Here is a 63,796-nt window from a genome sequence, read left to right as displayed (position 1 = left end):
TGAACTCTCCGGAGAACCTAGCCCTCTTATCCTGCTGCATCTGCTCCCTACCCCTCTGACGGTAACCCTCAATCGTCCGAGCAATCTCCACTACTAACTGGTAAGGAGTCCCCATCTCTACCTCTCGGGCCATGTTGGCCCGGATGCCAGAATGCAACCCTGCAACAAACCTCCGCACCCTCTCTGCGTCAGTAGGAAGTATCATCAATGCATGGCGGGATAGCTCAGAAAACCTCGCCTCATAATCGGTCACGGACATCCGGCCCTGCTCTAGCTGCTCAAACTGATACTGTAGCTCTTCTCTCTCAGAGGATTACTTATCCAGAAACAACTGCGTGAACTCACTCCAAGTGATAGGAGGAGAACCTGCTGGTCTGCCCGGAACATAAGACTGCCACTATCTACGGGCCCTGCCCTCAAGCTGAAAAGTAGTAAAGTCAACTCCATGCGACTCCAATATCCTCATGTTGTGCAGTCTGTCTACACCTGTCAATGAAGTCCTGGGCATCCTCATGACGCTCGCGCCCGAAGACCGGAGGGTGAAGCCTAGTCCATCTATCCAATAACTTCTATGGATCGCCATCCGCAGCTGGCCTGGGCTGAGGCGCCACTACAGCAACTGGCTGAACCCCATCCGCGGGTAGTGCACCCGGAGTCTGATACACTGTAGCTGCATGTCCAGGAGCCTGAGCAGTAGGGGTCTGTGCTCCCCCTCCTGCCTGTGAGGTAGCTGAATCTGCCAAAAATAAACCAGCCTGAGTCATAGAATCCATGAACCGAAGCATACGGCCCATAATCTCCTGAAATCCCGATGCTGTCATAAAGTCTACCAGGGTGGGCTCAGCTACGGGCACCTCGCCCTGCTCCTCAATAATAGGATCTCCCGTAGGATCTGCTGGTGATGCTACTGGGACAGCTCTGGGATGCCCTCGTACCCTACCTCGGGCCGGTGCCCTCCCGCGGCCTCTGCCTCGGCCTCTAATAGCGGGGGGAGAAGCCCCTCCCAAGTCCAGAACATCGGCCGTGCGTGTCCTCACCATCTGTGAGAGAGTAGTGAAGGAAACTTAGTATACTCACCACTGCACGAGATGAAATGAATAAAGAGTAGTTTTCCTAAAACCCTATAGCCTCTCAAAGATAAATACAGACGTCTCCGTACCGATCCGTAAGACTCTATTAGGTTTGCCCATGACTTGTGAGACCTATGTGAGCCTAGTGCTCTGATACCATGTTGTCACGATCCATTTCTGAGAATAGGTCGTAATGGCGCCCAACACCATTTGTCGGGCAAGCCCACGCGGAAAAATACTAAATAAACTTTCTTTTACCTTTACCCCGAAATAGTTGGAGTAACTCTTTAAGTTGAAATAAAATCAGAAATGGTTAATAAAGTCATAATAATCATACAACCCCAAAATGATACCATCTACTAATGTGTGTGTCAAGACCTGGTGTCACAAGTTGTGGCAACTAGTAGAATATACAAAAGAATCACACTATCCTACTGTCCGAAACAGGATAGACAGCAAAATACACAAGAAAGACTTCTTCAGGCTGCTGAACGGCATGGAAGGGAAGCATCTCACCGTAGAAGTCTCGAGTCCGCTCAGGAATGCGCACCAGACTGATAGCCAGATACACCTGCCTCAGATCCTGTACAATTAAGTACAGAAGTGTAGTATGAGTACATAAATAGTATATACCCAGTAAGTATCCCGTCTAATCTCGAAGAAGTAGAGACGAGAGGTCGACTTGATACTTACTAGGGTCAATTAATATAATAAGATATTTCTGATAAGCACGGAAGTCACAATTAATCAACAGTTTGTAGCAATAGGTAATAAATCATGTTCTGAACAATTTAGCAGTTATCCAGTTACATTTCAAGTAATGAACAGGATAAATCGCGAATAAAACTCCACATAGATATCATGTGCACATTATGCCGAGGTCGACGGCCCGATCCAACAGAAAAATAAACTGTGCACTGCCAGAGGATTGAATGGCGCGAACCATAGATGCATCTATTCATACCGAGGCGATTGGCCCGATCCACAAATATCATATAATATCAAGATCACACATGAAGGCGCATTTATATTCAAACGAATTCATACAAGTCTGAAATCACGAGACGGACCTACTCGAACCATCGGAACACCTGAAACAACGCTAAATCTAGGAATCACCCCCTAAAACCAAATGAATCAAACTTATGAACTTCAAGTTCTTAATTTTCCCTCCAACTGGCCAAAACGCCCTTAAACTACTCGGATTGACGCCAAATTTTGCGGGTAGGTCTTAAATGATATTTCGGACTTGTACAGGGCTTCGGAACCAACATACAAACCCGATACCCATGAAATCAATGATTAGTTAGTTTCTTTAAATTCTTAATATTTCAGATTAATAATTTCTAATAAAAATTCATTACTCGGGCTAGAGATCTCGGAATTCGATTCCGGGCATACGCCCAGGTCCCATATGTTCCCGCGGACCCTCCGAAACCGTCAAAACACGAATCCGGGACCGTTTGCCCAAAATATTGACCAAAGTCAAACTTAGCTCTTTAAGGAAATCCTAAAGAGTTAATTGTGCATATTTCAATCCAAACTCTTCTAAATCCCGAACCAACTATCCCCGCAGGTCGTAAATTAGTTAAAGCGAGCACGGAGAGTTTTATTTGGGGGAACGGGGTTCTAAAAAGGCAAACGACCGGTCGGATCGTTACAAAATATACCCCGCACATCAATAATAATAAGATGGAATTATTTGGTTTCTGACCCTGAACGACTTGTGAGGAGAAAAAATATTATACTTTGGTATATAACGTATATCAAATTGATATATATAACTTTGTTCTCATAAGCAATTGTTTAGCTATTAAGTGGATACACTCAATATATCATTTTGTTAAACCAACTGTGATGTATCCAACTATCAAGATGAACTATCTTGAATAAAAAATCTGGAAATTATGCTCTAAATCAAATTATTGAGCAAGTTACCTCGCAAACACCATGTTACGAGTTAATAATAATCGCACATGTAACATCTCAAAGATGCATCTTATGTGGTATACATGGCAGGTGAATGAGCACATATTCACCTTTGATATTTTCAGCATTCATGGGATTGAATCCCAATTTTAATTGGTCTATTAATTAATGAGAACAAACAACATAAGAGAATTCGTAAAGAACTTTCTAGTTCTTTAATATTTACCCATATGAATTCTCTTTTATTTTTGCACATCATGCTCAAATTAACATGGCTAAATCAATTATGCCAACTGGATAAATTATCAATATCGATAAACTTCAAGTTTACACCATGACGTGTGCAATTATCAATAAACTTCAAGTTTATTATGATATGAGTTTTTATATCAATAAACTTCTACTTTATTGTGGCATTCTTTTATTTATGTAGTACAAACTGGAGAATAAAGCGGGTAGCTTTTCACATACATATTTTCCCGCTATAAGTTGTAGTAATAGAAGATATTAAATCTTTCCTTTATTTATAGTCTCAATAAAATCAACCGCTTTCGCGTATACTTTGGAAACTGAATAAGTTTCTTTGAGACTTACTACAACACAATACCTTATTGGTAATCAATTGTGTTTCTCCAAAATAGTATAATTGGCTCTTGCAGAGTTCTCAATTAATTTTGTAATACCACATGATATTCATCAACATCCATATGGTCATATATCTCTTTCAAGGAGATAGTTATACCATCATGGTCATGGTCAAAATTATATACAAAATCTATTTCTTACATCACTGTTGTCCTTTAATAATCACATTGCCAAAATATTTTGGCGTACAATAGGTACGTGAACAGTGATCATTCATGCCATAATAATGATACTATTTTCTTATTTCATCTCAAACCTCTCTGGAGGTGAGTGTGGTATATTCACTACCACTAGCACGTTCATATTCTTCCAAGAATGAATATATATTCATAAATCAGATGTTATCACATTCACATCATGAATGGGCCATAATCATCTATATGTGCTTTACAAAATCTCATGTCAAATCGATGACAAATATTACTTTCACAGAGTGAAGGATTATTTTGAGAATCCTTATTATTCTCATTACCACAATGAGATGATTATAATTTCGTCTATTGTTACGTCCACAGTCATTGATACCTTCATGGTAATAATTTTTTCTTCTTTCAGACGTATCATATATTGCTATCACATTCTCTTAAGGGAATGAGAATGAAACAAATTCAATTGGACGAGTTTCCACTTCTTTGCCCACAATCATACATGAATTTGATCATGGTAAGACAGAGAAATTTTACCACTTCGAGTGGTTATAATTTCTTACAAACTCCTAGAGTTATAATCAAACTTTATTGTCTTTGCTTATATATAAAATCAAATTATAGAATTTCAAGAATTTAAAAGAGAAAAATAAAGTAAAATACCTACCTTAAATCTAAAATTTAATCATGAAGGAATTTTATGGAACAATTGACAATCATTATGCTCAATCAGAAAGCTTCTACTCAATTGGTTAGAGTCGCGTGCTGATAACGTGTTATGAAACAATAAAAGAAGAAAAAGAGTACTTCAGAGAAAAGTAGGGAGATAGAATTCTTATTGATTTTGGGATCAATTACAATGGAATAGAACCCCTCTATTTATAGGGAAAGAGTGACTTAGTCACTAAGTAAAATCCCTAAAATCTCTCTAAAATATAGACATTCACCTTAAATAGAATTATATTTATAACAAACATGGTATTGTTTCAGGTTGGTACTTTTAATTTTTATTTTCATCCTTTAAATTATCATCCTTTAGTAATTGGAGGTCATTTTGTATCTTTTGAAAAATACAATTTATGACTATTAGGATTTTATCCTAGTTTTCTTTTCATATTTGGATTTATCTTTTCTTGAAGGAAGGAAAGTTATTTACAATAATTGATTGTACTTTTCCTAAAAAAAATATATACTCACCCCGTTCACTTTTACTTGTCCACTATCGATTTTGCACACCCCTTAAAAAATAATAAATAAATTGCATGATTTACCATGATAACCATAATAATTGGTGTATAGTCTTAATGGATTTGAAAAATAATTTAGAATGAGTAATTAATGCTAAGGGCAAAATAGGAAAGATAAATTATTTTTCTCTTGATATGCGAAAGTAGACAAGTAAAAGTGAAAATCTATTTTTAGAATAGTGGACAAGTAAAAGTGAACGGAGAGAGTATATCTCTTCCATATTTGACAGATCCCTTTCTTGTAGAAAATTATTATTGACCTATATAAATTGAGGATCCCTCCTTCATACTGATATGCACAACACAACAACATCCGCAATGTAGTCATTAAGAGAGTCTTGTTAGGGGAAAAACCATTCTCTCATAAGTTTTTCTCCTTCTATATTTAGTAGATTAATGTAGGTCAACTGATCAAACCATATTGTCACGATCCAATTTCCTCTCCGTTGGGTTTTGTGACGGCACCTAGTCTTAAGGACTAGGTAAGCCTAATATTTACAGAAGAACAACAATAATAAATAACATTTTAAAGTTTTTCTGGAATGAATCCTTTATACAATGAGCATATTCCCAAAACCCGGTAATGCAAGTCATAAGCTCTACAGAGTTAGCTACCACTTCTATATAAACTGTTTGGAAAGGAGTGAAAACAGTTGAATACAAGTAAGAAGGTGACTCCGAAGCCTGCGAACGCAGCAACATGTTTACCTTGAGTCTCCTCAGCAATGGTCCACACAGCTACTAACGATCGATACCTGGATCTGCACAACAAAAATATGCATAAGAGTAACATGAGCACACCACAGCGGTGCCCAGTAAGTATCAAGACTAACCTCGGTGGAGTAGTGACGAGGAACAGTCAAGACACCTACCGGTCTAATAAACTGTACAAATATAAGCATAGGAACAACGGAACATGATGTATACATGTAAAGACTACACACTATGGCTAACAATACAACAATCACAGTAAGGGAAGAAAAACAGCAAGTAATAGCGGAAATACCATAATAATGACATAGAAGAGCGAGCGAAATCACAAACCCAAAACCTAAATCACAAATACAGTAAAGGTAAGCAATAACTCAGAACCGACAGTGTTCACATCAAGTCTTAGCCAACAAACTCCACAAAATATCAAACCTCAGACAACTTACAGCTCACGGGTCCCAATACCTGAACCCTAAGACTTGGCATCATGTGCCCCCATCACAACTCACGCTGATAACTCACTTACTAACTAGAGCTACTCTCACATATATGACAAGTAGACGAGGGTGTACATCTATACTCAGCAATATTAGGAGAACTTCATATCCAATGGGAGTGTTCAACTACGCGTATGCTTGTGCAAGTTCTTTAACATAGTTCCTACCAACTAATAAGCATAAGGAAAATAATGGACGGCACGTAAGATGTTTTCTCACAAATTTCACGAAATAAAACTCACACAGGTAAACATACCACAACACAATACAAACAACAAGAATGCCCCCGGGCCATCACAAATCACCACAATCAATCCCTGACATAGCCCACCTTGTCTCAGAACGTGTGCAAATAATAACATAATAAGTCCCCGCCTTGTTTTGCCACACGTGCATCATAATGTTCCCACCTTGACTCGCCACATGCGCAACCCACATATAAGCATATATATATACATATCCCGCCTTGTCACGCCGTATGTGCAATATGTCAATAGTAGCAACAGCACGGCAAAAACCTCGTGCAACCCTACAACAATAACCGCACAGCAGATACTTCGTGCATCATAATATCAACAACCGCACGACAGAAACCTCGTGTGCCACCACAACAAGTACCACAGCAACAATGACAATATATACAAGAACACGACAAGTAAATCAACTCGAGAACTTTCGATCACAAGGAGACGGTAAAACTAACTCACAAGGAATAACCACAATAGAGAATACTAAGCGTAATAAGAACAACTCAACAAGGGAGAAAATAATGTGAAGCAACGATCCCACAATATGTAGTTCAACAACAAGGAAGCTAACACGAATCAAATAATTCCAAATAAGGAAATGTCAACTAAATATAGGATACTAAACTTTTTTTAAGGCTGGGCAAATTACGAAGAATATACAACAATTTCAATTAAGGATGAGCAGCGAGAAGACAATCATAACCTCAATTAAGACTAAACAATTACAAGAGAGATAATAATGGTTTCCAATAAAGACAAGCAGTTATGAAAGATAGCATGACAATAGAAGAGGTAAAAATCTTCAATTAAGCAAAATAAGAGTCAAATAGGCAATAAGAATGAATCATAAAGCAATTAATTACAATTAAAGCATGTAGAGGTGAAACTAGTAAATGGAAGCTCAATCATATCAAGAACAACTACATACTCAGTGAATACATGGACCTAAGAACTCTAAAAGGCCAAATTTTCACAAATAAGTACGAACACGCACTCGTCACCTCGCGTACACGGACTACAATCAACATAGAAGACTCAATTCCCAAGGGGAAGTCTCCCACACGAGGTTAGGCAAGATACCTACCTCAATCCGACCAATTCAATATTCAATTTAGCTTTCCTTTACCAATTCATCAACGCTCGACTCATTCTAGCCAAAAATGACTTGAATACATCAAATAATGCAAGAGAAAACAATTTCAATTAACAAAACTATGATTCTTATATAACTTGCAAAAAGTCAACAAAAGTCAACTCCCCGAGCCCGCACCTCGGAACCCGACAAATTTACAAAAACTGAATACCCATTCCGATTGAGTTCACCCATACGAAAATTATCTAATTCCGACACCATTTGGTCCCTCAAATCATCATTTTACATTTTTGAAAGACTTCACAATTTTTTCCCCAAATTTTCCTTTAGATTCTCATGAATTTGATGTTAAATCTAAGATATAATCACAATATATAGTTGGAAATTGATTAGAGACACTTACCCAATGATTTGGTATGAAAATATTCTCTCAAAATCGCCCACTCTCGGAGTTAGAGTTCAAAGAATATGAAAAATATGCAAAAAACCCGAGTTACACAGCTGAAAACAAGGTGCAGATCTCGCATTTGCGATCCAGGGTTCGCAATTGCGAACCCTCGCAAAAGCGAAGAAAGCCTTCACAATTGCGAACAAGGAAGGGCTGGAAAAGGTCGCATTTGCGACAAAAAGTTCGCAATTGCGAACTGGGCATCACAATTGCGATGGATATGTTCGCAATTGCGATCATACCAGAAGCAGCAGTTTTTCCCGATACAAAAATGAGCATAACTTCCTCATACGATGTCCAAATTCGATGATTCTTTTTGATATGGCACTGTAATTACGATACGGATCTAATGATTCAACAAAAATTGAATTTGGAGCTCATTTGCTTAATGTGATACCCATTATTCCCAAAGAAACGACGTTGAAACATCAAATAAGAGCGCAATACAACCCGAAACACACACGAGGCCCCCGGGACCTCAACCAAAAGTACGGACAAGTCATATACCACTATCCAAACCTATAACAATCTTCAAAACACCTAAAACAACGTCAAATAACAAAATAACATCGGATTCAAGCCTAAGATTTTTCAAAAACTTTTGAATTCCGCTTTTGATCAAAAAGTCTATCAAACGTCGTCCGAATGACCAGAAATTTTGCACACACATCACATATGACACAACGGACCTACTGCAACTTTCGGAATTCCATTCTGACCCCGATAGCAAAATTTTCACTATCGACCGGAAAACGCCAAAATTCCAATTTCGCTAATTCAAGCCTAAATCTACCACGGACCTCCAAATCACATTTCGATCGCGCTCCCAAGTCCCAAATAACCTCACAAAGCTATAGGAATCATAAAAACCAAATTCCGAGATCGTTTACCCACAAGTCAACTTCCGGTTGACTTTTCCAACTACAAGGCCAACTTAAGAGACTAAGTGTCTCAAAACCTTTCCAAAATCATTCCGAATTCGAACCGGGCAACCCGATACCATATAACACAGATGAACAAAGCATAAAAAAGCAGAAAAGGAGAAAACGGAGCGGTAATTCATGAAACGACAGGCTGAGTCGTTACACATATTAAAATATTAAGTATGTCTCTTTTAATATACTTTTTCGTGTCGTTTGATTTATCCTCGCCAACGTTTACTATGTTTGCTTCCGCATGACACCTTGTTATTTTCGATCCCAACAATGACTAGTCGTATGACCCATTTATTTTTTATCTATTTTAAATGTTAAACTCAACATATCAGTAAAAAAACTCAGAATATCCACCTTTGTAAGCATTGATCACAATAATTTAGTAAAGTTATTTTCGTGTAACCTATAGGTCACGTGTTTAAGCTGTGGAAGTAGCCACTAATGTTTGTTTAATCAAAAAATAGAAATTTCGATCAAAGCCTATTTTTTGAAGTACTAGGGCTACTGATAATCAAGAAAATCAATATTTGCATAATAAGAAAGGAAATTAGAATATGAAATAGCAAAGTAATCAATAGAAAGCAAAAGAAAGTAACTATATTCCAATAATAATCAGAACGTGTCCATACAAATGACATTTCTTTCCCTTATATAGTGATCTCCAAGTACAACGTCTTTTCCCTTTTATGGCCGAGTCATTATGAGCATTAATGACATTAATGAAACGTTATAATTGGTAATCGTAACTGTTTCGTGAAGATTTTGTAACGTTTGTAATCATCCATGCTCATTAATTGAAGACCAATGAATCTGCCCTTTTTACTGTCTTGGTTCATACCACCAGTGCCTCTTCAAATCGCTAAAGAGACTCAAGCAACCGTTTCTTCTCATCTCGTGGGTGTTTTGCTCGTATATATTAAGACTCACGTCTTTTTTAATGATCTTCTCCAGCTATCGCTTTTCTAGTGATTCACGTGTCTTGCCATGTCAGCCGCATAATTAATTCCACGTGTAATATTCATTTTCTCCAATACAATGTTTGCATTAGAATAAGCTATCTACGTCACATCCCTTGGGTGCCGTCCTTCAACAGACCTTGCTTGAACATGGAATGATTTGTGCGTCGGACTGTTTTTCTTTTTTTATTACTAAAAGAATAGTCTAGATGAAGAAATTCACACAAAAAATAGTAGTAGAAAATATCTCAGTTTAATTAAGCAAAAATCAAATACAAATCAGACCAATTAAAAATTTGAAATCAATGTCAAACTAAAGGGAGAAATTTAAAAATAGCCAGATTTACAACTGGTCGTTCAAAAATAGCCCAGTTTCAAAAGTAATCGAAATTTAGCCACTTTTCATGTAAAGATAAATCTGAGCAAAAACACTGTTCAAAACCCGGAAAATACGCCAGTATATTATGTTGTAGTTCCAGCATAAGTATACTTGAACTCCAGCATATTATACTGGAGTTCCAGGATAAGTATGCTGGAACTCCAGCATAATATGATGGAGTTCCAGCATAAGTACACTAGAACTCCAGCATAATATACTGGAGTTCCAGCAAGTATACCGGTCCAGCATAATATACTGGAGTTTGGAGCACCGGTGCTCCAGTCTCCGGTATATTATACTGGAGTCAGCAAAGTATACCGGTCCAGCATAATATGCTGGAGTTCATACACAGGTGCACCGAACTCCAGTATATTATGCTGGACCGGTCTCTGTTGCAACAAAATAATGGCTATTTTTCATTGACTTGGTAAACGCTGGCTATTTTTGAATGACCAGTCCGAAAACTGGCTATACCGTGCTATTTTGACCAAACTAAATCAGAACGAATCGGGGCTCCGGTTGCAAAAGAGGCAGGTGAGACGTGGCAGCAAGAGAGGAGAAGCGGGAGTCCATGTCGCACTTAAAAATTACCAAGAAAAACTGCTTAAGTCCATAAAACCAGCCCCTCACTGTATACAAATTAATAAGCCATGAATGAATTAAACCCTCCACCATTCCCACAACATAAGTCTGTCTTTCCATCGTTTTCTCCATATATAGTATAGTATAGACTATAGAGTGAAGCAAGTGAAGATAAAAAGGCAGAAATGACGGAAACTCCAAAGCAAGAAAGCACCATTGATTTCAGTTAGCAAGAAATCAGAGCTTTTTCAACACCTGGCTTTCCTCCCTCTTCTCCATCCGTCACATTCTTTGTCCATTATAAACCCCCCCCCCCCCTCCCTTTTTTCTACCGTTCACACTTAACAAAGACAAAGTGACAACTCCTCACCCACTTAATTTTTATTATGAATCCGTTTGAAGTAAACCTCCTTCATTAAATTTTGGAAATATTCCCAAGTCCCAACTTCCCTTGCCCCCACAGTACCCCTTTGGCTCATTACATTACACTCTCTTTCTTTTTATCTTTTACTCGACGAGAGGGAAAAAAAAACAAATTATTAAAGGTTCTCTCCTGAATGAGGATTGCACAAATGTCAATCGCATCAGTGCCATTTGGTAGCAAAACGCCAGACCCACTAATCTCAGCCAGTTTGGTGATAATAATGACACAATCCTCCCACCCACTCACCGAAAACTCCCCCAATTTTCAATATCACAAAAAGAGAGGAAAAAGAGCTTTTTACAGAATTAAGCATTGGTGGTGGAGTAGAAGGAGTTGATCGATAATGGCGATGACCGAGGCGTATGGAGTGATGGCAGATGGAAATGCAGCACTTGTTGCCAATACTCCTACGTCTATGAATGGTGTTTTTGAGGCTGCAACTCCTACTGATATTTTGAATGGTCAGCCTTATCAGACCACCAAAAGAAGTCGCAGCCAGAGGCGTAGGCGTTCTTCTATCAACTTTGGCTCTCTCCTGGATTTCCCATCCTTCCTCTCCCACGTGCCACCACCTCCTCCTATGCCTGTCGCACGTGTATGCTTTCTCTCCCACCTTTTTTACTTACTCTCTTACTAATCACTTTTCTTCCTTTATTAGCACTCCGTAATTTTTATCATCTCAACTAAATTACACTTTTCTTTTATTGCCATTTTAATTTTATGTTTTGCCATTTTAATTTTATGTTTTGCCCAAACAAAAACAAAAAAAATTCCTATGTTGGTGGGTGAAATATCTGTTAATGGAAAAATCATACCCCTTCTTTGACGCTATTTTAATTTGGAGTTGTTACACTGTGATCTCCCCTGCTGCTGCTGCTACTACATCTTTCACTTCCATTTATTCCTCTCTTTAATTTATATTCTTTTGGATTAATTCTCGAGATTTCCTTTTTTTTTTTGGTTGCTCATCCGGTATCCGGTACCCACATTGGGGCCCGATTAAATCCGGATTCGCGCCAGCAAGTCCCACATTGGCGTAAAAAGCTCCCTAACAAAGACGACTCTATATCCAGGGACCCGAACCCGAGACCGCCGGTTAAAAATGAAGGAGTAATTAATTCTCGAGATTTCGTTTATATGTTCTTGTTGGAGTGGTAGGAGATCAATTCGACTATCTGGTTGGCTTCTACTCAGTATTTTTCTTAATTTGGGGGATTTTTCTTAATTTGGGGGATACTCTGCTCTAATTTTTGTTGCTTTTAGTTGGACAGACTAATTAAACTAGTACTAATTCTGCATTGGCGAAGTGTACCACTGATTTCTACTTTAGTAAGTAGAAATAGCGGGTGCTAATGTTGTTTGAGTTTGACACACTTTATTTGCGTTTGACTTTAAGAGATCCATTCCCTCTTTTAGCTGCTTCTCCCCATTAGTGTGACAAACTTATAGTATAGCTAAATTATATATAATGGACACCTCCTAGACATGTCAAATGGGCCGGGTCCAACCCAACTACATGGCAATTGGGTGGGCCTGGACCAGCCCAATCCCCATATTGTATTTAATCTCGTAGCTACAATCCCTCACAAAGAATTTCTCTAGTAATATCATCAACTCCTTCACCCTATGGGTATGCCTACCATACAAATTACAACTTCCAAATATTTTTGGATTATCTTTCTGTTGATTAATCATCAAAAGGACATTCTTTTTTATTCCTACTATCCTTAACTGGAGTGAAGAAAAGAGCAATGTCTTTACCACATCCCTGCTCTACCTTGTCTTTGCCTACCTTTTGTTCATGCTGCATTCAGTGCTGCAATTTTCAGTGCTGCTTAGGGGGATTACATATTTGTATTGTAGGTTCTGTTTATTTTGGATTTTAACCTAAGAAAGAGTTCCCTGTGAAAATCGAGATTGAAAATTTGAGGGTCCAATATCCGGGACGACCTTATGCCGTGGCGTTTGCAACAGTTGGAAGAGGACCGAAGAAGCTAAAATAGGTCCTTAATTTGAAGTATGTGGCACCTTTGCCTATAATGGTCAATTATGTAAGATCAAGTCACAATGGTGTCTTTGCCTATAATGGCACTTATGTAAGATCAAGCTAACTTGAGATAATTCGAGATATATTAATGAAACAGAATCCATGGTATGAAATTAAGTATCTAAAGCAATAAGATATATATTTAGTTATAGATTTCCTTTATCCGGAGAAGAATTTTTTTTAAATCATTCAATGCAACTATGCAAGGTTAGAGTGATAGTGAATCAAGCCTTCCAGAGTGATGGAGTATATGGAAATTATACCTTCTTTAAATGATTAATTACGTAATAATACACTAAAAACTTGCCTAGTTGTCTAGATGCTTGACTAGACGACACATCATTGAATGATATACGGCAAGATTAGGAAGATGATGGTCAACTAAGCCTTGGAAACATTAAAGGAAAAGTGATTTTTCATAATAAAACAACTATCATCAACCAACTTGCTCAATGAGAAGACGAAGCATTAAGTAATGCTCTAAATAAGCGTTTTTTCGTGGTCAAAATGCTCTAACTAAGCATTCAATTTAAAGGTGAAAACCACAAAGATTAAAGGTATTCCCAAATGAGCAAAAGTCTATAATTGCAAACAAGCACGGATTTATAGCTTAACATGATAATAGCCAATTGATATCTCCGCAATATTGAAGCACATGAAGAGAATGGATTTTCGTTTCAAGAATATCATCTTCTTGCTTGACTAGAATATGAAGCATTAAATAAAGTGCCAAATTCCAATGGCTAATGAAAAATGATACGGCTATCCGCCAATCAACTGCATTAGTTGTTGTTCAAGTTTTCTTTCCCTATGAGCAATACTCTATTAAGATCAATGGATCTTATCTCCCATCATCAAAGCAAGACTCCAATTCATATTTGCTAGATCGGGAATGTTGAAGTACGTGGAAAGAACATTTTCATTTCATGAAGATGAATAGATAAAGCATAAATGATGCATCGGCACTAGAGGTTGATAAGAAGATGAACAAAGCAAGCTAGTTCTTTCTACTACCAGCATGATTTAAGAAGAAATGTTTTACTGAGCTCCCAAATAAATTGTCGATCTTGTCTCAACGTGGAGATCAAAGGACACACTTATCGTTCACCTCTAGTTTGATATGTTTCCTTCCAGTTATATGATCAACATGATCAGTCGGTTAGACAACAGAGCCATTGGCCGAATTACAATTTCAACATAGGAAAGGAAGAGTCAGCATTCAGGTGAGCCAACCAATGGTGTAGTATATATTGAGTTGTTTAAGCTGCCAATTAAATAGTAATTTGGTAATATAGCGCAAAAGGAAAGCCCACTATGGTCCTCTAACTCGTGAGAATTGAGTACCTAAGTAAAAACTAGTCAACATAGCCTACCAACTACATCGTGTCTTGAATTTCTTCTCACAAAGATCTTAAAGTTACAAAGATGCCTAGCATATATTATTTGATGTCTTTTGGTTGAAAGATCGTGTCATTTTTGGAGTTTGAGGTTCATAAAAAGTGTGATAAATGCGCCAAAATGACAATGATAATTATTACTCCTCCATCCCAATTTATGTGATAGTATTAGACTCGGTGCGGAGAGAAAGAAAGACTTTTGGAACTTGTGGTGTAAAACAAGCCATAGATATTTGTGTGTTTATAAATCTTCTCATTAAGATAAAATAAAGAGTTTAAAGTCAAATTATATTTAAATATAGAAATATGTCATTCTTTTTGGGATAGACTAAAAAGGAAATACCATCACATAAATTGCGATGGAGGAAGTATTTATAACAACAGCAACATACCAGTATTATCCCACACTCTGGGGAGGATAGTGTGTTCGCAGACCTTACCCCTACCTTGTGATCCTTTTTTTTTCCGTATAGAAGTAGACATCGGGTTGGCGTGACTGGTGAGCAAATTATATTAGAAAAAGTCTTCATCAAATGAGGAAGATCTTTTTATGCCATATAAGGATGAGGATACTAGATAACCCTTGCAAGAAGGCATAATTATGTACACAACCTAATCTCCTTGTTATATCAAACATCGCACATATAACAATAAGTCCATCGCAAACCCGGCCCTTTTGTGTAAATTGTATTGCTAGATGTAGCTATATAGCAACAAATACACCTCAATCCCAGCCCGGTTGGGGTTGGGTGTATGATTCTTCTATATTATTCTACTCTTATATATGTCCAATTCTTTCCAATACTTAATACTTTTCTTTTTAGAAAAAAATAGGAGTTCTTTAGAACTAAAGATTTTTCTATATCTCATACTTATCCTTACACTAACATAAAAACTTCTAATAAAACTAGAAAGTACAAGAATAGTGTTGTTTCAACTATCCAATCATCTCCTATAGATAACTCAGTAAAATTATGGTGGAATCCTAATAATATATATATCGAAATAAACTACTTGTGTTGGGGCTTGTTAAATTCTATCAATGGTTATATATTGGGTGGTGCGAAAAATATTGATAACTATGGTTTAGATATAATGCCAAAAGTAGTCGGCTTGAGCCTTGTTGCACTTCACTAGTCGTAAGCCTTGTTCCATTATCATTCAACCCTTGAACAACACGACTGAAATCATCTAATGTCTAAGATCTATTTGAAAAAGTGCAAAGAAATAATTATCCTTTATTGCATTTTTGGGAAAATCTTAAGCTGTCAACCAGCCAAATTAGAATCTAAAATATAATGAGAGGCTATAAGAACTTTGTTTTAGAAATAGCTCAAAGACTTTATAGTTCTGTCTCTACATGCTACAAGCCAAACTGTAAGTCACAAGTAGCATCTTGTTGCCCACCTAAACGATATGTGTGTGGTGGATGTGTGACGTTTGTGCACCTATTCCAGTGAAAGAAGAGCAAGTGATATGCTTTCGTACCAATCATGGCTTCACTTGTTCCTGATGGAACTGGGTTTATGGTCATTTGCACTGCGTTCCTGAGCCGAGGGTCTATTGGAAACAACCTCTCTATCCTCACAAGGTAGGGGTAAGGTCTGGTTACACTCTACCCTCCCAGACCCCACGGTGTGGGATAATACTAGGCATGTTGTTGTTGTTGTTGCACTGCGTGCATAAACTTAGTTGCTAAGTTAATCAGGAAACTAACTTCTGAGGGATATTGTCTACCAATCAAGAGAGGCCTCCAACTACTTTGCAACCTAACTGAGTCATATCTTGAATTGCAACTAAGAATTTTATTTTCTTTTGACAAGAATTTCTTACTATGATGATCGCTCAAGTGAAAAGGATCTCTTAAATGGCCCATCCAGCTTATGATCTTCCTAAAATTGTGTGAGTGAGATAGCCTTGGAAGGCAGAAATTTCATGCACCTGTTGTCACATCCTCTGGAAGAAGGTAACGAATTGGGACATAGTGGGAAAAACATGAAATAATAGCTTATGCGATTCCACATATAGCGAACTACCAGATACAGGGTGATCCAATATTTGGAGTGTTACATGGACTATGGTATAAGTACTTGATATGAGTATCTTAAAATCTGTTTTATATGTGGGCACTTCATAAAAGACAATGAAGCTCAAACTTTGATCATTCTGTTGAAGCTAACTAATTGCAGTGAGTTCTAAAATGTTTGATGCTTATTTTTTTGAAAAGGAATGTTTAATGCTTATTTATATATAGCAATGTAGTTCATTAGATTCATCCCCTCTTTTTCTGGTTAACATACATTTTCCTTGTCATCCTCTGTACCATTTCTTAAAAGAAACTGGCATTTTGTCTTGCGATCACGATTCAGCTAAATTTGGCTCTGGATACTAGTAAGTCCTGTAACGGCTTGTTTATGCTTCAGGCACTTGAACCAACAGGGTTCAGATTTCTCTTTGACAAGCAGCTTCAGAACAGTGATGTTAGCTCCCTGAGGAGAATTGTCGTGCCCAAGGTTTGGACTTTTTATAGCATCATTGTAAATGCATTAAGAACACTTATCTCTTGTACTTACTTTTTTTGTTTTGAGTACACATTGAAGTGAATTAATGTCGCAATCATTTAAGATTTCCAAACTAATGATTTAGCAGTTGTCCAATATTGTGTATCCCATGGTTATTCAGACAGTCTGCGGCTGATTAACTTTTATGTCATGATTTCAGAAAGCAGCTGAGCGATATCTTCCAACTCTTGAGATCAAGGAAGGGTTTCCCATAACCATGGATGACATGGATGGCATCCATGTCTGGAGTTTCAGATACAGGTCTGAGGTTTTTTTTTTTTTTTTCAAATTTACTTGAGGGAGCGATATTTCTAAGCCAGTGAAGCATTATAGATTTAAGAGTCCGGGCGAGGATGTGAAGACCAGCATATTAGATAAACGCAATTAAACTATTTGATGCTGGTCATCCTTGAGCTAGATGACAATCTTAATACCTGGCATTATAGTGATATTTTGCTAGTGCCTTAACAAATTGGTTGATTAAGTCAACATTTAAGAAAGGGGGAAGGGTTAAGAATAACATAGAAAATACAGTTGCTTGTGCTATGTTCTGACATAGTTCGCCCACGCAGTTTATGAATCGTTACAACAGTCTTTCTCTTGAATGTTATGCTTTTCTTATAGGTACTGGCCAAATAACAGCAGTCGGATGTATGTGCTTGAAAATACTGGTGAGATCTCGAGAGCCCTTTCTCTCCAAGTTTATTTACTTCTGTTCTGTTTCTTAAAGGGCTAAAACTAAAAGCAGATTAATGTTGTTGGATTTGAAACTTGATGGTCAGGTGATTTTGTCCAAACACATGGATTACGCCAAGGAGACTACTTTGCTCTCCATTACAATGATCAGAAGCAGATCTATGTAAGCTTGCTAAATTAATTCTTATGTTGGTGTAGTTACTTCAAAGGTTATAAATGTATGTCAGTTGTCAAAAGCTATGGTTTGTTGTGACCTATATATGTGGTCTGTTCGTATATAGGGCATCGAAGCTAGGAAAGCTGGAGATGGAGCAGTATTTCGTGGTTATGAAGCGGAGGACATGATTTTAACTGATTATGCACAGACGGCAGATGATGGGAATGGGGTGCTTATAAATGAACCAGAGTTGGATATGTCCAGCTTTTACTTCCCTGCAATGGATAATGAGATGGGCATGTCCTTCATTTATGATACCAGCTTCTGGAACGAGCCTGCCTTCGATTTTGTAGGGGGTCCTATGACCTATTACTCAACTAATGTGTTCCCAATGCCAAGCTTTGGATCCATTGAAGACAGCTTCTCTGTTGATGATTTCTATTAAGGTCTGCACGCGCATAGCGGAATAGGGGGATACATACTATTAATCCCATGCAGCCTTGTAATCTAATCCATACTCCTACCGGTAACTTTGAAGTATAAAGCTGATACTCCAGTTACCAGCACAAGGAATTGTACTAGTAAGTTAAGGTTTCTGTTTTTTGTTTTTTTGTAAGGGGCTGAGACTTCTGGGGGTGTTTTGTACTTTTTTTGGCTGGCTTCTCTTGTCAAGTTTGGATCAAAAACTCTTTACCACCGTAAATGCAATAAACTGGAGACCTAAGAAATGGAAAAATATGAAATAAAAAGGTTCATAGTTCGGGCTTATAATCTTGTCATCAAGCTTTGTTTGATTTGCCATGTTTAGAAACCGTGCTCTATGCTCTACTCTTAGCATAATCCCTACTAAAATGTTTGTGTTGTCTAATGAATATTCTAAAGGAAAAGCAGAGGTGTTTAGCAATTATTTCGTTACTCCGGCTTGTAGATTTTGTCACTTCAGCTTTTCTTAGTCTAAGAGAAGAGTTTTTCATAGTTTCCCCTCATTTTGTTCTGTTTGGCTCAAGCTAAGAATGAGGTGACCTCGCCATCTTTTAATCTTGAAAAAAATCAGAGAAGTGTAGTGGTAACCTGACCCTTCACCCACAGGTTACCAACATACATAGGGGGCACTCAATTTGGTCTCTTAGAAGGCACTCAATTTGATCTCCTGCATTTACGGATCCATATATCAACTGCAGCACAAAACTCACAAACAGAGATGGCGTGGGTATGGGGTGCAGCAGCAGTGTCTCAAAACTAGCTCCAGTAACAATAGGATTTTGAAAAAAACAAAAACAACAATAGAGCAATAAAAGAATCATCATTCAGCAGCTATAGCTCGGCAAACTCAAAATGAACAAGGCAAATATATAGCCCCAAATATGCTTGTTATTCCCTTCCTCGAGAGGGAACAGCGTTTCTAGCATCAAATTGATTTTGTATCTATTCTAACAAAAAAACATCCGCAACGCTTAAGTTTTAGGGGGACTCCCCCTCTCCAAATCTCAAAATTAGAGAAATATAAAATTGACAAGATTGTTGTGTAAGAATACTCTCCAGCTTACTACGAAAGAGCACTAGAGAAACATCGGCAATCTGTGTTTATTGTTTCGTCTGGAGAAGTCTTCTCTTACTACTTCTAGGCTTGGCGAAGAATTAGTTTGTACTCGACCCTACACCTTTGCAACCTCAGAGGCAGCAGGTGCAGCAGGAGCAACTCCTCCAGTTGTTGGCCTGAAATCGCATCAGAAAAAATAAGCCAAACATATTTATTAAGTTCTCAAAGTAGATTGATACAGGAAAGGTAGACAGGTTTAGAATGTCCAACTAAGTGTTAGAAGAAGAGACTTACAGCCCAACAAAAACCTTGAAAGCATCATAGATTCCCCATTGAGCACCAGTAAGAGTTCCAATCATGACAATACGTAGAGGTAGCCCACGGGTAAAGAGACCCACTACTCCTATCTTCTTCACGGCCTGAGGAAATAGTTTTTTGTCAGAAACAAATGGCGGGTTTCACGTGACAGATTAATGACTTGAGGACATTTCAAAAAAATAAGAGGCGAAAAGAGAGATGGCGCAACAAACGATAGAAGCTTCGAAATGCTTACATCACCAACAGTTGCACCCTTGGCATTGTTGAGGAATGAGACAAGATTGTCAGCAGGATGGGATACAATAGCACAGAAGACACCGGCTATATATCCACCAGCAAAGCTAATACCAAGTTGCATAGATTTGCTGCACTCATTTTTAGGCTTTGGGACTGCATGCTTGTAGATCATCTCCACAATAGTCTCAAAGGACGCAAACTTCATCATTGTATCTGCAATTTACGATGTTTAATCCTTAATGTCCAACAACAAATAGCAACTCAAAAAAATCAAAATTAGAAGAACAATAGCACAAACAGATATGCACTAATAAAACAAATACGCAGTAGTGTGATAAAATAGGCATCATGTTTCAGGCTCTGCAACATCGCAGGATTATACTTTTATTTGTGTCGTGCAAGTAGAGAAAGAGAAAAAAAAAGATGAAAGACCGAATCAAGAAGGAAAGCTTTAGGTGAATTACTAGGACGACTCCACTTGAACCAAAAATGGGCCTCCCTCTAAAACCTACCAAGAGCAGAAAACATCATGACATGGACCTTCCCAGCCCTTAATCTGTATTGCTTTAAATCACAAGCTATAACAGCAAAAAGGTTCAAAAATTCTTACCCTCGAATCCTACTGTATTTCCGAAGAGCTATGTTGCTCGGACTCTCCGAAAATATCGATGGGTGAGTGTCGGATCCTCCAAAGATAGTGTATTTTTGGAGGATCTGAAACGGGTGCGGCAGCTGTTTTGGAGAATCCGCGCAACATAGCCGAAGAGTAAGAGCATCTAAACATATGAATAGAAGGGAATGTTGTCAAAGAATTGAGCAAGAATTTCCATCATTCGAATATCCAACTTAGAAACTAATGAATCCCAGACCTATGCTTGCCCCCCCCCCCCCCAAGGAAAAAAACATTCTCACTCTAGTTTACCCATTTTACTTAAATCGCCAACCTCCATCCAATCATACTCCAGTCCAAGCCCTATTATGTCCCCTTCCTCCCGAAGCTTCTGCTCTCCCTCTGATTGCCCCCTTCCACTAGTCCTGTCCTTCCCCTTTCATTCCCCAAGCTCCCCATAAAGTTCAATACCCAATTTTGTGGAATAGTATGTTAATGGCCAAGCATATTAAAACTTGCAATGTACTTAGATCATAGGCTTACGTGCAATATTTCGTCTTCCGAAGAAAGATGCAATAAGTTCTTAATATAAAGCAGAGTATTTCAACAAGTGACCCTATTTACTTGGCTCGAACAAGTGAAGGTGCTTGAGAGCTAACTTTCTAGCTTTCACCTAACCAAAAAAGGAAGTCATTACCAGAACAAGAAAGAGACGAGAAATTTCCATCAGCTATGACAATTTTTTTGATGAAGTCTATCAGCTATGACAATTAATTACTGCTGCATCCAGACATAAGCCCTTATCTAGCCATCTTCAACTTCCAGGCCTTCTGGGACCCATTGGATCCTAATTAGAGAAACTCTTGCAGTTCTATGTAAGGTGACTGTCCACATTTAATAAACATACATGGAGAAGGAAATCTCTCTATTTGTTTTATTTAACAGAGAAATGAAAATTTAATTTTCTCAAATAACTATTCCAACGATCTTTTTGGGGGGTAGCGAGGGGAGGTCCCGCATTTGGAGTTTCTATTGTTTTTTTAAGACAGGTCCAACTAACAGACCCTAAGTTTTACGAATTCTAGCAAACATCAAAATGCTTCTCACTCATTTGGGTAATCATATGGATATCAAAGCCCTAGTCGCATTATTAAAATATCCCAGGTAATAAGCAAGTTAGTAAATAACAACAAACAGTAGAAGACAGATGGTTCCACTTACATGGAATCTGACGTCCCCAAAGAGGAACCAAACCTTTGTACAGGCTGCAAAAATATAACAAAATATTAAAATATGTTCTATAAGGTACAGATTAAGGAACGTGCTAACAACAATGATAATAGCATACCCCATGGTTCCTTCAGATCTTACAAATTTTGGTAATCCATCTGACAATCCCCTAGCAAAACCAGGCTGTGTCTGAACACGAACTTTTACAGCTTCAAATGGGCAAAGAGCAATGTCTGCAATCACTTCCGCAGATGCAGAACCAGCAAGGTATATCAGAGTCTTGTACTTTGCAGCATTTTCTGCTCCAGCAAGGTCAGAGTAGTACTTCTTGAAGAATTCATAGAATCCGAACTTGCATGCACCCTGAGCACTGTAACCCAAAAGAGTAGGAACCCATCCCCTGAAGAAGCCCTTAGCACCTTGCTCCTTAAGCAGCACTCCAAATCCAGATGATATGCTCTTGTATTTTGCGGGGTCAATCTAGGAATTTATAAAATTTCAGTCAGTTTAGATGCTTCATTACTAATGCTCGGTAAGAAAATAAAAACAATTTAATTACTAAGGGAATATTTTCACACATGAAGACAATCATACCATAGTTAAGAAAAATAAAAGGGGAAGCTAGCAAATGAGAAACTATCCCATTGAGAAGGAAAGTCAGTACAGTAAAAGATCTAGGACCATTACGAGCACAATGTCCAAACGTGTAAAAATGAAGCTCTTTAATCACAAATCTAAATAAAAGTTATCCAAGTTTTCAAATGCCATTTCCTCAATCTACTTGAAAACCTTTAACTAATGCTGCAGAGAAGACTCTTAAGCAATAATACCACGCGGTGACTGAGTAGGATAGTTTAGCAAGGTTCAGGGTTAAAAAGCACTGAGACTAAGACTATAATAGCACGAGAGTCCAATACATTCTCGTGTTGACAAACTGCACAATCATAATCAGCAAAAGTGACATGTGAAGGATGAGATTGGAAACAACCAAGTCTGAATAGCACACTCCTACCCCTTTCCATATATCTAAAGATAATACAAATCAAAATTAAATGAAAAGGCAACCTTGCTTCCTCGCTTTGTGACATGTAGAGGAACATTTCACATTTAATATCATTCAAACTACTACACACATGATAGACTAAGATCCAAAATAATAATTTCCAATTAAATCTTAAACAAAATAATAACGCCTCCTCCTCTATACAGAGAAATCACCAATCAACACTTTTGCCAATAAAATCAGTCCTGCTAGTCACGTTACAAATTTAGATCTAGAACATGCGCAATGATATTCAAGCCAGAAGAGTATAGATCGGATCTACACACACACAAAAGTAGCATACAATAATGTTTAAAAGAGTTGAGAAGTCAACGATCGCGTCAGAAATGGACAGATCTGAAAAGCAAAGCGTAAATGAAATTGGATCGATACCTGCATGTTACATTTGACGAGATCAAGAGGAGTGACAGCCATGTGAGTGAGACCACAGCTGAGGATACCACCGAAGGTACAGGCAGCGTAGAATTGCGGTGAGTACATCTCGATCTTTCCAGGTTCGCTAGGTGCAGGAATCACGAAGCTCTTGTTGGTGGACGACGGATGTGCAGCGGGCAACACACTGGTGGTGTTCTCGGGAACAGCAAAGGTTTTGGGAGTGAAAGAAGAAAACGAAGATGGAGTGTAGAGGAAGCTTGGAAGAAGGGACTGACGGCGTGAGTTCTCCATGGCTAAATGAGTTTGTGACGGCGCAGAGAGAGATCGGAAGCGAGGAGAAATGGGCGAGGGCAAAGTATTGCAGAGGACTGAAAACCTTCTCCTCTCGCTCTCCCAATAGCTTTTGGACCTAATTCATATACAATAAAAATTTCCACCTTTTTATACTGACCAATCAGCCATGCTCTTTGCGTTATTTACACGGAGTGACCAATACAGTGTGTACAGGCCCTAGTGTCTCAATTTACTTTTATGCCCCCGCCATCATTTGTTTCTTTCCTAATCAGAATCATATGAGCCATTTATCATGCCATCATTTTAGTGTTAAAAGAAAGAAACAATTACAAGAAAATACACATGACTTCACACCATAATAAAAAATGGTCCATGTTTTTAAGTTTTACCTTACTAGCCCATATTATATATATTTTCAAAACACTGCCAAATTCAAAATTTGTGTTCTTACAATCATTGCTTCTAAAAGCTATGGATTTAAATATGTATTCTCACAACCATTGCTTTCACTCTCTCTTCTTCTCACATCTTCTACATATGCTTCAAGGGGCTGAGTATTTTCTGTTTCTCCCCATGTGACACCTGGTTGCAATGCAAGAAAATTGAAAAGTAGAAGTCCACCATTGAAGACCATTCAAAGCTTTGCTTTCGAAAATATGATTTTTTGAGTTTGTTAGTTATTTGGATTGGGTGTTGTTCCAGTTGATTGCAAATATCAAAAGGAGTTCAAGATTTAAATTTGAAGTAATTTGGAGTAGATTTGAGTTAAATTTCAGAAAAGACGCAAGGAAGAAGACGAAGTCAGTGTTTTGTATAATTTTGTATAATCTTGTATAATAGTGTATATGAGTGTATAAACACACCTTATACACTATTATACACTTTTATACACCTTTATACAAACGTCTGTAGACGAACTTCTTCCATGATTTTCAGTTGCAATTCTTGTTCAAAACCAGTCCAAATCTCCATTAAATGACTTCAAATTTTATATACAACCTCCTTATACTATTTTTAACAAGTCTAAATAACACCCACTCCAAATTTCTCACAAAATCAAATTCGGAATTTAAACCCACATATTTAAGCTTGTTAAAAATCTAATTTTCACCACCCAAATGGATTTGGTTTGTTGAACTAATATTTGAGTCACAGTTACTGATTCGAAAATTAACCTAAAAGGTTGAGGAATCTTTTTTAAAAATTAAATAGTAATTTTGAGAACCTATTAGAGTTGGATGTTGAATCTTAGCCTATTATTTTTGGGTTAGTTGGTTGTAAATTGAAATATGGGCTATAAAATTGAAAAGTAGGGAGCCCAGTTGTTCTAATGTGAAATTTTTCCTTAAAGAAAATGCTTATTATTTTACCAAATCAATTACACCCTTCACCAGTTCACCTACTTAAATTTGAATATTGTTTTAATGACCGAGAAACTTGTTCCGGGGAACCCTTAGGATCAATTGCGGATTTTAAAACTTGAGAATGATGGACTCATACTCTACTCTTCTCCAGTACTTAAATATTAGGCTTAATTCGTATGAAGCAGGGGTCAAACATGTGACTTAAATCACAAGCCCCTCAATCTTTGCCTCTTGAACAATCCTTGTGGCTACTAAAAATGAATATTTATTTCGTCTTTTACATGCAACCTGCCTAAATCTGTGCTAGTTTAAGTAACTTATGACTAACTAGATGAAACTTTTGTTTTTCACTCTCTATGAATAAATAGATGTAGAAATATCAAAAAAAATATAAAAAATACTTGCAATGAATAAATGAAGGTGTTATTCGAATAGAAAACAACAGACTTAAAAAGGAAAAGAAGATATATTTTATTAAGCTGAAAGAAACTGCTTAAATACACCAGAAATCCTAACTGAATAGCAGTAAAAAACTGAAACTGAAACTTCCTAATATGATGGAACTAATCCACCAACTTCTTCATGCCTAAAGACTAGGGAAATCACAACTGAAAAATCTTAAGACTAGGAAGTCTACAACTAATAATATCCAGAAAATATCTAAGTTATTCTCTGCAATTTAAAGGACACATCAGCAGCTTAGTCATCATGCCAACTCAGCGTCAAACTAACAGCTCATGAGGCATAATTCAACACTCCTCCTTGCATCAAGAGCTGTAAATCCCAAGTTTGGTTCTCAAGAACTCAAATCTGCTTGCTGGAAGAGCTTTTGTAAATATATCAGCCACTTGCTCTTCTGTTTTACAATACACCAGATTCACTTGACCATTCTTTTGCACTTCTCTCAAAAAATACAGCTTCACATTAAAATGTTTGGTCTTTCCATGAAATACTGGATTGTGTGAAATAGCAATAGCAGCTTGGTTGTCTACAAAAACTTCAGTGCTTTCTTCATTCTCCAGGCCTAGGTCACATAAGATTTTCTTTATCCACAAAGCTTGATTAGCAGCAGTTGTAGCAGCAACGTATTCTGCCTCTGCAGTTGACTGAGCGACAGTCTCTTGCTTCTTCGAACACCAAGAAAAACAGCCTGAGCCAAAACTAAAACAGTACCCTGAGGTACTTTTCATATCTTCAATAGAACCAGCCCAATCACTGTCAGAATATCCTTGAAGTTTGAAATTCTTGCACTTGCTGAATCTGACTCCATAATCTATTGTACCTTTGACATACCTGAGCACTCTTTTTGCAGCTTTCGCATGAATTTCACTTGGAGAATTCAAAAATCTGGATAGTACATTTACAGCATACAATATGTCTGGTCTTGTTGCTGTAAGATACATCAGACATCCTATCAAGCTTCTGTAGTTTCCTTCTAGTACGCGTTCAGCACCATCCTCCTTCATCAACTTCTCCTTTTGATTCATAGGCGTGCTCATACTTTTGCAGTCTTCCATTCTAAATTTCTTTAGAATTTCCTTCGCATACTTTCTCTGACAAATGAATATCTGATCTTGGCTTTGTTTAATCTCCATTCCAAGAAAGAAAGCCATCTCTCCAAGATCTGTCATTTCAAAAACTTTCATCATCTCTCTTTTAAACCCTTCAACAAGCTCAACATTACTTCCTGTTACCAAAAGATCATCAACATATAGAGAAATAATCACAATGTCAGAGTTAGTATGTTTTATGTAAAGAGTTGATTCACTTAGGCTTTTCTGAAAACCTAAGGCAGAAAGATGATCATCAATTCTACTGTACCAAGCCCTTGGAGCTTGCTTTAATCCGTAGAGGGCCTTTTTCAGCAAGTAAACTTTATCTTCCTGACCTTCCACAACAAATCCTTCTGGTTGCTCAACATAGATTTCTTCTTGCAAGAAACCATTCAAGAAAGCTGATTTGACATCCATTTGGTAGATTCTCCAACCCTTTTGTGCTGCAATTGCCAAAAGGAGTCTGATTGTGTCGAGTCTTGCCACGGGTGCAAATGTCTCTGAAAAATCTACACCAAAAACCTGAGCGTAGCCCTTCACCACAAGCCTAGCTTTGTGTTTATTCACGGAGCCATCTGCATTTAGCTTAGTTCTGTAAACCCATTTAACTCCAATGATCTTTCTGTTTTGAGGTCTGTTAACCAGCTCCCAAGTGTCATTTTTCTCGATCATGGTCAGCTCCTCCTTCATTGCATCTATCCATTTCTTGTCTCTTTCAGCTTCGGCATATTCGGCAGGTTCAAAGACTGCGACATTGCATCTCTGATAAACGTCTGAAAGTGATCTGGTTCCTCTAACTGGAAAATCATTAATCCGCTCCTCAAAATTATGCAACTCAGCTTCCATATCCTGCATGTCTCCTTCCCAATTCCATTGCTTTTGTTCAACAAATTCTACATCTCTGCTTATCACAGTTGAAAAATTCTGAAAGCTTTTGACACCAAACTATAGCCAATAAAAATTCCTGGTTCAGCTTTCTTATCAAGCTTATCCCTTTTCACCTGAGGTATGTAAGAAAAACATAAGCAACCAAAAATTTTTAAGTTCTTTAGGGAAGGTTTATACCCATGCCAAGCTTCAAAAGGTGTTTGACCATTCACTACTTTTGTAGGCAGCCTATTCAACAGAAAAACAGCAGTATTGGCTGCCTCTGCCCAAAAACTTTTTGGAAGCCCTTTCTCGTGCAGCATACATCGTGCCATCTCCATAATAGTCCTATTCTTCCTTTCGCTTACTCCGTTTTGCTGCGGAGTATACGGAGCAGTAAGTTGATGCTCTATTCCAGCATCTTCAAGAAACCTTTTGAATTGATCTGAAGTGTACTCGGTCCCATTATCGGACCTGAGCACCTGTATTTTGCAGCCACTTTGATTTTCTACCAAGGCTTTGAAAGTTGAGAAAAGTGCAGCAACTCCTGTTTTGAACTTTAAAAAGTATATCCAACACATCCTTGTTAGATCATCAATAAAAATGATATAATACCTGCTTCCATTCAAAGATGGAGTTCTTAGAGGGCCTCCAATATCTGTATGAACTAGCTGCAGTTTTTAAGTTGCTCTCCAAGTTGATTTTGTAGAAAGACAATCTTGTTTGTCTTTCCTAAATTAGACATGCCTCGCAACTTGGAAGTTCTTCTTCAAGTGGAGGTAAACCTTTGACCAGCTCTTTTTTGTTGCATATACAAAAGAGCCCTGTGGTGAAAATGGCCCAACCTTTTGTGCCAAATACACGTGTTGGATACCAGACTTTGAAAAGTAGCTTGTTCCTCATCCATTGGATCCAATGTGAAGCTTTTTCCCTTCATCTTTACTCTGAATACAATCTTGATCTTTGACGTCTTTAATAAGACACTTTTGATTTTCAAAGATCACCTTAAAACCCTTTTGCAATAGCTGTCCAACACTTAATAAATTTTGATCAATTTCAGGCACATAAAGAACATCAGAGATAGTTTTAGTACCTGAGTAGGTTTCAAAAGCCACTGTTCCTTTTCCTTTTACAGCAATATAGTCACCATTGCCTATCTTGACTTTTGATGTTGCAGATCTATCAAGCTCCCTGAAGAGTGTTTCATCATTTGTCATGTGGTTAGTGCAACCACTATCGATCAACCAACTGTCGCTGGAACTGCTGCCCATAAAACAAGTTGCGACAAATAACTGCTCTTCTTCTTGCTGATTTGCAACCTGAGCTTCAGTTTCTTGCTGATTATCTTTAGACTTGCAAATTATTTCAGCATGCCCCAACTTGTTGCACTTTCTGCATCTCATATCCGGCTTTCTCCAGCATTTGAAGTGAGGGTGATTCTTCCTTCTACAATGCTGACATGAAGGGAACTTATCTCCTTTGTTGCTGCTAGAGTTGTTGCCTCCACCATTATTAGCAGCAACTTGATTGTTTCCAGCATGGTTCTTCTTTCCTTTTCCTTTCTTGTATCTGCTTCCGGCATTACTTTGCAACTTCGCCTGTAATGCACCTTCTACTGTCCCTTCTTCTCTCATTAACCTTCTCTGCTCTTGTGCTTGCAATGCGTTTAGTCTGCCAAGGTTATCTGTGACAGATCCTTAGTATTTTCTAAGGAAGCAATAGTGGGTTCAAACTTCTCAGACAATGTTACAAGAATCTTTTCAACAACTCTGCTATCAGGAAGATTCTTACCCAACATTCTTACCTTATTCACAATGCTAAGAAGTCTATCCGAGTATTCTTTGACAGTTTCGGATTCCTTCATTCTTTGCATCTCAAATTCTCTGATGAGATTCATCACTTTCATGCCTTTGATTCTCTCATCTCCTTAGTATTCTTCTTTAAGAAAATCCCAAATTGCTTTTGCTGATTCCAGCGCCATGACTCGGGAAAAAATGGTTGGTGAGATTGCAGCATATAAGCAAGATTTTGCCTTGAACTTCCTTGTCCTTTTTTCCTTGTGAAGTTTGATCTGAGCCATTGTTGGATTGCCAGGTAAAGCAGGAATGTCGTAATCCTCCTCTACTGCATCCCAGAGATCACATGCCTCTATGTGAGTTTTCATCTTGATTGCCCATACCTGGTAATTCTCTCCATGAAACACTGGCGGCGGAATTGCAAAAGAACTAGTAGAGTTTTCAGATTCCATGTGTTATGATGGCTTTTCAGGGAAGTAGGTTGGCTTTTTGTTTCTCACTCAGTCAACACTCACAAGTCACTCACAGGTCCTTTAAGAAAAAAGAGCTCTGATACCAATTTGAAGGCGTTATTCAAATAGAAAACAACAGACTTAAAAAGGAAAAGAAGATATATTTTATTAAGCTGAAAGAAGCTGCTTAAATACACCAGAAATCCTAACTGAATAGCAGTAAAAAACTGAAACTGAAACTTCCTAATATGATGGAACTAATCCACCAACTTCTTCATGCCTAAAGACTAGGGAAATCACAACTGAAAAATCTTAAGACTAGGAAGTCTACAACTAATAATATCCAGATAATATCTAAGTTATTCTCTGCAATTTAAAGGACACATCAGCACCTTAGTCATCATTCCAACTCAGCGTCAAACTAACAACTCATGAGGCATAATTCAACAATAAACAATGATTTCAAGTTGAACTCCTTCTCAACTTCCAATTATCATTTTTGTGAGTCTTAGCACAGCTAGTCTACTCTTTTCTTCTCTCATTTCCTTCATCTCCCGAGCCATAATCAAACTTACTTCATTTTGCTAAGCTAGGAAACTTAGTTGCATTTGTGCGGTGTATGTATTGTGATATTTGTGGTAAAAAAAGGTAAAATTCAGAAGGCTAGGCCAAGATTGTATTCTTCTAAGTGAAAGAGGTCGGCTCAATAATTGAGGGCTCATGTGGAGGCAGCAATAACAACAAAATCACTATCTACATGGTAACGAGATGGATTAGTTAACTTATGCATATATGTTTTCATCTCTCTTTTGCTTGAATACTATTGAAGTGTGTCGACGAAATAATCTTTTCCAAGGCTCACTCAGCGCAAATGTTGTTGATGTGCATTGGCATGCTCATGAAGCAGGTCTCAACTGGATTTTTTGACCCCCAAAAGTCAAAAAGAGAAGGTAGAACAACAGTTGAGCAAAGAACAATGCAATGGGCATGATGGTAAATTCAAATTGAGGACCTCAGCGGAATATTCCCTAGACGTGTTGCATCGGGAGAATCAATGAAATTGGAGCACTCACCCACCAAATGCATTTACGCGGCCCACTTCAAGCTAGCGTTTGACTATAGATCCCAAATTTATTTTGAAAAATTTAATTTGGGTGAAGTTTGGTTTGAAGATGAAAATGTGTTTGGACATACGTTTTCAAAACATATTTTCCAACTTTATTTTGGAAAAACATGTATATAATTCCAAGTTTTGGGTTTTGGCCCAAAATCAGCTCAATAGCTGATTTTGGGATTTGGGATTTGGCCAAAATATGGGCAAAATTTATGGCCAAACATAAGTTTTGAAAATAAATCCCAAATTTATTTTGGCAAAATTCATGGCCAAACGGGGCCCAAGTGTACCACTTGGAATTTGTTTGCTCCGATACAAGAGAGCGGCCCCGAAGCAAGATATGGTGGGTGCCAGCAACTTGAATACTTTTTTTTTTTTGAAGATCAATTCAGATTAGACAAAAGGCAAGAGAGAATGTTATAGGCAAATTATAGAAGAGATATAACAGGGGCATCTTAGACATTTGTATAGCTAAAACTAGGGGCACTTTAGTCATTTCGATCAAGTCGTTAGAAAGCTGGTAAGGTAGTTAGGAAGTTAGTTACAATTAGAGGGGTTAAATACTGTGTAACAGAATTGAGAAGAGGCATCGCATTTTGTAAGAATCATTCTTTATCAATAATTCCAATCCCTATATTCTCTCAACTCTAATTCTCAAGCTTTAGTGCTCAGGAATTGTTCTTCACCTTCAATTCCTTAGGACTGCACTATTAGAGTTCTTCATTGAGCTCATTCCAGAGAAAGAAAATAGAGGGGGGAGGGGGAGAACGTTGTAATACAACATGGAAGTTGGAACTACTACAGTGCTACTTTTTCATTTTTTTCTTCTTCTTTATCTCTCTTGAATAGAAACAAACAGGCATCAACATGTTATTATTTTCTTTTTATCGTTTTAGTATAACATTAAGTTTCCCTTTGAAAATATTCTTATAGTACTATTATTTTTCCATATTTGGTATTATTAATGTTTCCATTAATAAGAATGTTTGCACCAAATAGTGAAATGATTGTCATTTATGGAATAAGTCATTTTCATATCAATAACAATACATACCTCTTATAGCCTGTTTGGCCAAGCTTCTAAAATCAGCTTATTTTGAGAAGTGCTTTTCTCAAAAGTACTTTTAAAAAAATGCTTTTGGTGAAAAACAGTTTGTGTTTGGCTAATTAATTTGAAAAACACTTTTGAGTAGTAATTAGTGCTTTTGGAGAGAAGCTACTTTTCTGCTTCTCAAAAACTGCTTCTGCTTCTCCTCAAAAGCGCTTTTTTTCCTTTCAAAAGCTTGGCCAAACACCTCATTTTTTGGCCAAAAAAAGCACTTTTGGCCCAAAAAAAAAGCTTGGCCGAACACGCTATTAGTATTTCATATCATTTGCTTTAAACAACACGTAAACTACAAGCTTCAGCACTCAAAACAACCACCAAAATCATATCCACCTTCAATATTTACTGTTTTCTTACATACCTTAATATCCACCGGTGTAACATTGTAAAAAGTATTTTCAAGGTGAAAAACAGTTTTGCTAAATGCTAATGCTGGCAGAATTCCAAAATTGATGTAAACAAAAATAGCCACAAAACTCTGGACAACCCAAATGACATGTTCGTTTCAAACAAACAAGGTTCAGCTTTCTCCATAGTGGATACAAGAGGTTGAATAGTGAAGAATCGAGCAGGCGATGAATTCACAGGAAAAAAAAATTGCCTTTACTTTCTGTCCAACTTCTGTTTATTGATCCGCTTTCTCTCTTTTGGTCTTGTACATACCACACAACAGGGGAATATCAATCGGATATTAGTATCCTGCATAAGACCAGCATAAAAATAGCCGAGCTATGACGAATTCTGTTGAATAATGAAGAATAGAGCAAGATGGATATGGAGGATTCATATAGCCGACTACCTAGTGTGAGATTGACGCACCATTGAAGAAGATCAATTCTGCTGCGAATCTCTATCACTTTAAGCACCACTGCAGATCATATGACAACTCCCGGAAGTCTCGGCAGACATGAAATTTTGTTCCATGCTTGAATCACCAATAGTCCCCACAGGAGCACAAGCCGTCCTTAAAATGGTGAAATCTCTTTGCATCTCTGACTACAATTTCCCTATTAACAATCTTGGCAATTAGCTTAATTGTTGTATGACAGTCTCCACATATCCTAAGATTCTTAATCACCTGAATTGTACTACCAGGGACGGAATTCATAACCCCAAAAGCAACAGCGAGCTTCTCACTATGAACTCGTAATGTCAGTCCTTTCTCTTCCTCCTCAACATCATGAAGATCAGATGTCATGTTGGGTACATAGCCAGCTATCTGCAGCTTTACAGATAATTCCTCCAAATATGCATAAATCTTCTCATGTTGTGGGTGTTCTCTATCACCAACAAGAAATATGTGCACTCTGCCTTTGAGTTCAAGCAGGCTGAACCCAGGAGGTTTACTTAATCCACGATTTTTCATAAGTATCCTCATCTTATCTACATCTTCCCACCTCCCAGCATCAGCATATATGTTTGAGAGCAAAACATAATACCCACAGTTTGTTGAGTCTAATTCAAACAAGTTCCTAGCAGCAATCTCCCCAAGCTCAACATTCTTGTGCATCCTGCATGCAGCTAGAAGAGAACCCCAAACAACAAAGTCAGGTGTCACCTTCATTTCTTCTATCAAATTATATGCCTTGGCAAGGAAACCAGCACGTCCAAGAAGATCAACCATGCAAGCATAATGCTCCACTCCTGGTTGTATGCAATATCTAGGCTCCATCGCCTTAAACCAATACCACCCTTCATCCAGCAACCCAGCATGGCTACAAGCTGCTAGGACAGAGACAAAGGTAATATAATTTGGTTTTACCCCAGCTAAGTTCATCTCGTAAAATACTTGAAGGGCTTCCCTGGCTCTACCGTGCATACCATAACCTGCAATCAAGGCAGACCATGATTTCACATTCTTTTCCTTCATCCGATTGAATGCATTCCTCGCCATCCTTAATCTTCCACATTTGCAGTACATGTCAATCATGGACGTAGCCACAAATACATTATCCTCTAGGTTCATTTTTATAACCTAAAGAGATCAAAGTCGAATAGACAACTAAGAACATCAATACAGTTAAAAAATAAGGAGTCAGAAAGAATGCAGCAGTTATAAAGGTGGTTAGTCTTGAAGTACCTGATCATGTATGCACTTGCCAGCCTGAAGAGCTCCTGAATGTGCACAAGCCAACAGCACGGCTGATAAGGTGACAGCATTGTAGTCAACCTCTCTATCCCACGCCAGGGAACGAAAAATTTCCAGTGCCTGAGATGAAAGTCCGTGCTGGGCATAAACTGCGATCATAGAATTCCATGAAATGATGTCCTTCTCAGGCATCACATCAAACATCTTCCTGGACAAATCAACCTCACCACACTTAGCATAGGCATCAATTAACGTATTCCCAACTCCCAGGTCCTCATCGAATCCCCTTTTCGTGACAAAACCATGGAGCCCTTGGGTAAGGGTCTTCCTTGAAATACGAGAACAAGCGGATAGCACGGAAACCATGGAAACCGAGTCAAGAGAAACTAGTTCCTCTGCTTGGCCTGCCAAGAGCTCTTTAAAAAGCGAGAGCGCCTCATGGGGTTGGTCATTTTGGACGTAGCCAGTTATCATGGAGGTCCAAGAAACAACATTCTTTTGAGGAATTTGATCAAACAGCTTTCGTGCATCAGCAAGTTGATCACACTTGGAGTACATATCAATGAGGGCGGAGGATACAAAAAGGTCGGTTTCATAACCAAAGATGAGAGCTTGTTGGTGGGTCTGCTTGCCGGAAGTGAGATCGGAAAGGGAGGAACAGGATTTGATGGCACATGGGAAGGTGGAACGGTTTGGCTTGAGAGAGAGCTTTCGCATGGAAGAGAAAGCTCGAAGGGCTTCGACGGAGTCACCGCTCCGAGCCAAGTCGGCAATGATAGAGTTCCACGAGAACACATCAGATTTGTCTAAGTATCTGTTGAAGAACTTGGCCAGGTTAGGATTTGTGGAATATTGGCGTCGACACAAATAGGAGACTGTAGAGAGTGGAGCCAAATTAGTGTTCTTCATTCATTCATTCATCCAGTGGAAAGGGTGGCACTTGTAGCTCTGAACTGTTTAATTTGTATAACCAGTTCAAACGACTAGTAATGTGGTTTGCAATTTTTGTTAGACAGTAGTACTTTATAGCAGGTGGAGCCAGAATTAGAATTACGAATTTAAGTGCTGATAACTAAGTTCTAAACTCAATATTTATACATCTTTAATGAATTTTCTAACACAAATATAATGTTTGAGCAAAAGTTACTGATTGGCCGAACCTGTATTCGGACTTCTAACTACGCCCCTGCTTAGTAGTAGTGCCTAACCACTAATTGGGATTTGGGGGGTTAAAATATTCCAAGCATAAACCTTTATAAGTAAAAGATCGCCTAGTATTACTAGTAAGTAAAAATCATTAATAGGCAAAGGAAGCTACTACAGAACAAAGTCAGCCTGATTTTTTCAACAGCTTATTATAAAGCCACACCAGAAATGCCCTACAATATCAATAATTTAAAATGCTACAAACTGAAACAATAATCCACAACCGTGGTTCCAACTCCAATTCAGTTTCAGGATGCAGTTGGAGAAGTGGAAATTAATTTTGCAAAAGAAATTGATAATCATCAAAAGTATCATCCAGTGATCTGACTCTGGTTGTAGAATACACATCCTGTGAATGCTTTGAAGAATTCCCTAATTAAGCCAAAATCCTTAAATTTTCTCAGTGATCTCAGCTGCCAAATGGAATAATTTACTACAGAAGCCTAAGATGTGCAGTATCGTTCATTCTCTTGATCTGCCATCCCAATTTCCAGGAATGCTGTAGCACTGTAACAGAAGAATCATCTATGCATATCTTACTTGACATCATTGCACTGCAGCCAAGGAGGGCAGTAAGAAGACACTTGATTGGGATTGAATGAGTAAAAATACCAATGCATTGAGAAACATTAGTAGTGATTTGCACATTCAAATCACGGATGGAATTAGGATTAATGGGTTCTCGAGGTGACATCTCATCATCAGCCTCATGATCCCCAGTAGTTGTCACGATCTGAAGCCTACTCTTTCCAGACTTCTTCCTCGAAAGTCCTTGTCGGTTCCTGTGGTGCAAATCCCAATGAGACGATGAGAATGAAGGCGGCCCATCTCGGTCATGAACTGAATTGACAAGTGCATGAGAACCACGGTTTGAGAAAGCCTGGCTCTCACTCTGATCTGGCGGGGAGAAATCAGATCTGAATTTTTCAGGCAATGCCATAACAGTTCCATTTAGGAATTGTACCATCCGAAATTCTACCTGCCTCAGTGACTCTCCAGATGGTGCTGAAAAATCAGGCTGGAACCTTTCCATTAGACCAATTGTTTCAGGTGTAAATATATCCGAGCGGTGGCATCCCTCCCAATGCCCCTGACTCATTTCTAGTAGTGCATCAGAGGATTGTATACGTTCCTCTGAAAAGTTCAATTCCTGCACAGTTAACAGATGAATCAATACATTACCAAAATTAGAAGGCCTTAACACAGCATACTAATAATATGTTACACTAAATCGGTTATTAAAAAAAACACGTTACACTTAATCCCTGGGACTTGGCCAATTCAGGTGTTTTACTTACAGTCGAAATTTGCATCATCATCCCCATAGAAAACTTCATACTATGCATCACTAAGAATGGAAAAGATTCAACTTTTAAATCAATTTTGTAACACATAACTAGATACAAGAGAGAGTAAGCTTTTCTAGCAGAACTTAAGAACTGAAGAAGCTCGACGTTGGGCTTCTTTGCAGCTTGCATAATTCTGAGATGTGATGCTAAACTGTGGCTCAGCTGCTCTGAATGAACAGCAACATAATCTTTGGATTTGCTAGTGGTCAAGGCAGTAAGAATGCTTTTGACACGCAAAGTCTGCTGAGAAGCCATTTATGCCTTACACGACTACAGAATATGCAATTCTTCTTTGCGGTACTAATTTAGCTGTCCCTTTCGTTGATACACTATGCACAAGTATGATATTGTGTGGAAATGTAATATAGGGTGATAATATAGTGTACTCTACCTATCTTAGATAAATACAATTAGTTTCCCTTTAATTTGTTTTCCTCCGGTATGAATCTTGCTAGTAATTTCTACTAGAGGAATTCGACTAACTTTTATCCCCCAAAGTAACTGTTATCCCTAGATCATCTGAAACCAAAAGTTACCTTTTAATATGTTGTTTGTGCTCACCTTTGTTCAAACTACTAGTAGTATGAAATTCCAACTACAAACTTGCCAAATCCAAACTACTTAGACAGTCACAGCCATATAAATCCTGAAACTAAAGCAGCTAACAAATTCAAATGGTTTCTTTTAGAGCTGCATCACTATGCCTCCTGACAATTACTGGAGCACTATAAGAGGAAAACCTTACAAGTAACGAAAGGAAACATGCATCTGCCTAGAACTGATGAAGAAAAATCATGTTCTCCTGCAGCTGATAATTGTATAACATATAGGACTTTACATTAATTGGTTGGTGAAGTGTTCCATTTTTTTTTCTGGCCCATAAAAATAGAAATCTGGAAGCAAAGGGATTTGATTTTTGACATTTCCAATCAAATTCCAAAAGATCAGAGCTTAGTAGTTAGATAATCCTACAACAATAGCAATCATAACCGGAGAAACTGACATTGACATAAAAGCAATCACAGGGACGAGAAAAGAATGAAAGATACCTGGCAAACAGAGAGGGCAGTAGCTCGAGCCCGATCCAAGGGAGATGTATACATAGAATTGAAACGAATCCCTTGAGACTTGAGGAAAACAGCCAAAGCTCTGGCTTGGCGCTTGCCATTAGGGGTAAGTGCAGCCTCGGGACATCGGCCGGCAATCAAATCAGGCCTTAAATTCATATGACACTCGCCATTACTAATCAAATAGACTTCGGTGAGGGTCCTATCGTCATCCACAGAATCAGAGGAGAAGGTGCGGTGGAAATGAGGGGGAGGCGGAAGTGGGGGCGGGGGAGCCAGGACATTATAAGGGTCCCACACCTTAATGGAAGGGCCCAAACGAGGGGTGCCGAAAGAGGAGAGCTGAGGGGAGAGAGGGGATGCGGAGGCGTGGCAAGGTAACATCTCGGGCTCTTGTTCCAGAACCTTCTTGAGCAGAGTAGTATCGTCGTCACCACCTAATAATTGACGTCTCTCATCTGGGGTATCATTCTCCTCGTGCTCTCCATCTTCTTCTTCTTCTTCATCTTCTTGCTCTTCATCTTCCTCAGAGGGTACGGCTACCGACTGAGACGACCCCATTGATGATTACAATACTATCTGGATCTTTCCGATCTAGCTAGCAGGTATGCGGATCGTACTTGTATTTGAGCTTAGCTCACAGACAAATAGAGAAGAGTTTTAGGAAAGAAACATAGGATTCAGCACACCGGACCTGTTTTCTTCTCCTCGGCCGCTTTGGGTGTAAAAAGATGGAAGCTTTTTGTTTCGTATTCTTCAATTTGGAATTGGCAGAAGGAGCCAGAAATAGGTAGATTTTCTGTAGACTTGTCTTATTGTTTAGTAAAGAGAGGGATAACTCTATAACTTGATCTTAAATCCAGAAATGAGACGAAGATGGGGTAAGGGGATCTGAGGAAGATGCAGAAAATAGATAGAAGCAGTTTTACATTTTCTTACAAAATGTTAGTGGCATGGTAAAAATAGGAGGATGCGCAAACTTCGGCTAACAGATGCAATTGCTAATTAAGACCACTTACCATTATTACACTACTTGCTACTATTACAGTATTACTATGCCTTTATTTAGCCAGATCGAGTCAGGCCTTTCACTATGCCAATGATATCAAATTCTTTCCTCTTATTATGGGCACTAGTTTTTACCTCTGTCACAAACGTTTTCTAGCGGTGTATTTCTTTTCGCAAATGATCAATTTTACTCCTCTGTATATAGGTCCAAATTTGGTAACCACGGTAACGGATAAGCAGGACATAGGACGGGGTCAACCACGATACAGCGACTGACGGTTGTCCAAATAAAGGCCGACAACTAGAAGCGGGCAGCTGAGATAGAGTAGCACTTAAACTCAGAAATAGACTGGAAGAATATTCCTTTGGATATTCTATATGTTGTACTTTTTAGGGGTTCTTGGGGAATGTCCCTTATAAATAGGAAGAGAGATGGAACCAAGGGGGGACCTGCCTTTTGGAGAACCAAGAAACACATTGTAAAGTTGGGAGAAGAATATACGAAAGAGCTGTCTTATTCACTTTATTCAAGCACATGTTATTCAACTTTCATCTATAAATCTCAAAGATTCCACATTCATATCAACTGCATACCTTTTCACGTCATCAGAGAGAAGAGCACCCAATCACACAATCATTGGGTGACAGTTCCTTTACACTATAACCATTGTCGTTTCTTGCATTTATTGCACATTTATGATATTGCATATTTTGTCAATCTTAGTATATTGAACTCACTAATTAATGCTCTTAAACTTTCTCACTATACAAGAGTTTCGTTCTATTTGATTTAGGATTTATTAAGCTCAACTGAGATTCACCCCATTATCCTGTTACTAATTAGTTTAGCATTTATTTACTCAAACAATTTGGCGCCGTTTGTGGGGAGCTTTTTAGTTGAAACAATAGTTCTTTCTAGATCATAAAAAAAACCTCTTCCTCATTTGCACCAACTAACAATGGCAGGAAAAGGAGATGAGAGGTTGAAAACGATAGCAGGTGTCACTACCAACATCCTGAACACCATCAACGAAGATGGCAGGGAAGACAATGAGAACGTGACACCAAGTGATACGCCCAGGCGGAGTGCTTCGCCTCCCCCTCGGAAAGAGTAACTACTTCACGTGAAAAGGGAGCCTCCACGTCAACAACAGATGAAGCACCACCGGTGGTGAAAAAACTACTAGAAAAGTGGCTAACAAACACTCTAAACAACATACTCGATAAATCCGTCAAAAGCGAGAACAGAGACACCGCACACGTAGATATCACAACAACCACATGCGAACAGCCCGCCCCCCAAACAGGTAACACTCACACCACTGTTGATGCAGGTAATGATGCACTCGCAGCCATTCTAAAGAAAATGGAAGAAATGGAAAACGAAAACAAGGCGTTTCGAGATCAGATGAAGGAGCATCAAGAAAGGGTCGATAAGATACCGGGCGCCCCAAAGTTGTTACCGAAACGAGACGTTGGTCGATTCGTCGAACAACCGTACAGCGAGAAAGCAGCCCCCCATGCAATTCCCAAAACCTTCAAAATGCCACCGTACCTGAAGATATGCGATGGCGCTACGGACCCAGAAGATCATATCGTTCACTACGCCACAGCGGTAAAAGGCAATGATCTTTCGTAGGAGCAAGTATCATCAGTGCTACTAAAAAAGTTCGGCGAAACCCTAATAGGAGGAGCCCTAACCTGGTACTCACAACTGCCGGCGCAGTCAATAGCAACGTTCGAGAAAATGGCGGACAAGTTTGTCACCGCTCATGCAGGGGCTAAAAAGGCGGAAGCCAGGGCGAACGATATATTTGCCATTAGGCAATCGCCTGGCGAGGGACTCAAGGACTTCCTCGCCCAGTTTAATAAGGTGAGAATGAGCCTACCAAATGTATCAGAGAGGATGGCGGTAGCGGCCTTCCAGAACGGGTTGAGCAGTATCGGGTGCAACCAGAAAACTATTAAGCAGGCTCATGAAATATCTCCCACCACTTGGGAAGAAATCCACAATGCCTATTGCGCCGAGGTAAGAGCCGACGAGGACGACCTCAACGGTCCGATCCAACGGCTGACGTCAGTTCAAACAGAATCGAGGAAAGATCATCGTAACGACGGTCGAAGGGATCAGTCGGGACCCCATCTCGATCGAGAAAGACATCAGTCTTACATCAGAACAACCGTCCCACCACCTCCTCGGCACACGGAAGGCCCTCCCAGGCCGCACACAGGGACTCAGCGAAACGAAATAGGTATGCCTCCGCTCTTATCTGCTCACAATTTTTGTGTTTCCCCTTCAGAAATAGTGTACACACTAGAGAAGTTCGGCACGAAGGTGAATTAGCCGCAAAAGATGAAGTTCGATCCAAATACTCGGAAGTCGAACGTCCTCTATGAATTACACCAGGAGCGGGGTCACAAAACTGAGGACTGCATAGGTCTGCGGTAGGAGGTAGTGAGAATGCTAAACCAAGGGTACCTGAGAGAACTAATGAGCGACCGAGGACGAGCCAACTTTGCCCGCGGACGCGAACAACCCCAGGGACCTCCAAAGCCCCCTTGTATGGGTCAAAATCTGACCATGGGTTAATCATCCCTAAGAGAAACGATATGGGATCGACCAAGTAGTAGTCATGCCCACAAGGCAAGATGACAAAGAGCACCTCGGCCATCGTCGGGGCCAGACCGTAAGAAAGCTTACGTCGCGGAACCAATGTAGTGGTCAAGCAAACGATAGAGGGCGTGGCAACGAGAAAGCACGCTAGTCAAAGACCATTGGACAAATGGGGAAGCTGTTAATATAAATAGGGGTAGCTAAACCCAAAAGAAGGGGGGCTTCCAGAGAAGCTACAATGAAGAGAATCTCTTGAGGAAGAACAACTCCTTCGCTTCCTTTCTGTTTCTCCCATGTTCATGATGCAAATCGGTCATAGATGTAAGCTTATCACATATGATTGATGTATAACTATTATATGAAGAAATATTATCTGCGATTATTCTTCCTTTTCATTTTTACACCCTGCATATCTAGATCTGAGATTAATTATGTTTGACTAAGATTTACCTTTTATAATTCTGGTAATTAGTTCAACAAAAGGGTTATACACTTTTTGCTCAAACAATTTGGCGCCGCCTGTGGGTATTTCTTAGCCAAATCTCTTAGTTTCCTTCAGATCTAGAACCGGCAAAACACCGGAAAGAGCGGTAAATAAACCTTCGAGACAATAATACTAACCTAGGTCAGGCTGCTACATAAGAGCAGAAGTTAGGATCAATATCTCTGCAAAACCCACATCTCGCCAGTAGCAGTAGGGTTGGCACGACACACATACGTGCGAAATAGGATCATGGTCATCTGGCATGGCCACACCCCCTTTCGACGCATTTTACTTGTACATATTAGCCCGAATTCCTATCCTTTATGAAAGGACGGGAGCTTACCGCGCGGTCTTAGATGGATGGGCAGATGTGTTAGCACGTGTCACTTGTTGTGGATACAAATCAAACGAGATCGGGTCGGGACCCGATCTCAACACTTCAGCAAGCAAGGCGGGCTTAACCAGCTCAAAGCTTAGACGTTATCATAGATGGAACCGAACACGGTTGTCAAATCTAAAACCAGGCAGGGCGAGTAACACTACAATGCCACTCTTTTCGCCAACTCGTCAGATCGAGGTACGGAAAATTCCATTATGGTTTATCCTCTGATTGTTGGTTTAAACAGGAACGCGGGCACTTGCATGGGAAAGCGAGCAAAGGAGCATTCCAACTAGCAACAATGGAAGGAAAATTATTACAAAACGATTGGAATGTCGCCCACCTCAAATACTTCAACGTCTGAAAACAGACGTCCCCCCTAAAATTGTACTCTCCTCCCTAGCCCGGATTTCATCCCAAGGGGGTTTTCTCGGGTAGGCTTCTATCGAGGCAACGAGGGGGGGACGTCTCGAAGTTTAAAAGTTTGATTCATCGCCCCGCCTACCGGTTGTCTCTCTGGTCCACACGATGACAGGACTAGATACATGGAAACTTCTCCAGTATATGTACGAAATGGACATGTAGTGTTCTCCAATGAATGAAACAGAGCAACACTCTGTACTCCCCATCAAGGTAGTCTACTAAGCAAGCAAAATTAAGCAAACTGGGACTCACCCAGGAAATGCATTGTATTCTCCAATGCAGGCAAAATTAAGCAAACTAGGACTCACCCAGGAAATGCATCGTATTCTCCAATGCAAGCGAAATTAAGTAAACCGGAACTCACCCAGAAAATGCAGAGGCTAAGTAAAACTGGGACTCCCCCATGGAACACCTAACATTCTCTAGTACACAAAACCGAGAACGCCAGGATTCACTCCGACGTATGCATAAACATTAGGGCGATCTGTGAAATTCTCCAAAATCCGACAGTAACACAACGGGTTAACATTTCGACATTAGCTCGAAATAACACCCCTACGGCCAAGGGCCATCGCCAAAAGAAGAATTCGAACTCGTTCGAATCATAACGGGTTAACATTTCGACATTAGCTCGAAATAACACCCCTACGGCCAAGGGCCATCTCCAAAAGAAGAATTCGACCTCGTTCGAATCATAACGGGTTAACATTTTGACATTAGCTCGAAATAACACCCCTACGGCCAAGGGCCATTGCCGAACAAAAGAATTCGACCTTGTTTGAATCATAACGGGTTAACATTTTGACATTAGCTCGAAATAACACCCCTACGACCAAGGGCCATCGCCAAAAGAAGAATTCGACCTCGTTCGAATCATAACGGGTTAATATTTCGACATTAGCTCAAAATAACACCCCTACGGCTTACGGCCTTCGCCGAAAGAAGAATTTGACCTCATTCGAATCATAACGGGTTAACATTTCGATATTAGCTCGAAATAACACCCCTACAACCAGGTGTCGTCGCCAAAAGAAGAACTCGATCTCGTTCGAATCACAACAGGTTAACATTTCGACCTTAGCTCGAGATAACATCTATACGTCCAAGGGCCACCACCACAAGAAAAATTTGGCCTTGCTCAAATTACACGAACTAACATTCTGGTGTTACTCGAAATAACTTCCCTGCGGCCACCGGCCATCGTCAAACAAAAGTCTTTATTTTTCGAACTTGTCCGAATAAGTCAGAAATTGACTTCACTCCAAGTTCCCCATTCGACCTCGCTCGAACACATGAAATAGTCAACTTCGCCCAAGTCGGCAAGCGAATTCGACCCCCCCTCCGAATGATTCAAGTCGAAATTGACTTTGTCAAAAGCTACAAAGCCGATCTCGCCCAAATGTGCAAACCCGAAGAAACTTCACTCGGATTTACACGACGAGATCCTACTTGATCCGGTCAAGGTCGGATTCCCAAAACAAGAAATCAAGGATTCGCCGTACAAAAATCCGAAGATCTACGCCAAAAAAATGTAAAGCAAGGGGAGGGAGAGAAATTTAAAGGACGTACAACGACGAAACAACCCTTTTATTTAAACATGCGCAACGACCGCACCTTACATACGGCGAAAACAGGCCCAATACACATAAAAAAAAAGAGAAGAAAAAAGACCTATACTAAGGCAACAACTTTCACTCGGCGTCATCATGATCGCCGTTCTCCCCATCGTCATCTCCAAGAAGCTCCTCCTCAGCGTCAGTATCCTCGCCGGCCTCCGGTGTTCCAAGGTCGTAGCCGCAGTTGACACGAGCCTCGCGTGCCTTTGTTCGGGCTCCTTTATAAGCAGCCTCATAAACATTGTCCGCCTCCCACAAACTCTTGTATATGTCCTGTTGGGCTCGTGCAAGTGGCGAGGGCAATGGCAGAGGCAGATTCCACCCGCGCCAACAATTGTGCCTTCTTAGCCTCGAGTACAGTGACCCAATCTCCCAAGTTTAAAGCTTCCCGGTCAATTTCGCCAATACGCTCTTCAAGCCTTGCCTCCCTTAGCGTGGCCGTTGCCCTCTTGGATTCATGCTTGAATTGAAGGACACGGATAGTGTTCTCCAACACCGCCGCCCTTGCTGAGGCCAACGCCTGAGCACTCTCGCCGCTCTCCAACTTAGACACTTTCCTCTCTAGCTCGGTTAATTTCCCCATCCATTCAGCACTCAAAGCCTCAATTTTGACGTCATTTTGATTAAGCTCAGATTGCAACGACGGCACCTTCGCATGAAGATGCTCACACTCTGCAGCGACCCCCTTCCCCAACTCAAGTTCTTCATACTTTGTACGAAGTAGCTCCTCAAGCACACTATTCCTACGAATGGACTACACCAACTCCTGATCTCTTCTCTCCAGTTCCTCCCTGAGGGATTGATTGTTGGTGCTCGCCCTGAGCCGCTCATGTATCTCACGGCATTTGTTGCGGTAGCGCTGATATTTCTCCAGCATCTTCAAGAAAATCTTGGCCCGAGTGTCGGCCCTGTGAGCACTTCTGATCTCCAGCATATAAGACTGAAAGCAAAAGAAAAAGGAGAGACGGTAAAGGTCAAAGTCGCCGAAAAAAAAGAAAAAAAAGGAGAGAAGGGGTGAGAAACTTACCCTCAGGCCCATAGCGGCCACTTCATGCATTAATTCGACGTCGCTGGCGTCCCGAAGAGCCTCACACTCTGTGGTAGAGTAGAGAAGGTCAAATTGTGGCACCAAACCCCCCGTGTCCTACAGAAGGTTGAGCTCTGATGGAATCTCAAGTATACGGGAGGGCCCTCCCCCTCTTACTATAGTACGAGTAAAGCGTTCCTCGAACATCCTAACATCGTCAGGATCGAGATCAGAGTCAGATTCGTAGTCATCAACAACAACACTCTTTCCTCTCTCTGCGGCTGAAGAAGAAGCTGATTCGGTCCGGATGATGAAGGCTCGCCCAAAACGACAGCAGCGGCCTTGGGATCTCGGCCTATCGCCACAGTAACCTGTTGATCATTCAAAATGGCCGAAGCCTCTTCCATCGGGTTGGCCTCTACCACTTGATTTGCCTCTGCAGACATGCTAACGTCACTGCCAAGTTCGGACACCGCCAAGGGAAGGTCGCCCCCCGAAGACGCTTCGACAGAAGGGGCCACTTCAGACTCCACTCACCGTCTCTTCGATGGACCCTCCCCGCTATTAGCACGGGAAGAGTCACCCGTTGAGCGGGCAGTAGGAGCCGGAGTTTCAGGTTGAGGAACAATTTCCATGCACGCGGCTCCGATCGTAGGTGCGAATTGAGTAGCCCTTGATGTAGGTCGGGTAGCAGACCTCGGTGCGGGCCGGGCAGAAGATGTCGCTTGATGGAACGCGAGTGGAGGAACCCTCGCCCTTCGCACTCTCCCTATTAACGGTAAAAAACGGTCAGGTAAGCAACGAGATCAAATTACAAGGCAAAGAACGGGGAAGATGCGGCGAGCCGACTTACCAGTGAGAGGCTTACGCCCGTATTTCTCATAGAAGGACGCCCATTCGCGAACCCCCACCGTGTGGGAAAGAATGGCATTTACCCATTCGCGAATATCGTTAACGGGCGGGGGAGGTAACCTCTCGGCTGCGAAAGTATAAACGACTTAGCAATACCGCCTTAAGAAAAACGGCTGACTATCACTCCAAAAGGAGATACAAAGTAAACAGGAGAACCTACGTGCGAAGTTCCACCTCTCAGGGAACCCTGCCGAGTTTGCCACAAGGTGCTCAGTCCGCACATAGCAGTAGTTTTCCCAGAAACGGCGATTAGCCTTGTCATCCATCTTCATCACCAGACTCTTTGTTCCTAGGTGGTGCGTGTGGATCATCGTGCCTCGAATAAGTTGGGGGGCAAAAATCTTAAGCATATGTCCCAAAGTAACCTCTCGACCGGCAAGCTCCGTGAACTTGAGCAGCATGAGGAAAAGCTTGTACACATACGGTGAAAGTTGAGCCGTGCACATTTCATAGAACGGTAGAAGTCTATCACCAAGGATGGGAGAGGAAGCGTATACCCAACAACAAAGGGGTATGCGTAGAAGGCGCAATATCCTTTGCGGTCCAAATGAACAATATCGTCCCCCGTCGACGGCAATATCTCAACATGGTTTGGAATCCCCCATTTGGTCTTAAGCGCTGCAATCACCGCTTCATCCATAATAGAGGGAACAAGATTTGGTTGTTCTCCGAAAGGTCTGTTGAAGTCAGTCCATAACTTCCCGGACGGGCAATATTTCAGCCGCAGTTATAACCCCCTCATCTTCCGCCGCCTCCGCTCCTTCCCTGAGAATAGATACGTCATTTTCCGGCATCGGAGTTTCGGTGAGTCTGTCATCACGGGAAGAAGTACCAACCATTTGACTCGATTGATCGGAATAAATGAGTAAGAGGAAGTAAGATGAAAGATGGTGGCGTCAAGTTCTGACTGACAAGATAATGAACTCAGAAGTTTGGAATATTGAAGAAGGTAAAGGTTTGTAAAACTCTTCAGATAAGTCAGAAAGTGTAGCGGTAGAATGGTGTTTTACCTCTATTTATAGGAACATAAATGTCCCGAGCGAAAAACCCAAGAGCCGCCAATCAAAAACTGATAGGGCACGGGAAACGATACGGTGCCTAGGAAACATATGCCGCAACAATGCATAAAGGGCATTCATGATGCTGCAAACAGACGCAATGGTTCAGTTTCGAACTTACGTAATGGTTCGATGGTATCATTAAAACTCCATACCGCCTCCCCAACCTAAGGTTCTCGCTCGACGCGCAACGATCAGATTTCTCCTAACTTACAAATCAACAAAATCTGCCCGTTGAGACCGCCAAGAAGCGACCCCATCGGACAGAGGGACTAACTGTATGGGTCAAAATCTGACCATGGGTTAATGACGAGGCAAATGTGTATTGGAATTTCCTGCTCGTACTCTGTCAAATTCTAATATAGTTTAAGATATCGTCCCACAGAGACTGGATAATATATGCTACAGATTTGTAATATTTTAACTACTATTTGAGAGAATCAAATTGATGAAAAGTGAATGAGGTTTAAAACTAGTTATATGCTTAAACAAAACAAATATTTTTGGAAGATTTATAATTTAAAAAGGAGTTGGAATCATTGAATTCACTTGATAATATTACTATTATAAAATCTCAATTTCTACATTTATTTCTCTAAAGAATAATTGCTTATTTCTAATACAATTATATTTTGCTCACTAAGAAATAATCAATTAATAACACTCCGTGAGAATTATGTTAATTAATCAATTTAAGACTATTGACGTTTACACCGAAATATTTTTCTTGCTTGAATTGTGCTAAAAGAAAGTAAAAACTTCGTGAGAATATTTTTACCAAGGATCAATAATCTTGCCTACAACAATTCCTCCGTGAGAACTAAAACTGAGGCAAGCAAGATTACTAACTTGAAATAATAGTTTACTGAAAAATTACTTTCACACTACTATTTTATTCATCAGTTATTATATATTAATTTTGCTCCACGAGAATTACAAAATTAATATATGAATAACTTAGAGATAAAATATATAGGTGTGATGATAGAGTAATTAAAAACTATCATTTCATCACAGTATGAAATGTAAATAAAAAGTTTCAAGCCAAGAATATATAAAAACTAAGATAATATTATAAAATATATCAAGATTCATCAACTATCCCAACAAAAAGAAATTACTCCATTATGGAGTAAGAAAAGCTAAAAAAGGATAATTAGAAGACTAGAAATATTTTTACTATAAGGAAAGAAAAGAAAGAAAGAACAAGACTAGTTCTTGTCTTACAAAGATTGGATATCCTTATACAAAGAGATCTTGCTATTTATATGAAAATATGAGTAGCTTTTGTCATGTTCCACTTTTGCGAATGTGAAATCCATGTCTGCGAAGCGACCTTTGTGTACGTAGATTCTATATATGCAAATATGGCACTTGTGCTTCACTCTTGACTTCATGAGTTAGTCTTGCAAATGTAGCTTCCATGTATGCGAAGTAACATTTGTGTAGGTAGATTCAATATATGCACATATGGCACTTGTGCTTTACTCTTGACTTCATGAGTTAGTCTTGCAAATGTAGGTTCCATGTATGCGAATGTGACCTTTGCAAATATAGATTCCGCGCATGTATATATGACTCTTTTGCTTTCATTCTTGACTTCATGACTTAGACTTGTAAATGTAGGTTCCATGTATGCGAATGTGACCTTTGCAAGTATAGATTACACACATGCATATATGACTCTTTTGCTTCCATTCTTGACTTCATGGGTTAGCTTTGCAAATGTAGGTTCCATATATGCAAATGTGACATTTGTGTATATAGATTCCACATATGCATCTATAGCTCTTTTTCATCTCTAATTGTCTCTTTCCATAAGCCCATATGTATATTCCACATTTTTGATATGAACATGATGTGTGCAACTGTGGCTTTGCTTCATTCTCTTGTCTTTTAACTTCTTTCCTTCTTTTTCATAATTTCTTTTTCCTACAAGAAATGTTAGAAAATATGCGAGGATAGGATATTATTATTCATATTTTATTTTAAAAACTTATTTTTTACATATGAAATTACATGAATAATTTATATCCATCAGTTAATCATCCCTAAGAGGAACGATATGGGGTCGACCAAGTCGTAGTCATGCCCACAAGGCAAGATGACAAAGAGCACCTCGGCCATCGTCGGGGCCAGACCGTAAGAAAGCTTACGTCGCGGAACCAATGTAGTGGTCAAGCAAATGATAGAGGGCGCGACAACGAGAAAGCACACTGGTCAAAGACCATTGGAAAAATGGGGAAGCTATTAATATAAATAGGGGTAGCTAAACCCAAAAGAAGGGGGGGCTGCCAGAGAAGCTACAATCAAGAGAATCTCTTGAGGAAGAACATCTCCTTCGCTTCCTTTATATTTCTCCCGTGTTCATGATGCAAATTGGTCATAGATGTAAGCTTATCACATATGATTGATGTATAACTATTATATGAAGAAACATTATCCGCAATTATTCTTCCTTTTCATTTTTACACCCTACATATCTAGATCTGAGATTAATTATGTTTGGCTAAGATTTACCTTTTATAATTCTGGTAATTAGTTCAACAAAAGGGTTTTACACTTTTTGCTCAAACACCCCTCTCCTGCTCGCACCATCCAAATGATCATCGACGGAGGCGACGAAGCAGCAATCAACCATGTGAAATTCACCACTACACACAAACTCAAGCGGTCGATCACTCACGAACGGTATGATGACCTCGAAGATAGTATCATCTTCGATAAGTCAGATACCGGCGATTTGACTTTCCCTCATCGCGATGCTCTTGTTATTACTTTACGTATTTCAGATACTGGTTTCAAAAGAATAATGGTGGACGACGGAAGCGGCGCGTGTATTATCCATCCTTGAGTCCTCGTACAGATGAGACTCGAGGATAAGATAATACCGCGTTGTATAACATTAACGGGTTTTAATAATGCAGTCGAGCGAACTTCTAGAGAAATAATGCTACCCATTCTAGCCAGAGGAGTCGCCTTAGAAACGATGTTTCATATCATGGACCAAGATATACAACGCCATCATAGGACGGCCGTGGATACACGCCATAAGGGCCATCCCGTCAAGCCTCTATCAAGTAATCAAGTTCCCTACTCCATGGGGGATACTCAGCACCCGAGGCGAACAATGCACTGCGCGGGAATGCTATCGTATGATCAAGGATTGCAAACACACCCAGCAACTAAAGGGAGCAAATGCGGAAGCATAACAATTAGCGATGTCGCGAACCAGATTTGACGCACAGACAGACGATATTAAGGATCCTGACATCGTGGAAGCCGCTGAGTCGATGATAGAAGATCTCGATCCCGTCCAACTAAACAACATCGACAGCACAAAAAAGGCTTATATCGGGCACAATCTCTCAGAACCAGGTATATTTCATAAATTCTTAGCTGACAATGTCGATTTGTTTGCCTTCTCCCACTCAGATATGTCAGGCATCCCGAAAGACATCGCTACGCACAAGTTGAATGTCTACTCGCTATATCCACCAGTGCGGCAAATAAGGAGAAAATTCAATACCGCAATTAATGAGGCCGTCAATGATGAAGTTGATAAGCTGTTAGCCAATGGTTCTATCCGAGAGTCAAAATATCCCCGATTGGTCGCAAATGTGGTCATGGTAAAGAAGAAAAATGGGGAATGGCGGATGTGTGTAGATTTCACAGATCTAAACAAAGCATGCCCGAAAGACTCTTTTCCCCTGCCTCATATCGACCAACTCATCGATGCAACAGCAGGGAACGAACTGTTGAGCTTTTTGGATGCCTACTAGGGTTACAACCAAATCCTCATGGAGGAGGAAGACCAGGAGAAACTACTTTCATCACCCATCAGGGAACGTACTGTTACAAGGTTATGCCATTCGGGCTAAAGAACGCAGGGGCCACGTATCAAAGGTTGGTCACCAAGATGTTTAAAGACCAACTCAGCAAAACAATAGAAGTTTACATCGATGACATGTTGGTCAAATCCAAAAGGAAAGAGGACCACATCGACCACCTTACAGAGGCCTTTGACATATTAAGACGGTACGAAATGAAGCTAAATCCCAAAAAATGCGCCTTCGACGTAACCTCGGGCAAATTCCTCAGTTTCTTGGTATCACAAAGAGGCATCGAAGTCAATCCAGACCAGATCAAGGCCATCGAAGGAATACCTGAAATATTAACCAGCAAAAAACAGGTACAAAAGCTGATTGGCCGGATAGCCGCCCTGTCGAGGTTCATCTCAAATCATCCGACAGATGCCATAAGTTTTTCAATGTGCTGAAAAAAGACAACGGGCTCCAGTGGAAGTCAGATTGCATTGAGGCCCTAAGAAAAGTAAAGACATACTTGTCCTCGCCACGACTACTCGCTAAAGCAGAACCCGACGAACTCCTCCTAGTCTACCTAGTCGTCTCAGAAGTCGCGGTAAGCGCAGTTTTGGTCCGCGAAAACAAAGGTACGCAATCTCCGATTTATTATATCAGCAAAACCCTGGTGTGACAACCCAACCCGTCGTCACGTGTCTTACCGCCCCGTTTTCCCCATTTCTATTCCTTTATGCTTCATTATCAGTGTTTGGTGTGAATGAATTGATTTGGATTGGTTCTAGAAGGAAATAAGACACTTAGTCTCTTTAAGGAAAGTTTGTTTTGGAAAAGTCAACCGGACGTTGACTTATGTGTTAGAGGATTCGGATATGAATTTCGATGATTCGGTTAGCTTCGGGGGATGATTTGTGACTTACGAGTGTGATTGGAATTGATTTTGGAGGTCCGGTGTAGAATTAGGCTTGAATTGGCGAAGTTAGTATTTTGGCGAATTCCGGTTGTTAGGTGAGAATTTGATCCGAGGGTCGGAATGGGATTTCAAGAGTTTCAGTAGCTCCGTTAGGTGATTTTGGGATGTGTGTGCAAAATTTCAGTTGATTCGGAGGTGTTTTGGTTGGGTTTTTGATCGAATGCAAGTTTCAGAAGATTTGGATGAACTTAGGCTTGAATTTGATGCAATTGGATGGTTTAGGTGTTATTTGTGGTGTTTTGATGATTCGAACAAGTTTGAATAAGGTGTTGGATCACGTTTGTGTTTTTGGTTGAGGTCCCGAGGGCCTCGGGGTGTTTTTGGATGGCTAACGGGGAGTTTTGGACTTGTAATGTTGCAGAACTTGTGCTACTTCTGGTATTTTCGCTTTTGCGGAAAGGGGACCGCAGAAGCGAGTTATGAGCCGCAGAAGCGGCAGGTATCGCAGGTGCGGAGTAGCAGACCGCATCTGCGGAGTCGCAGATGCGACAGGAGGACTGCAGATGCGGAAGTTGAGCAGTTGAGGGGGATTCGCAGAAGCGAGACTTTGTCCGTAGAAGCGAAAGTCACAGGAGCGCATATTCAACCGCAGAAGCGGATATTTCCGTAGAAGCGGTGCATTAACCGCAAAAGCGGGAGTCGCAGATGCGACCATGGAGCCGCAGATGTGGAAATGTCTGAGCAGTGTTATTAAATTTCATCTTCGCGAAATTTCAAAGGGTTTCATAATTTCCACTTCGGACTTGGAGAATTTGGGCGAGTTGGAAGAGAGAAATCAAGGGACTTCATTGAGGTAAGAATTTCTGAGTTTAAAACACAATTTTATGGTACAAATACATGAATTAAGACTGAAAAATTAAGGAATCAAAGGTCAAAAATGGTGGTTAGGGCTTGAAACTTAAGAGAGCTAAAATGGGGATTTGAGGGGTCATTTGGACTCCGATTTTGGTGTTCTTCATATGTATAGACTCGTGGAGAGATAAGGAATCTGTTGATGGTAAATTTTTTGATATTCGAGAAGTGGGCTCGGGTTTTTTCTAATTTCGAGATTTTAGCTATTTTTTTGATTGTTTTCGATTGAGTATTGTCCCAATGGCATATTGTGACGTATTCGTTGTGGTTTTGATCAGATTCGGTACACGAGGAGGTCAATTCGAAAGGCAAGGGCATAGCGAGCTAGGACTTTGGCCGACTTGAGGTGAGTAATAGATGTAAATGCTGTTCTGAGGGTTTGAAACCCCGAATTTGCACATTGTAGTGCTATGTTGAGGTGACTTGCACGCCGGATAACGGGCGTGGGGTAGAGCACCGTCGGGTATCGTGACTTGGTCCGTCCCGCTTAATAAAAATTACTACCTAATTGATTGAAGCTTAGTAGATATCCTTATAAAAATGGATTAATTATCATAATTGGGCTTCGTGCCAACTGCTTGAATCCTTGAGGGATTGTTTTTTACTGGTTTCTTACCATTTCTATACATCATTGAACTCAGTCCTAAGATTTAATACTGTTTTGCAAACTCAGCCACTTTTCTCAAACTAGAAACTTAATTAATATTTTTAAATGAAGTTTGGGCTAAATATTTCTATATTAATGTGCCCGAGAGGCTTATGTGATTTTGGACTGAGTATTGGATCGGGCTGCGTGCCGCAGCGGTATGATATTGATATTGATATGAGGCTGAGGGCCTAATTGATGCCACAATATGGCTTATTATTGCGCTTGGGCCGTAAGGGGCCCCTCCCGGAGTCTGCACACCCCCAGTGAGCGCCGTCGACGATAAATAAATGGAGCGGGCTGCACGCCGTAGCGGGTACTGGAGAGTACCGGTTTATGTGTTGCATTGCATACTATTAATTGTCATTTATTTACTTATCTGCTGTGATAGTTTCTGTAATTGTTTTCACTGTTTCACTGGATTTTATGCTGCTAGGTTCAAATTTCTGTATTTATAGAATTACTTTGTGCCTATTCAGGATTTCTTATTCTCAGTCTTTATTTATGTTTATTAATCACTGAGTTGGAAGTACTCACTTTACTCCTTGCACCTCGTGTGCAGATTCAGGTGCACCCTCTGAGGCTGAGTGAGACTTTTTCTGTCGAGCATCATATTCGGGAGCATCAAGGTAGCTGCATGACGTCCGCAGTCCTGATCTTCCCATCTATCCTGTTTGTTTTATTCTGCATTTCTTTAGACTATTATGTAGTAGGTTGACACTCATATGTTAGAGGCTCAGACTTGTGACACCGGATTCTTCGGGCTGTGTAGTAGTATTTATACTTGGGTTTTTCGCATGTTTGAACTTTATTCAGATATTCAGTATTAGGACTTAGTAATTTATCGTGTTAAATAAATTCATGAGTTGTATAAACGGTCAAGGTTATGTAATTGGTCGGGCTTGCCTAGCAATGTGTTGGGCGCCATTACGACCGGGGTTGGGGTCGTGACAAGTTGGTATGAGAGCCTAGATTACTGGGTCTCGCGAGCCATGAGCCGGTTTAGTAGAGTCTCGTGGATCGATACGGAGACGTCTGTACTTATCCTCGGGAGGCTGCAGAACCTTTAGAAAAACTTCACATTCTTGAAACTCTTGTCGTGCGGCTTTGTTGAACTGAAAAACTAAACTTTTGCTATTCTATTCTCTCACAGATGGTGTGGACACGAGCTACCGGATGTGGCGGACGACCACTAGTGCCACCTACTGAGGCCGCCAGAGGCCGTGGTCGTGGTCGTGGCAGAGGCAGAGCAGCCAGGGCAGCACCTACTGATCCGTTAGTTGCCCCAGCTCAGGATCAGGCTCCAGCTGTGGATCCTCCAGCAGCACCTACTCAGGCACCAAACGTGCCTATTGTGATTCCGGGTCTTCAGGAGAACCTTGGCACAGATATTGTACGGGTCTGTCTAGCCTGGCTCAGGCAGTTTCAGCCACCACCGCAGCAGCAGCTACTTCACAGACCGGGGGAGGCAATCAGACCCCCGTTGCCCGCGCACCTGCGCAGGGAGTGCAGGGACTACAGACACCAGAGGCACCTCCAGCTCAGCAGGTTGCACCAGCTCAGGGCTTCGTGGTTCCAGCTATGCCAGACGATGAGCAGCGTCGTCTTGAGAGGTTTGGTAGACTCCAGCCTCCGACATTCGGTGGTGCTGAGGGCGAGGATGCCCAGGGTTTTCTTGACAGATGTCAGCGTATGCTCCATACGGCAGGGATCCTTGAGTCGAGTGGTGTGGCATTTACTACCTTTCAGTTCACGGGGGCTGCTCTTACTTGGTGGGAGGACTTTGAGAGGCGTAGGTCTGCCGGTGCAGCACCTCTGACTTGGCAGCAGTTCTCCGCTCTTTTTCTGGAGAAGTATGTACCTCAGTCCCGTAGGGAGGAGTTGCGTAGGCAATTTGAGTGGTTGACACAGGGAGATATGACAGTGACTCAGTACGAGATGAGGTTTTCCCAGCTGGCTCGTCATGCTACTTGGATGGTTCTGTCAGATCGTGAGAGGATTAGGAGATTTGTGGATGGCCTTAACTACCATCTCCGTATTCTGATGACTAGAGAGAGAGTACTGGGTGCTACTTTTGAGGAGGTGGTGGATATCGCTCGTGAGATCGAGTCAGTTCGCCGTAGAGAGCGAGAGGAGAGGGAGGCTAAGAGGCCTCGTGGATCGGGCAGCTACAGTGGTGCTCCTTCGAGGGGCCAGTTCCAGCAGGGTAGAGGTCGCTCTTTCAGGCCTGCTCAGTCAGCTCGTCGAGAGTATCGTGGGGGATCTTTAGGTTGTGGTCATCATGGGCCCCAGCAGGGCCAGACTTCACTCAGCGCCCTCTCGGGGCATGGGAGTTCATCTCATGCCCCATCAGTTCAGGGTTCTTCCACGCCGAGTGCATCTGCTAGTCACTCCAGTGCGAGGGGTTCCCGTCATTCCCAATCTCTAGTACCGGGCAGCTGTTATGAGTGTGGAGAGTTTGGTCACATGAGGAGGTAGTGCCCTCGCCTTCGTGGCAGACAGCATCAGCAGAGGGGTCAGCCCTCGACTTCTGCTCCAGTTACTTCATCACCCGCCCAGTCAGCTAAGGGTGGAGATCAGGAAGCCAGGGGTCATCCCAGAGGTGGAGATCGATCAGGCGGTGGCCAGGCTCGTTTCTATGCTATGCCGTGCAGGACAGATGCCATTGCTTCAGACGCTGTCATTACAGGTATTGTTTCGGTCTGTCACAGAGACGCCTCGGTATTGTTTGATCCCGATTCTACCTATTCATATGTGTCTTCATATTTTGCTCATCATTTGGGTACGTCCCGAGGGTGTCTTGCCTTACCTGTTCATGTATCTACCCCGGTGGGCGACACTATTGTTGTAGACCACGTATTCCGGTCATGTTTGGTGACTATTGGGGATCTAGAGACCCGATTTATTGCTATTGAGCATGGTAGACTTCGATGTTATCTTGGGCATGGACTGGTTATCTCTATGTCATGCTATCCTGGACTGTCATGCTAAGACAGTCACTTTGGCTATGCCGGGTGTACCGCGGATCGAGTGGCGTGGTGTGACTGATTATATCCCTAGTAGAGTTATTTCTTTCTTGAAGGCCCAGCGTATGGTTGGGAAGGGTTGTCTTTCCTATTTGGCGTTTGTGAGAGTTGTGGGAGCTGAGACTCCTAGCATCGATTCTGTCCCAGTTGTGAGGGATTTTCCCGATGTATTTCCCGCAGACCTGCTGGGCATGCCGCCGGACAGGGATATTGATTTCGGTATTGACCTGGCGCCTGGCACTCAGCCCATCTCTATTCCGCCATATCGTATGGCACCAGCGGAGTTGAAAGAATTGAAGGAGCAGCTTCAGGAGCTCCTGGATAAGGGGTTCATTCGGCCTAGCGTGTCACCTTGGGGTGCACCAGTTCTGTTTGTGAAGAAGAAGGATGGCACAATGAGAATGTGCATCGATTATAGGCAATTGAACAAGGTAACAATTAAGAACAAGTATCCCCTACCTCGCATTGATGATTTGTTTGACCAGCTTCAAGGAGCGAGGGTGTTCTCCAAGATTGATCTCCGTTCGGGTTATCACCAGCTGAAGATCAGGGATTCAAATATTCATAAGACTGCTTTTAGGACTAGATATGGTCACTATGAGTTTCTTGTCATGTCTTTCGGGCTGACCAATGCCCCAGCAGCGTTCATGCATCTGATGAACAGTGTATTCCGGCCTTATCTGGATTCATTTGTCATAGTGTTCATTGATGATATCCTGGTATACTCGCGTAGTCAGGAGGAGCACGCGCAACATTTGCGAGTTGTGTTGCAGAGATTAAGGGAGGAGAGGCTTTATGCAAAGTTTTCCAAGTGTGAGTTCTGGCTCGGTTCAGTGGCTTTCTTGGGACACGTGGTGTCCAGCGAGGGAATTCAGGTTGATCCGAAGAAGATAGAGGCGGTGCAGAGTTGGCCTAGACCGTCCTCAGCCACAGAGATTCGTAGTTTCCTTGGGTTGGCAGGCTATTATCGCCGGTTTGTTCAGGGTTTTTCCTCTATTGCATCGCCCTTGACCAAGTTGACTCAGAAGGGTGTCTCATTTGCATGGTCGGACGAGTGTGAGGAGAGCTTTCAGAAGCTCAAGACGGCTTTGACCACAGCTCCAGTATTGGTTTTGCCATCAGCTTCAGGTTCATATACGGTATATTGCGATGCTTCCAGAGTTGGGATAGGTTGTGTTTTGATGCAGGAGGGTAGAGTTATTGCTTATGCTTCTCGTCAGTTGAAGCCCCATGAGCAGAACTACCCCGTCCATGATTTGGAGCTAGCTGCTATAGTTCATGCATTGAAGATTTGGAGGCATTACTTGTATGGCGTATCCTGTGAGGTATTCACTGATCATCGCAGTCTTCAGCATTTATTCAAGCAAAAGGATCTTAATTTGAGGCAGCGTAGATGGTTAGAGTTACTTAAGGATTATGACATTACTATTCTGTATCACCCAGGGAAGGCCAACGTAGTGGCCGATGCTTTAAGCCGGAAGTCGGTGAGTATGGGGAGTTTAGCATACATTCCAGTTGAGGAGAGGCCATTTGCAGTTGAGGTTCAGGCCTTGGCCAATCGATTTGTGAGACTAGATATTTCAGAGCCCAGTCGGGTGTTGGCTTGTGTGGTTTCTCGGTCTTCCTTGTATGACCGCATCAGGGAGTGTCAGTATGATGATCCGCATTTGCTTGTCCTTAAGGACAGGGTTCAGCATGATGATGCCAGGGATGTGACCATTGGAGATGATGGTGTGTTGAGGATGCAGGGCCGGATTTGCGTGCCCAACGTGGATGGGCTTCGGGAGTTGATATTGGAGGAGGCCCATAGCTCGCGGTATTCCATTCATCCGGGTGCCGCGAAGATGTATCAGGATCTTAGACAGCACTATTGGTGGCGGAGGATGAAGAGAGATATTGTGGAGTATGTAGCCCGGTGTCTTAATTGTCAGCAGGTGAAATATGAGCATCAGAGACCGGGTGGCTTGCATCAGCAGATGGTTATTCCCGAGTGGAAGTGGGAGAGGATCACTATGGATTTTGTTACCGGACTCCCACGGACCTTGAAGAAATTTGACGCTATTTGGGTGATTGTAGACAGGCTGACCAAGTCCGCGCACTTCATTCCGGTCTGCACTACTTATTCTTCAGAGCGGCTGGCAGAGATTTACATTCGGGAGATTGTTCGGTTGCATGGTGTTCCCGTTTCCATCATATCAGATTGGGGCACTCAGTTCACCTCTCAGTTTTGGCAGGCTGTTCAGCGAGAGATGGGTACGCAGGTACAGTTGAGCACAGCCTTTCACCCTCAGACGGACGGGCAGTCCGAGCGCACCATTCAGATATTGGAGGATATGTTATGCGCCTGCGTTATTGATTTTGGAGGGTCATGGGATCGGTTTCTACCGCTTGCAGAGTTCGCCTACAACAACAGCTATCAGTCCAGCATTCAGATGGCACTGTATGTGGCCTTGTATGGGAGGTGGTGTAGATCTCCAGTTGGTTGGTTCGAGCCCGGGGAGGCTAGGTTGTTGGGGACAGATTTGGTTCAGGAGGCATTAGAGAAGGTGAAGGTGATTCAGGAGAGACTTCGTACAGCGTAGTCGAGACAGAAGAGTTATGCGGACAGGAAGGTCCGTGATGTGTCCTATATGATTGGTGAGAAAGTCTTGCTGAAGGTTTCACCCACGAAGGGTGTTATGAGATTCGGGAAGAAAGGAAAGTTGAGCCCGCGGTTCATTGGGCCTTTTGAGGTACTTAGGAGAATCGGGGAGGTGGCTTATGAGCTTGCCTTGTCACCTAGCTTGTCGGGCGTGCATCCAGTTTTTCATGTTTCTATGCTCCAGAAGTACATTGGGGACCCGTCCCATGTTGTAGATTTCAGTACAGTTCAGTTGGAGGGTGACTTGACCTATGATGTAGAGCCAGCAGCCATTTTGGATCGTCAGGTTCGGAAGTTGAGGTCAAAGGATGTTGCTTCGGTGAAAGTGCAGTGGAGAGGTTGGCCCGTGGAGGAGGCTACCTGGGAGACCGAGCGGGAGATGCGGAGCAGATACCCTCACCTATTTGAGGCTTCAGGTATGTTTCTTGACTCGCTCGAGGACGAGCATTTGTGTAAGTTGGGGAGGATGTGACGACCCAACTCGTCGTCACGTGAGTTACCACCTCGTTTTCCCTATTTTCTATTTCTTTATGCTTCATTATCAGTGTTGGGTGTGAACGAGTTGATTGGGATTGATTTTAGTAGGAAATGAGACACTTAGTCTCTTTAAGGAAGGTTTGTTTTGAAAAAGTCAACCGGACGTTGACTTACGTGTTAGAGGGCTCGGATATGAATTTTGATGATTCGGTTATCTTCGGGGGATGATTTGTGACTTAGGAGTGTGATCGGAAGTAATTTTGGAGGTCCGGTGTAGAATTAGGCTTGAATTGGCGAAGTTAGTATTTTGGCGAATTCCGGTTGATAGGTGAGAATTTGATCCGAGGGTCGGAATGGAATTCCAAGAGCTGCAGTAGCTTCACTAGGTGATTTGGGATGTGTGTGCAAAATTTCAGTTGATTCAGATGTGTTTTGGTCGGGTTTTTGATCGAATTCAAGTTTCGGAAGATTTGGATGAACTTAGGCTTGAATTTGATGTAATTTGATGGTTTAGGTGTTATTTGTGGTGTTTTGATGATTTGAGCAAGTTTGAGTAAGGTGTTGGATCATGTTTGTGTTTTTGGTTGAGGTCCCGGGGGCCTCGGGGTGTTTTCGGATGGCTAACGGGGAGTTTTGGATTTGTAATGTTGCAGAACCTGTGCTGCTTCTGGTATTTTCGCTTCTGCGGAAAGGGGACCACAGAAGCGGTACCACAGAAGCGAGTTATGAGCCGCAGAAGCGGCAGGTATCACAGGTGCGGAGTAGCAGACAGTCGCAGATGCGACAGGAGGACCGCAGATGCGGAAGTTGAGCAGTTAAGGGGGATTCGCAGAAGCGAGACTTTGTCCGCAGAAGCGGAAGTCGCAAGAGCGCATATTCAACCGTAGAAGCGGATATTTCCGCTGAACCGGTGCATTAACCGCAAAAGCGGGAGTCGCAGATGCGGCCATGGAGCCGCAGATGCGGAAATGTCTGAGCAGAGTTATTAAATCTCATCTTCGCGAAATTTCATAAGGATTCATAATTTTCACTTCGGACTTGGAGAATTGGGGCGAGTTGGAAGAGAGAAATCAAGGGACTTCATTGAGGTAAGAATTTCTGAGTCTAAAACACGATTTTATAGTACAAATACATGAATTAAGACTGAAAAATTAAGGAATCAAAGGTCAGAAATGGTGGTTAGGGCTTGAAACTTAAGAGAGCTAAAATGGGGATTTGAGGGGTCATTTGGACTCCGATTTTGGTGTTCTTCATATGTATAGACTCGTGGCGAGATAAGGAATCCTTCGATGGTAAATTTTCTGATTTTCGAGAGGTGGGCTCGGGGCTTGGGTTTTGCTAATTTCGAGATTTTAACTATTTTTCGATTGTTTTCGATTGGGTATTGTCCCATTAGCATATTGTGATGTATTCGTTGTGGTTTTGATCAGATTCGGTACACGAGGAGGTCAATTCGAAAGGCAGGGGCATAGCGAGCTAGGACTTTGGCCGGCTTGAGGTGAGTAATAGATGTAAATGCTGTTCTGAGGGTTTGAAACCCCGTGTTTGCACATTGTAGTGCTATGTTGAGGTGACTTGCACGCCGGATAACGGGCGTGGGGTAGAGCACCGTCGGGGATCGTGACTTGGTCCGTCCCGCTTAATAAAAATTACTACCTAATTGATTGAAGCTTAGTAGATATCCTTATAAAAATAAATTAATTATCATAATTGGGCTTCGTGCCAACTGCTTGTATCCTTCAGGGATTGTTTTTACTGGTTTCTTACCATATTTACAGATAATTGAACTCAGTCCTAGAATTTAATACTGTTTTGCAAACTCAGCCACTTTTCTCAAACTAGAAACTTAATTAATATTTTTAAATGAAGTTTGGGCTGAATATTTCTATATTAATGTGCCCGAGAGGCTTATGGGATTTTGGACTGAGTATGGGATCGGGCTGCGCGCCGCAGCGGTATGATATTGATATTGATATGAGGCCGAGGGCCTAGTTGATGCCTCGAGATGGCTTATTATTGCGCTTGGGCCGTAAGGGGCTCCTCCCGGAGTCTGCACACCCCCAGTGAGCGCCGTCGACGATAAATAAATGGAGCGGGCTGCACGCCGCAACGGGCATTGGAGAGTACCGGTTTATGTGTTGCGTTGCATACTATTAATTGTCATTTATTTACATATCTGCTGTTATAATTCTGTAATTGTTTTCACTGATTTTGCTGATTTTATGCTGCTAGGTTCAAGTTTCTGTAATTATAGAATTACTTTGTGCCTATTTAGGATTTCTTATTCTCAGTCTTTATTTATGTTTATTACTCACTGAGTTGGAAGTACTCACTTTACTCTCTGCACCCCGTGTGCAGATTCAGGTGCACCCAGTGAGGCTGAGTGAGACTTTCTCTGTCGAGCATCTTATCCGGGAGAATCAAGGTAGCTGCATGACGTCCGCAGTCCTGATCTTCCCATCTATCCTATTTATTTTATTCCGCATTTCTTCAGACTATTATGTAGTAGGTTGACACTCGTATATTAGAGGCTCAGACTTGTGACACCGGATTCTTCGGGCTGTTTAGTTGTTTTGTATTTGGGATTCCACATGTTTTAACTCTATTTCAGAATTGCATTATTATGACTTAGTAAATTATCCAGGTTGATTAATTCATGAACTGTATGAAAATGGTTAAGGTTATTAAATTGGTCGGGCTTGCATAGCAGTGTGTTGGGCGCCATCACGACCGGGGTTGGGGTTGTGACAACTTTATTTATTCAAATGATTTCTAAAAATAACTTTATCTCTTCGTGATGAGTTTCAAATGGGTTTAGAAGTACTACTCTACTTCTTGTTAGGTAAATGAGGCTCCGTGAACATTCTTAAATTGTATTGGGTTATGGACCCTATGAACTGAGTAACCTGAGAACGTTGTTGCGCAATGTGAAACAGAAATCTGTGGGTACAAGGTGCCGGGGGAAATATATATTATTTATGATTATGAAATGAGGCGTCACAATGTGACCTTTACTCGAAAGAGTTATATTCTAAAGATTCTTGTTTGAAGGAAATATATTTGAAAGATATTTATAGTTGAAGGACTTGATTAATTGATTGCACTTGTATACATTATTCGTTGAACAATATTTATGGTGTTTTTGTTGCCTGCTATTTATATCACTGATCATTATTGTCATCATTGTTATCTGCTTCCTATTATTCTTGTACGCTATATTGCACAGGTTTATTTGGTAGTCTGGTCCTAGCCTCGTCACTACTTCGCCGAGGTTAGGCTAGGCACTTACCAGCACATGGGGTCGGTTGTGCTGATACTACACTCTGTACTCTTTTGTACAGATCCCAGTGCTGTAGACTTCGGACCGCAGTGAGATTTGCTATTTCTTGTTCATCGGGCGATTCGAGGTAGTCCTGCAGGCGTCCGCAGGCCTTGACGTCTCCTTCTATCTACTATTCTTGTTTCCTTCATGTATTTCCAGAGACAGTGCTGTATTTATTTCTTTCAGACCTTTATTTGTAGTACTCTTAGACAGTCTGTGAAGTTGTGACACCAGTCTTGGGTAGATTTTGTTATGGATTGGTATTAGCAGTATTATTTAAAACATTACAATGCAGCCTTCCGCTTATTCAATTCTGTTGTTATCTAATTGTTGGCTCTTAACTGTTATCGGATTAAAAATAGAAACAAGGTAAATAGTTCAGTTGGTTGGCTTGTCTAGCTTTCACTAGTAGGCGCCATCACGACTCCCGAGGGCGGGAAAATCCGGGTCGTGACAAGTTGGTATCAGAGCCCTAGGTTACATAGGTCTCACAATTCACAGACAAGTTTAGTAGAGTCTTGTGGATCGGTACGGAGACGTCTGTACTTATCTTCGAGAAGCTACAGCTAGTAGGAAAAACAATCCACTTCATTCATTCCTTATCGTGCGGCATTTATTCAGCTTGAAGCATATATCTTATGTTCTTTTGCATCTACTCTTGTATGGAATTGTGCACTACGCCAATGGTTTGTGATACCATAAAAGGGTTATAAGGGAGCC

The 63,796-nt window shown here is 40.9% G+C and overlaps 5 protein-coding genes across 6 annotated transcripts; 1 reads left to right on the top strand and 4 right to left on the bottom strand.

Moving 5' to 3' along the window:
- Positions 1 to 11,540: 11,540 nt before the first annotated feature.
- LOC109210497 (B3 domain-containing transcription factor FUS3-like) lies at positions 11,541 to 18,971 on the top strand. The gene is made up of 6 exons (XM_019373920.1): positions 11,541 to 11,905; positions 17,178 to 17,267; positions 17,476 to 17,576; positions 17,940 to 17,986; positions 18,098 to 18,174; positions 18,293 to 18,971. Exons 1-6 carry the CDS (start codon positions 11,654 to 11,656, stop codon positions 18,611 to 18,613), a joined length of 888 nt encoding a protein of 295 aa, XP_019229465.1. The 5' UTR covers positions 11,541 to 11,653; the 3' UTR covers positions 18,614 to 18,971.
- A 483-nt stretch (positions 18,972 to 19,454) lies between these two features.
- Positions 19,455 to 23,984, bottom strand: LOC109210503 (mitochondrial phosphate carrier protein 3, mitochondrial-like). Its single transcript, XM_019373924.1, has 6 exons — positions 23,539 to 23,984; positions 22,222 to 22,583; positions 22,095 to 22,138; positions 20,262 to 20,476; positions 20,003 to 20,127; positions 19,455 to 19,884 (listed from the first exon to the last, which is right to left on the bottom strand). The coding sequence occupies exons 1-6, from the start codon at positions 23,830 to 23,832 to the stop codon at positions 19,824 to 19,826; spliced, it is 1,101 nt and encodes a 366-aa protein (XP_019229469.1). The 5' UTR covers positions 23,833 to 23,984; the 3' UTR covers positions 19,455 to 19,823.
- Positions 23,985 to 28,518: 4,534 nt separating this feature from the next.
- Positions 28,519 to 29,516, bottom strand: LOC109210495. The gene is made up of 2 exons (XM_019373918.1): positions 29,353 to 29,516; positions 28,519 to 29,290 (listed from the first exon to the last, which is right to left on the bottom strand). The coding sequence occupies exons 1-2, from the start codon at positions 29,514 to 29,516 to the stop codon at positions 28,519 to 28,521; spliced, it is 936 nt and encodes a 311-aa protein (XP_019229463.1).
- A 2,883-nt stretch (positions 29,517 to 32,399) lies between these two features.
- LOC109210498 (pentatricopeptide repeat-containing protein At3g26782, mitochondrial) lies at positions 32,400 to 35,371 on the bottom strand. 2 transcript variants are annotated; one of them, XR_002065565.1, is made up of 3 exons: positions 34,167 to 35,371; positions 32,886 to 34,061; positions 32,400 to 32,785 (listed from the first exon to the last, which is right to left on the bottom strand). XR_002065565.1 is itself a non-coding variant. In XM_019373921.1 (2 exons), exons 1-2 carry the CDS (start codon positions 35,082 to 35,084, stop codon positions 33,018 to 33,020), a joined length of 1,962 nt encoding a protein of 653 aa, XP_019229466.1. In that variant the 5' UTR covers positions 35,085 to 35,371; the 3' UTR covers positions 32,400 to 33,017. The 2 variants fall into 2 exon arrangements, 1 of the variants encoding a protein (XP_019229466.1); XM_019373921.1 differs by having other exon boundaries at positions 32,400 to 34,061.
- Positions 35,372 to 35,493: 122 nt separating this feature from the next.
- LOC109210499 lies at positions 35,494 to 38,855 on the bottom strand. The gene is made up of 2 exons (XM_019373922.1): positions 37,780 to 38,855; positions 35,494 to 36,531 (listed from the first exon to the last, which is right to left on the bottom strand). Exons 1-2 carry the CDS (start codon positions 38,356 to 38,358, stop codon positions 35,815 to 35,817), a joined length of 1,296 nt encoding a protein of 431 aa, XP_019229467.1. The 5' UTR covers positions 38,359 to 38,855; the 3' UTR covers positions 35,494 to 35,814.
- Positions 38,856 to 63,796: the final 24,941 nt, after the last annotated feature.

Source organism: Nicotiana attenuata, unplaced genomic scaffold (genome assembly GCF_001879085.1).
Source record: "Nicotiana attenuata strain UT unplaced genomic scaffold, NIATTr2, whole genome shotgun sequence".
In the NCBI taxonomy this organism is placed as follows: Eukaryota; Viridiplantae; Streptophyta; class Magnoliopsida; order Solanales; family Solanaceae; genus Nicotiana; species Nicotiana attenuata.
This window is presented reverse-complemented; position numbering and strand designations above follow the sequence as displayed.

What these genes read in the sequence shown, in the direction of transcription:
- LOC109210497 (XM_019373920.1), top strand. Translation starts at nt 11,654, where the DNA reads ATGGCGATGACCGAGGCGTATGGAGTGATGGCAGATGGAAATGCAGCA. An exon ending in CTCCTATGCCTGTCGCACGT is followed by an intron (nt 11,906 to 17,177) that starts GTATGCTTTCTC and finishes TTTATGCTTCAG; the next exon opens with GCACTTGAACCAACAGGGTT. An exon ending in GGAGAATTGTCGTGCCCAAG is followed by an intron (nt 17,268 to 17,475) that starts GTTTGGACTTTT and finishes TCATGATTTCAG; the next exon opens with AAAGCAGCTGAGCGATATCT.
- LOC109210503 (XM_019373924.1), bottom strand. Translation starts at nt 23,832, where the DNA reads ATGGAGAACTCACGCCGTCAGTCCCTTCTTCCAAGCTTCCTCTACACT. An exon ending in TTGGGGACGTCAGATTCCAT is followed by an intron (nt 20,477 to 22,094) that starts GTAAGTGGAACC and finishes CGTAAATTGCAG; the next exon opens with ATACAATGATGAAGTTTGCG. An exon ending in AGGGTGCAACTGTTGGTGAT is followed by an intron (nt 20,128 to 20,261) that starts GTAAGCATTTCG and finishes CTATTTCCTCAG; the next exon opens with GCCGTGAAGAAGATAGGAGT.
- LOC109210495 (XM_019373918.1), bottom strand. Translation starts at nt 29,516, where the DNA reads ATGAATCTCATCAGAGAATTTGAGATGCAAAGAATGAAGGAATCCGAA. An exon ending in CTTGTAACATTGTCTGAGAA is followed by an intron (nt 29,291 to 29,352) that starts GTTTGAACCCAC and finishes TAACCTTGGCAG; the next exon opens with ACTAAACGCATTGCAAGCAC.
- LOC109210498 (XM_019373921.1), bottom strand. Translation starts at nt 35,084, where the DNA reads ATGAAGAACACTAATTTGGCTCCACTCTCTACAGTCTCCTATTTGTGT. An exon ending in GCAAGTGCATACATGATCAG is followed by an intron (nt 34,062 to 34,166) that starts GTACTTCAAGAC and finishes TGATCTCTTTAG; the next exon opens with GTTATAAAAATGAACCTAGA.
- LOC109210499 (XM_019373922.1), bottom strand. Translation starts at nt 38,358, where the DNA reads ATGGGGTCGTCTCAGTCGGTAGCCGTACCCTCTGAGGAAGATGAAGAG. An exon ending in CTGCCCTCTCTGTTTGCCAG is followed by an intron (nt 36,532 to 37,779) that starts GTATCTTTCATT and finishes TTAACTGTGCAG; the next exon opens with GAATTGAACTTTTCAGAGGA.